The 72,089-nt window shown below is 37.2% G+C and overlaps 2 protein-coding genes, 2 long non-coding RNA genes and 1 other non-coding gene across 7 annotated transcripts; all 5 read left to right on the top strand.

The window, feature by feature from the left end:
* Positions 1-9,748: 9,748 nt before the first annotated feature.
* Positions 9,749-11,262, top strand: LOC110788072 (uncharacterized). The gene is made up of 2 exons (XR_002533234.2): positions 9,749-10,290; positions 10,553-11,262. It is a non-coding gene; the product is annotated as an uncharacterized lncRNA (long non-coding RNA).
* Positions 11,263-23,462: 12,200 nt separating this feature from the next.
* Positions 23,463-35,514, top strand: LOC110788076 (small GTPase LIP1). 2 transcript variants are annotated; one of them, XR_008923107.1, is made up of 8 exons: positions 23,463-23,850; positions 24,787-24,878; positions 25,086-25,227; positions 27,016-27,320; positions 30,556-30,609; positions 30,770-30,897; positions 32,754-32,885; positions 35,044-35,183. XR_008923107.1 is itself a non-coding variant. In XM_021992718.2 (7 exons), exons 1-7 carry the CDS (start codon positions 23,760-23,762, stop codon positions 35,234-35,236), a joined length of 1,005 nt encoding a protein of 334 aa, XP_021848410.1. In that variant the 5' UTR covers positions 23,464-23,759; the 3' UTR covers positions 35,237-35,514. The 2 variants fall into 2 exon arrangements, 1 of the variants encoding a protein (XP_021848410.1); XM_021992718.2 differs by lacking the exon at positions 32,754-32,885 and having other exon boundaries at positions 23,464-23,850; positions 35,044-35,514.
* A 5,574-nt stretch (positions 35,515-41,088) lies between these two features.
* On the top strand, positions 41,089-43,609 carry LOC130462823 (ABC transporter C family member 1-like). 2 transcript variants are annotated; one of them, XM_056831749.1, is made up of 3 exons: positions 41,089-42,341; positions 42,874-43,299; positions 43,566-43,609. In XM_056831749.1, the coding sequence occupies exons 2-3, from the start codon at positions 42,967-42,969 to the stop codon at positions 43,593-43,595; spliced, it is 363 nt and encodes a 120-aa protein (XP_056687727.1). In that variant the 5' UTR covers positions 41,089-42,341; positions 42,874-42,966; the 3' UTR covers positions 43,596-43,609. The 2 variants fall into 2 exon arrangements, with proteins under 2 accessions (XP_056687727.1, XP_056687728.1); XM_056831750.1 differs by lacking the exon at positions 41,089-42,341 and adding an exon at positions 42,386-42,566.
* Positions 43,609-44,297, top strand: LOC130462824 (uncharacterized). Its single transcript, XR_008923637.1, has 3 exons — positions 43,609-43,662; positions 43,842-43,989; positions 44,070-44,297. It is a non-coding gene; the product is annotated as an uncharacterized lncRNA (long non-coding RNA).
* A 21,609-nt stretch (positions 44,298-65,906) lies between these two features.
* Positions 65,907-66,012, top strand: LOC130464567 (small nucleolar RNA R71). The gene has a single exon (XR_008924961.1). It is a non-coding gene; the product is annotated as a small nucleolar RNA R71 (small nucleolar RNA).
* The last annotated feature ends 6,077 nt before the right edge of the window (positions 66,013-72,089 follow it).

Below are 72,089 nucleotides of genomic sequence, written 5' to 3'. Positions count from 1 at the left end.
ATCTTAGAAACGGATGGGTGAGATCCGAGCAAGGGAACGAGATGCTTATTCCGCGAGCCTTAAAAATTGTATTCGAGCACATAACAAAGAAAATTTTCGAATCACCCTAGCCATGACACTATGTGGGTTTGAACTTGGAATTTAAGGACATAGAATTTCTACTTGTATTGTGACCACTTTACTTTAAAGTTAATTTAAGGGAACCTAAGGCCGGTTTGTCCAAGAAATTATCTTTGTTAAGCGTGGTATAACTTTGAATTTTTTTGTATTTAGCATGTGAGGTGATGAAAGCAATAAACAAGTAAAGCAACATCACAATAAATAAAGGAATTATCGAAAGTGCTTACAAAACCACATCATCCCAAAGTGAGATGAGTAAAGAATGCGGAATTAAAATAGCAAATAATAAAGGTGCGAAATTGAAGTGCAATATTGAAAGGTGCGATATTGAAATGCGTTACAGAAATTGCGATATTGAAATGACGATATTCAAATTGTGATATTGAAATTGTACTATTGTATTTGAGATCCGAAGGCCAAACGACTACTTAATAATAAGTGCGTCCGACACGGATTCAAGTCTAAAAATCTCAACTTTAGGACAAGTTGCTCATCCAAAAGTGTTTAGATTTTGGGCATAGAAATTGAACTTGAAATATTGAATCTTGAATATTGAACTTGAATATTGAACTTAGGAGTCTTGAATCTCAAAGATCAGACCTTTTAATGTTAAAAAGGTTTCATCTTTGATATGCTCCAATGTTAAAAAGGTTTCATCTTTGATATTCTCCATATCTTGAAATGATTCTAGTTTAAGGAAGTGATTACAAACAACCTTAAACATCACATAAACTTGAAAATGAAACTTGCACTTGAATATTGAAATGAGGAGTCTTGAATCTCAAAGATTAGACCTTTTAATGTTAAAAGTGTTTCACCTTTGATGTGCTCCATAACTTGAAATGATTCTAGTTTAAGGAAGTGATTACAAACAACCTTAAACATCATAGAATCTTGAAAATGAAACTTGTACTTGAATATTGAAATGACGAGTCTTGAATCTCAAAGATTATACCTTTTAATGCTAAAAAGGCCTCACCTTTAATTACTCCATATTTTGAAAATTATTCAAGTTTAAGGAAGTGATTACAAATAACCTTAAACATCATGGAATCCTTAACTTTGTATTTGAATCATAGAAAGTGTTGATTTTGTAAAAATATGTGATTGTTGTAAGTGACACTTTTGAGAGAAAAAGTGTCAACTTTACTAATCATTTAGAAAGAGAAATTGTAGAACATATAGTAGATTAGGATTGGGATTCGAAATTACCTAGTTAGGATTAGATTAAAATTCCTCTTGGAGCTCTCAATTGCTTGAACACTTGAGATTTGTATGAGAATTTAAAGTTTTTGTATTTGATTTTTGAGGGGGAATTTCATAATTACGACGTTTTGATTGTAATTTGGTGCCCTAAAATGCTTGGAAATCAGGGTTTAAATAGAAAATTAGATGGCTAAACGCCAAGTGCCAGCTGCGCCCAGCGCAGGCTCTGGCGCCTGGCGTCGCTGACGTGGCACAGGAAACGCCAAGGCAAGGACGATGACGCCGTCCTTGCATTTTTTTTGTGGATGTACCATTATACGAAATGTACGAACTTTGGCACGTAGCATTTTCTTAATGATTAAGGCTTTGATTTTGCGACTAAAAACTAGCCGTTTTGGGTTTTTGAATTCGGTTTTACGGGACGAGGCCCGGCTTGCTCGGTTTTGTGGGTCGGCGCCCGAATTTGGATTGCTTAGTGTCATTTTGACTGGAAAAGGTATTGTAAAGCCAATGGAGAGGTCTATTGGGTAAGATTGTGTTTGGATTTTGAAATTGTTTTTGGAAATTGAATTTTGTATCGAGTTCCGGAATGGGAACGGGCTCGGGAAGTGGACTTTGGATCTTGGACTTTGGAATATGTTTTAGCAATTGGGAATTCCACACGGAGTTGCACCAACCACCTAGCAAGGATAATAGTATCGTCATCATCCCATAGGGGAGACACGATTTAGGTGTCTACACATGATCTCTTAGTGGATTACCAACCCTTTGTTTAGAGCGAAAGATTCAAGCATGTGTTTCTTGAGCATCTGTTTTGAGAGTCAACCTTCAAGCCTTTCATTGATTGGATCAATTCATGGACGTTTAAGTTTCATTCCTCCGTGCTTCCACGGCAGATATCCCTTAGATTCTTGATGAGCATATAAGGTTCGTAAGCTACAAACCTCCTATGCCAATCACTAAGGATGTTTCTCAGCATGAGACACGTGACCTTTTTGAGATCCTCTTCCCAAGCGGCATGTCTTTCAGGGGTCATGTCTCTTGCATAATAGATTGGAATGGGGTTGAAGAGTTCATACTCAATGCCATTGAGTTTTACCACCTCAACAAGCTTCCTTTCCCATTCAAGAAAATTTGCTAGGTTCAACTAGATCATGAGTTCCTAACCGATGATGATGTTTTGATTGATGTCATAGTTTAAAAACTACAATTGAAAAGAATAAACAAGTAAATAACTCATACATGCTCTTAATAAAATTAAATTCAAGCAATCATGCATAATTCAAAGTTATTAAGCATTTTATTTAACTTTATGTGTTCCTTTAGATGTGAATAAAAATGAATCCAAGATCCTCAAAACCATTAAAGAAATAAGCATGCTTCGGCTTATCTTAATTCTAAAACATTTTAGGTAAGCAAATCCTTTCCTAATAGTTTAGGAACTACTCTTGGTTGATAGGTACGTCTAAGTACTTATTAGGAAAACCTATCCCATTTTTCACAACATAAAAGGGCTCCTTACATATATAGTTGTGTTCAACCAAAATCAACTTGTACTCACAACTAATGTGTACCTTACCCCAATAAAGTTAAGAAGTGACACCTCGCTTTGGTGGAAAACTATCACTAACTTGACATCAAGGTGAGAAAGTAAGTGTTATTTTAACTCAATTTTAAACTTTGGAACTTAAGGTTTTTACTATGTTGGTTAGATTTTAAGTGAACTAAAATCCTTAATCATGCAACATCAGCAAACAATAATCTAATGCATAATATCAAGACATATGTAAAGCAATAAATATCTTAAAACACACATAAGATTAAATTTGTGATCTAGTATGGCGCGACTTCACCTTGAAGCTTCAACTTCAAAATCCGTCTTAAAAATGGATTGGAAACTCCGTTCTTGAATTTCACCATGGGAGGCGCCATTTTCATCAAATAATATTTACAACAAATTAATGGTACGCATACCATATTTAAATAAAAAAAAACCATTGTACTTAGACCATATTTTACATTCAAATTTAATGGTGCGCATACCATATTTTCTATCTTATTTGGGTCATACTAGTCACTTTCCGCAACCTGCAAAAAAAAATATTTATAATATACCATTCACCCATTCATTTATCAATGAATGGCCCACCTAGAAAGTTAGCAGAAACTATGCATCACATAATAATTACAACAACTAATTAAGGCTCAAGAATCTACCAATTATTGACCTTATTAGTTCTAATTGAGTTTATTAATCCTAAGGTAATAAGGACCTAATCAAGAGTTTAACCAATAAGAATAAAGGCTCCCACTAAACCAAGAATTATACTACCTCCGTCCCTTAATACACGCACCGTTTTGACTGGACACGCTTGCCAATGCACAACTTTGACCACTAATATCTCTTACTACATATTATAAAAACTTATAAATATTAATATTTTAAAAATATATATTAAGATGAGGCCAACAATATATTATTTACTAACATTTGTTTTCATATACTATAAATAAAATAGGGTCAAAGTGAATTATGAGAATAGTGAATAAAGTTAAAACGATGCGAGTATTAAGTGACAGAGGGAGTATGTTTTACTAATTTTTAAACATAAAAATGTTTTCCAAGTCCAATCAGAAACCACATATTTAATTAAAAATTTAAAACTCATATAATTATTTTAAATCCCTTAAACGAATTTTGGTTAATTAAAATAAATTTATTATAATATATTCAAGGTTTTAATTTTTTAAATAATTAGTATAAAATTGACTATAACAATTAAACTAATAAAATTAAATTCCGAGAAAAATTATAAGCACGAAATCAAAATTAATTAAATTCGTCGCTCAACAAAAAATAAAATTGCACAAATGTGCACAATGGCCCGAAAACATTGCACATATGTGCATATGCTAAGTCAAGGCCATGAGCAAGAAGCGCACCCTCGCCAAGGCCACAACGTGTGCAGCGAAAACCACATAGGGAACGCAGCACAACAGCGAGGCATCGCTCGCTAGCCCAGCGCTCGCGTTCGTAACATTCGTCGCAGCACGACAAGCAGCACATCGCAGCAGCGAGGCACAAGGCCATCGCTCGCTGCCTCGACCCAGCGCGCGCTGGCTGGCTGCCAATGCTCATTGGCTTATCGCTGGTCCCTCACCTTCTCTTCACTTGCACACGCACTCACACGAGCAGGTCGTAGCCCATGTGTGCATGCCTGTGCCTTGCTCGCTGCCATGGCACCAAATGGTCGACGAGCTCCCTTCCACCCCTTAAGGGTAACACTCGGCTTTCCGTTCCTTCGTGCGTGTAAGTTTGTGAACGTTTAAAAAATCATATTTTTTTATAGTTTTTAAAATTTAAAACAAATTAATAAATCATATTAATTTCATAAATATTTAGGCGATTAATCGAAAAATTCATTAATAAAAACAATTTTCCGATTACACAAACTTTAGGGATTAAAAATGGTTCATAAAATTTTAAAGATTCAAACTTTAACAAATTTTAGGTGGTCTTTTAATCATTAGATCCCAATTAAATATCAATCAATTATGAAAATCAAAACAAATTCTGAATTATTTGAAATCCAACGAATTAATTATAATAACAAATTAGGTAGCATAATTAACGAATTTAAATCTTAAAATTGTTAATCATATGCAATATTTCATTTATTAATTCAAGATTATTAAACAAGAATCGCGAATATTAATTTCTAATATCATTAAAATTATAATTATGCATTCGAAAAACTAAAACCTCCGAAAAGTCATAGTTAGGCTTCGAATTTGCGAATTGTGGGTTCGGCCCAAAATGTCGCATTCTTGTCAGAATTTTAAAATGATGTTTACTTGCAGAATTCACTATAAAAACATAAGATTTCGATCATTATTGACAAAACTACCAAAACTCTTGCGAACATATAATTAAATAATCTCATGAATTTGCAATTAATTACACCAAATTAATTTACCCCTTTAATTCTTCGCAAATTTATAAAATTACTCCATATTAATGTAAATGATTATGAAATTAATTAGAGGCTCGTGATACCACTTTTAGGCTATGAACAATTTAATGTCATGCGGAATAAATCATAAATGCCAAAAGCCAAATTAAATGCACATAATCATTTAACATAATTTAGTGAACACACTTTGTGATGCGTGCATTCCCTTGCTGCCCCCGAACCGAACAAGAACAAGTTAGAATGTCAAACGGCGTCCCTCCGTAGAAAGTCCATAACAAGTTCAGATCCGCCTTAGATCTTATCAACTAGGATATAAAATAAGGTTTATGATTCCGGAATCTCACTTTTAGGTGATAGGAAAAGTGTATTGAATTGTGTATTAATTCATGACCATAAGCCATGTATTTATAGAAAATTAGGAAACCCCTAGAAGCCAAAACTCTAGAGTAATTTAGTAAGGTTTTGGAAAAGATTCCAAAAACCAAAAACCAAAACACTGTAGGGGTTGGCCGACTTCCTTGATTGAATAGCAAGCAAGCCGGCCTTGGCCTGCACGCAAGAGCCTAGCTGCGCTGGCCCAAGCAACAGGCACATCAGCGCTGGCCAGTGTGCTAGGCGCAGCAGCGCTGACCCATGCACACTGGTCAGCAGCGCTCGCCTTGCTTGCTGGTTCCACTGGCCGCGGCCCATCGAGCGGTGGTAATTGTTCGTATGATGGCTCGTCGCTCGTTTCGTGCTTCCGATTCGTTTTTCGATTCCGAAAAATATTTCCGATTCGAACAATATTTACGTTTCAGATAATATTTCCGATTCCGGCAATATTTCTATTTCCGATAAATTTCAGATACGAACCATATTTTCGTTTCCGGCAATATCTTCGACTTTGATTATATTTATATTTCCTTAATGAACCACATTTTCTTTTCCGGTAATATCTTCATTTTTGGCGAATATTCTTTCCTTGCCTTTTGACAGTTTGTTTAGCTCCCACTGAAACCAACATCCGTCATTTTCGAATATCCATAATTAGAGTATTTACTGAATATAACTTTCACTAATACTTGATCCGTTCACGTATTATTTGTGTGACCCTACGGGTTCAGTCAAGAGTAAGTTGTGATATTAATAACATTAATTCACTTAAACTGAAGCGATCTCTAGCTAGGAATTCAGATCACTTGATCTCATTGAATAATTAACTTGCTTAATTAATACTGAACCGCATTTATTAGACTTAGTATTAAATGCAAACTTGGACCAAGGGCATTATTTCCTTCAGGAAGATGAGTATTTCATTGAATTAATATCGAAATCGGGAAACCGTAGGGATGTTTTGGATCTTGTGAAGGATATGAAGGAGGCAGGAAACTAATTTTTGTTGGGATTATTCTTGGTTGCTTTACGTTTGATGAGGATGAGGATAGACTTTAATTTTTTGATATGGCCACTTGTATTTAGGGGTGTGCAAAACCGGGTTCGGTTACCCGTTAGGAATTTATTTCGGGTCGACGTTAGTTTCGGGTTACATGAATGCCGACCCTAAACCGTATCCATATCTACCGGTACCCTCTTTCTCGTGTTTCGGGTTTTTTCGGTCGTTTCGGTCGGGTAATAATTCAAATTAATATGGAAGAACAAAACCTTATTGTAATAATGTAAGTACACCTTCGATTCATAGTTTCATACAAAAAAATGGAAGAACAAAACCTTAGTTACAGAACTAGCAGACAACAATAATAATCATCCAAAAAAAATACGACAATAATAATCATCCAACAATAAATATAATACATCGAGCACCCAACATCAACCACAATTCACAAATTAGAAAAACAACAAGAACAAAAATATTAGGGGAAAATAATATAAAAAAAAATGTTGTAAAAAAATATTATTGGAAATATGCGTAAAAATACTTATTATTTTTTAAAAAAATGTAATTTCAGACGGTTCGGTTACCCACTTTTCGGGTCGGTTACCCGCATGTTCGATTTGGGTTTTTTTCAAGTTCGAAAAGACCGACCCTAACCCTATTATTTCGGTTCGGTTATCAGCATTTTCGGTTTGGTTTTTTCGGTTTTCGAATTCGGTTCCGGTTTTCTGGATTTTTAGCACAGCCCTACTTGTATTCTACTCAGTTCAGCAGCTTATTTTAATAAGAAACGGGAGTTTGTGATGGTTGATAGACTCTGTTCGATTATATTGGATTTCAACCCGAGTAATGTTAAAGCTTTGTTTAGAAGAGCCATGGTTTCTTTAGAATTAGGAAGAAGTGATTTGGCCTATTGGGATTTGCTATTGGCTTCCCATAAGGATCCTAAGAACCCATAGGTATGCAGGAAGCTTGAGGAGGTACATCGCTTCCGTTTAAAAGGAGCGTCAGAAAATCAATCTGAAAGCGATGTCCCGGTTGGAATAAATATAGGTCTGCCTCCACTGAAGAAGAAGGGAAAAGGGGATTTTATGAAGGATCATACCAATGAACAAGCTCTAGCTCATGAAAAGGATCATATTGATGATGAAAGGAAAGTAGTGTATGATGTTGGATCGAGTTTGAAAAATATAGAGGTTGAGAAAGGTGTCTCTGTTATGGAAAATAAGTGGTCATTGGATTGTGGTAGTGTTAATAAGAGAGATTCATGAATTTTATGGTAGAAGGGGAAGAGGATGAGATGATGGAAGAAGTTGTAAGTGTATCGAACTTGCAGGATTCCAAACTGGTGGAACCCAATTATCGGTTTGTTAACCGAAGGAGGTCGGGTTCTGTAGACACCTACTTTTGTCCCCATTCCCGCAAGGGAAAGGTTCGATGATGAAAGCATAAAAACTCCACTTGACAACGCATCTCCTATAAAATAAACGAATCTCGATTCCCTATTCCATTTCACCCGAAACCTGCTATTTATGGAAACTTGCTAAAAATAGTAATTGCCGTGAAAGGTAGCTTCTAAAAGTGGCAAATCATAAAAGATAGAAACCTGTCAGAATTAGGTGTTGCATTCCAACATAAATCCAAAATGAGATAGAAAACTACGAGAATCCTATTCCTAATATGATTCGGAAATAAGAGTTACGTATTAATTAAAATCCTAACGAGCCTAGAGTTCGTAACGGGCCCAGACGCATTCCGTCACAAATTGATACGCGCTAAAAGACTCAAATTAATCTCAAACTCTACGGATTTTAGAATCCGAATCTGACTAAACAAAAACTGCCCAGACCCTATTTTCAACGCCTGGCTCGGGGCGCCGAAATCTTCGGCGCCCAGGCCTGGGCGGTGAAAATACCTGGGTACGTCTCTTTTCCTAATTCTTTGTGGATTAGAACTCTGCAATTCTATCTTTCCACGAACTCTTCCCTATAAATAGACCCCTAGTTTCGACGTGAAACAACACACAACAACACATAATATACTCTGAGTATTGACTCTAAACCCCTTAGCCTAAGCCTCTCGCTGCGAAACTGTTCACGCGTTCTGTCGCAATCGATCCATAAATCGAACAGAACGTATCCTGTCCCATAATCGAGATTCGTTAAATAAAAAGGAGAAATAGCAAAGTCAAAGTGGTTAGTTTTCTGAGAACCGTGACGCACCTCTCAAGGGTGCGTCGTAATGTGTCCCTTTTCGATGATTTAACTGCTTTCCTCGCCCTTTTTATGAACTGTTAAACTAACCTAATATGATTGTTCTATCACGCCTAATAAATATAATATTTTTGGGAAATCGGATTATCATGCTAGGTCCCTTAATGTTATTTAAATCAGATAATCACGATCGAATTAGTATTATATGCTGCATATTGCTAAAATCAATTCAGATTAGTTTAATAGTTAACGCATGTCCCTTCAATTATTTATGCTGAGCTAGTAAGGATATCCTGCCTCTGGAGTTATTGACGAGCGAATTACTCCTCTCGGTAGTTACAGTCCCCCGAACCCTCAATCTCTACCTTGCGGGTGTATATTGAGAGATCCCCACACCAGGGATCACAAGGGAACCTACGGCCATCGTGGTCAAACATAATTGCACTCCCTTTATGTCACGATAACCGGGTTTTGTCAGTTTTTCTCATTGTCGTTAAAAACTGAATGGCGACTCTTATATTACTAGTCAATTGGGTGTATACTCACAGGAAATCCAATTACACTTGATTGAATAAAAAATAATCGTCACACCCACGAGGGACAAGGTCACGCATTAGCCTCGCGCTTTTTCGACCCCCTCACAGGTTCCTCATCGTCCATTGCAAAGAAAGACTATCAATTGTTGTTAAAAGATAAATCTATTGAATATTTCAACTCCAATATAGGATCTCATATGTCTGTTAGAGTAGTTGGTGGTGGACCAAGGAGTATCATAAACAGGAAATATGAAAGGGATGAAGAAATTTGAATTTCTCTTTAACGGTGGATATGTCAGAAAAGAATAAAATAGTTAGTGGCAAAATTTAAGAGATACATGAGCTAAGAAAGGAGAACTTGAACACGGATGTTGTTCATAATCTAGTTGATTCAAAGGCAGAAAATTCAGAAAGTGAAGCCTTGAGCACTACCAATAGAGGTGTGCATAAATTGGCCGAGTCTTGAATTCGGTCCGGAATCGGACCTGAATTATCCTGTCCGGTCCGAACTAGTGGATTCCGGATCGAACACCGATATTTAAAAATAGGTGATTCCAGATTCCGGTCCTAACCGGACAAAAACCGGAAAAGTCTGGTTTAGACCTGAACTCGGTCAAAACATAGTCCGTGTTTTGTTTTTGGAGGCGTTACCAACAAGGCAACAACATAACTTACTTTTATTTTCTATAGCCAACCCAACTCTACTTTAGGGCTCCAATTTCCTTTGTCTCTTTCCCATCACTAGTCACTTCCTCCCTCATTATCTCTCCTTTTACCCACCAAAGCAACGTTTTCCACCATCCCAAATCAACTTAATCTCATCCTAGTTCTTACCTCATGTGTTAACAAATGCATCTCCACCTACAATGGTTAGAAGATCTGGACTGGAGTATTAATTTTGTTTGAAGTTATTCATTTCAATTTAATCTTCGTTTTCCGTATGTTTTTATGTATTTTTTTCTTCTTTTTGTTAATAAATGTTCCCAAATTTTTTTGGATATATATAATTGTGAGGTTTTTTTTCAAATGCTTGTGTACCATCATCAAATTGTTGTGCTTGTTTGTCAAATTCATAATAATAATTGAGTTTGATTTTAATTTTTTTTTTTTTTGGGCAAATCAACCTAACAGGACCTACTGGTCAAAAACCGGTCCGGACCAGACCGGTCTTAATTGGAATTCCTGTCCGGTCTCCGGATCACGAAAATTTTGGATTTTGGTTCCGGACAATACCGGTTCCGGTCCGGACCAGACCGGTTTTGGACCGGTACACAGTCCTAACTACCATAGACAACCATCATTAGAGAAGAGTTGAGCATGAGCCTAGGAACGATGTCTGCTTCAGGTGAACATCTAATATAGCATTTGTTTGTGTTTAACTGAATTCAATAGTTGATAGAAGGCGGGAAGCTTAGCTTAGGAGTAAGATCGAGGAGGAAGGTTGATCCCTGCGCAGGGAAGAAGACCACGAGTAAGCGTGCGGCTAGGAGGATTGTCACCCCTGTCTCCCATACTAACCCCGTTGTTTGCGGGAACATAAATGGAAAGAAGAGAGAGATTGATGCCTCACTACAAGAAAGTCTTCGAAGCCCCAAGATGAAGTGCGCGCTTAGTTGTGCCCCTTTGTAATAATGATGAGTCTTGTTCTAGTGTTGTAGAGTCTTGTACTAGTAGTGTCGAGTCTTATGTTATGTATCATACTAGAAAGGTCAAAGATATTTCTCCTATATGAATCAGCGGTAGGATGATAGTAGTGGGATATGTTGTTTGTATCTACCGCCAAAAAAATAAAAAGATAATTATACAAAAAAAATATATATATATAACAATAAAAAACAAGAGCCTACTAGTAGTATCAGTATCACTCAACAACATCGTTTCTTTCAATAATCAATAGACTTCAAACATCTTAATACTAAATTTAACAAAGCAACGACCTGTTGTTAGTTGTTACCAACTCCTTTTTGTATCACTTACTCAATATTACACAAAGAATTTTCCAAAGTTAGGTAATCTAAATATAAGCAACAAAGTTGTAGTGATAATAAGTGAAAACAAACATGAAAACTGTTAGTGACCAACTAACTATCCTGAAAAATAACACTTTGACCTTAAAGTTTTTTCAGCATGGCAAGTAGGTGTTTATTGAGGCAAGCCCCAACCTACAATCATTCTGGGCAAATCGTAGGTGGTTATAGCCTTATAGGGGCAAGCCCCGACCTACATAAGTTGTTTAATACCGTAGGCGGTTGCAAGGGACAGCCCCGACCTACATGTGAGTGAAGTAGGTAGTTGCAGTTAGTCCTGATCTACTAGAGTTTGTTGTTCATGCCTTAGTTAATAGGTGAACTTGTGTGATACTTTAATAAGTGATTGTTTGGCTTGTGTATATTATTATCTTGTTTATGTGATAATTTAAATGATGAAAGTTATTAAATCGGTCTTGTTCTTGTATATTTATTTACTTTCTCAAAAACATTTTCAAACTAAAATTATTTTTTTACGGGATGAAATTGTAATTACTCAATTTATCTGATTTTTTAAGCTTGTCCCTCTTTTCTCTTTTCTATTCATCTTGCAGGTTGGCAATAAAATTAGCTATGAGTGAGGAGGCACAATTAGAATAAATCACTTAGTCAAGATCCACTTTACAGTTTAATTTTAGTTTATTTCATTTTAGAGTTTATTGTGGGATTTAGTTTGTAATGGTTGACTTTAACTTATACCACTTAGTTAATGTTTAATATGTTATTGTTTTATGTTGCTTTGCGTTTATTTTATGTGGAAAATTAGTGCAGCAGTGACACTCCAAAGTTTGGATGGTGGCTTTGTGAAATAAAAACATGAAATTTGATTATATAAAAGGTCCAAAATTTAGGGGTTTTACAATGTCTACATTTTCTCCTCACAATTTTATTCGCTTTCACGAATTGGGTATTCCAATATCAAGCGGAGTAACATTGAACCAGGATTCAATTCTAGCATGTTCGATGACAACCGCAAGAAAAAAATGAAAAAAGTGCAAAATGAATATAGCAAGAAGAACTTGGCATTCAGTTAGAAGACTAGCAACATTAGCAAGAAGATATGTCTGTTGGTATTCCCTCTTGTAAGCAAGCACGAGCTGCATGTTTAACCATGCACATGCATTATGAAGCTTCTAGAAACAACTCTAACTACTTTCCCTATAAACAAGGAAGGTTGTTAGGTTTGTTAGATGATGATCAATGCTGATCATCCTTGTAATTAGTCAGCTTAGTATATTGATGCTGAAGTGTACAAATAGAAGCTCCTGATTAGCTAGTACACGTCATTGGTGTTAGTTCAGATTAGTGTATATATAGCATACATTGTAAACACTTTGCCTAATTATTCATTCAAGCAATAATACTCTAACTTTCAGAATTCTCTCTCAACTTCTTCAAACAGATTTTCATCCAACAATGGTGAAATCTGACATGGTATCAGAGCAAGATCTTTAGATCCTGCTGAGTTTTTCTTCCGCAATTTCATTCTGATTACTTGATCAACTGATCAAGTCATTGTCTCAAACTAAATCATCAGTTTTCTTCGATTTCTGTTTAGTAATTCTTCCTGATTTTCTGTAGAAATTCTATCTAGAAATTTTTCAAAATGCCTGATGATCAGGATTCTTCTCTTAATCCAAACTCTGCCTATTACCTCAGCAACAATGATCTTAATACCTCGAAATTGGTTAACATAGTATTTGATGGCAAATGCTTCAATGACTGGAAAAGGTCTATGGTGATTGCTTTATCTGCTAGGAACAAGTTGTGTTTTGTTGATGGAACTATGAATCAGCCAGCTGTTGGATCAATAAACTTCAGAATTTGGAACAGGTGCAACGATTTGGTAATATCCTGGATGCTAGGATCTCTTGAGGTTTCAATTGCAAGGAGTGTGCTATACTTGAAAACTGCTAGAGAAATCTGGTTGGATCTTGAGGAAAGATTTTGTCAATCTTCTGGTCCACAGTTGTTCACAATACAACAGAAACTTTGTGATCTGAATCAAGAAGATGATGAGCAAATTTCAAGTTTCTTTACCAAGATCAAGCTTCTTTGGGACCAGCTTGATGGCCTTGATCCACTTCCATCATGTGTTTGTACTGGTTGCAGCTGCACATTAACTCAAAAACTTTTGAAATCTCAACAGGATCAGAGGTTAATACAATTTCTGATGAAGTTGAATCAGAAATATGATCATTCAAAGAGCACTATTCTTATGATGTCTCCATTGCCAACAATTTCAAAGGCATATGGACTACTCCTGCAAGAAGAGCAGCAGAAAGAAGTCAACAGCAACAGGACTCATAATATGGAATCAACTGTGTTTACTGCAAGGAAGTTTACTGACAATAGACCATATAAATCTACCTATGCTTCTAACTCTGATAATTTTGGTGTTCAGAATGCAAGCAGTGGAAATCAGCAAAGGAATTTTACCTATTCTAGAAATAATCTGTACTGTGAACATTGCAAGATGAAAAACCACATTGTTGACAAGTGTTGGAAACTACATGGCTATCCTAAAGATTTCAAAGGCAGAGGAAAAAGAGTAGCAGCAGCAGCTCAGTTGGAAGAATTCACTGAGAAAGAAAACCAAATTGAGTCAGACACAGGAGTGGTTCATGCAACTTTCACAGAAGAGCAATACAATCAGCTTTTAAGCTTTCTCAACACTCAGAAAACTGCTAATCAAGCTGAACACTCAGGCTCTAGTTCACTTGGATTAGCAACTGCTACTCAGCTGAGAGGTACATTTTGTTTGTTTTCTAAATTCAAAACTAAATGGATTTTAGATAGTGGAGCAAGTGATCACATGTGTTCAGACAAAAGTATGTTCAGCAATCTAGAACCAGTTGATGATAAGTGTCATACAATCACAATTCCTAATGGTGCAGAAATTCAAGTAACACACAAAGGCACAGTTGATCTAGGAAGAAATATAACACTTAGGAATGTGTTGTTTGTGCCAGGTTTCCAGTTTAACCTGATTAGTGTTTCCCAACTATGCTGTGATATTGAGTGCACAATTTTGTTTACACATGGTGAATGTTTTGCACAGGACCTTTCCAAGAACAAGCACATTCTGCTTGGTAAGTTGGACAAAGGCCTATATTGCTTAGATGAAGACTTACTATCAGACAGTTCAAAGTCCAATAACTATGCTCTTTCAAGTACTTCAGCAATTGAAGAAGCCAAACTGTGGCATCTTAGGCTAGGACATATTTCTTTTGGCAAAATAAAGAATATTAAAGGCATTGATGTCAAGGGTTGTTTAGCTGAGTGTTTCTGTCAAATCTGTCCCTTAGCCAAACAGACAAGATTTCCCTTCTCTGTAAGTAGTATTAAGTCAGTACAACCTTTTGATTTGTTGCACATAGATGTGTGGGGTCCCTACTCTGTATATGACTCATCCAAATGTAATCAATTTCTTACAATTGTAGATGATTACACCAGAATGACTTGGACTCATTTAATGAGAAATAAAACTGATTCTGTTAAAATCATGAGTGATTTTATTTTGTATGTTGAAAATCAGTTTGGTCTTACTGTCAAGAAGGTTAGATCAGATAATGCTCTTGATCTGACAGAAGGTGGAATGAGAGAATTGTTTCTCAGCAAAGGAATTCTACACCAAAAGAGCTGTAGTTACACTCCTCAACAAAATGGAGTTGTTGAGAGGAAACATAAGCATTTACTTGAAACTGCCAGGGCACTTTCTTTTCTATCCAAACTGCCTGACAAGTATTGGAGTGATTGTGTTCTTACTGCAACTTTTCTCATTAACAGAATGCCACTGAAAAGCATTCAATTCAGTACTCCCTATGAAAGGTTGTTCAAACAACCTCCTGATCTTTCACACTTGAAAGTATTTGGTTGTTTGTGTTACATCAGCACACCTAAAGTCAATAGGTCTAAATTTGATCCTAGAGCAGATGCTTGTGTTTTACTTGGTTATCCACCAACTCATAAAGCTTAAAAGTTCTCAACCTTACAACAAAGAAATCTGTCATTTCAAGGGATGTTACTTTTTATGAACATCACTTTCCTTTTCATTTTTCTCAAAATCCATCCACTGCATGCTCTACTCAATTTTTCTTGCCTATTGAAACTCCATACACTTCTGATACACCAGATATACCAACATCAAATACATCAGACTCAAACACACACACTTCTGTTGATCAAGACATTGACACTCACAGTTCTGGACCTTTTTTGTTCAATCCAGAATCATCACCCACTTCTCCTTCCCTTTCACATACTTCTCTTCCCATCTCTCCTACAGTATCTCTTCCAGAACCAAGAAAATCTACCAGAATTTCTAAACCTCCCTCTCATTTCAATGATTATATATGCCATAAACCTCCTAAACATTGGTGCAATCTTGTTGCATATGATACACTACCAGACAATCACAAACTGCTCATTGCTGCTCATATGGAGCTTGTTGAACCTACTAACTATTCTGAAGCTGCTGCTGATTCTAAGTGGATTGAGGCAATGAACAAAGAAGTTGATGCTTTGCAGCACAACAAAACTTGGGATTATGTTCTCCTACCTAAGGGAAAGAAAGCAATTGGGTGCAAGTGGGTTTATAGAATTAAGAAGAATGCAGATGGATCAGTTGAGAGGTACAAGGCCAGATTAGTGGCTAAAGGATTTACTCAGAAATATGGCATAGATTATCATGAAACTTTTTCACCTGTTGTTAAAATGGCTACAGTGAGGTGTTTAATTAGTCTTGCTTCCAGCAAAGGATGGAAATTGTTTCAGTTGGATATCAATAATGCTTTCCTACATGGTACACTTGAAGAAGAAGTGTACATGAAGATTCCTGAAGGGGTTCCAGCTCCACCTGGTTATGTATGCAAGCTGAATAAATCATTGTATGGGCTCAAGCAAGCTTCTAGACAATGGTTTGCAAGATTGCACTGTGAACTCAAATCTCAGGGCTACATTCAATCAAAAAATGACTATTCTTTGTTCATCAAGAAGGATTCTACTGATATTACTGTTGTTGATGTCTATGTTGATGATATAATCATCACTGGCTCTAATGAAGACACTATTTCTGCACTTAAACAACATCTGCATCTTACTTTCAGCATCAAGGATCTTGGTCTCTTAAATTTCTTTCTGGGAATTGAAATTAGCCACACTGATGATGGATATATTCTCACCCAAAAGAAATACACCAAGGAACTTCTCCATGATTGTGAATGGGATCTCTCCAAATCTGCTGTTACTCCATTCCCTCTCAATCTGAAACTCACCACTGATGGAGTTGATTATCATGATCCAGAATTGTACAGGTGTTTTGTTGGCAAGTTAAACTTTCTCACTCACACCAGGCCTGATATTTCCTTTGTTGTCCAATCATTAAGCCAATTCATGCACTCTCCTAAACTGCAGCATGTTGATGCTCTCATTCATACCCTTAAGTACATAAAGGGGACTGCAGGTCAAGGTATCTTGTTACAAGCCACTGACAAGCTTACTTTACAAGCCTTTTCTGATTCAGATTGGGCAGCTTGTCCCACCACAAGGAGGTCTGTCACTGGCTATATTCTTTTGCTTGGTAACTCCCCCATCAGTTGGAAATCTAAAAAGCAAAGTACCATCTCTAAAAGTTCTTCTGAGGCAGAGTACAGAGCCATGTCACAGGCTGCTGGTGAGGTGACTTGGACAATTCGATTACTAGAAGAACTTGGTGTTAACAATCTCAAACCAGTTGAGCTTCACTGTGATAATCAATCAGCCATTCACATTGCTACCAATCCCATTTTCCATGAGAGGACAAAACACATTGAAGTGGATTGCCACTTCACAAGGGACAAAGTTCTGGAAGGACTTCTTCAACTGTCCTATTTGCCCACTCAAAACCAGCTGGCTGATATTTTCACTAAGGTTTTACCTGGAGTTCAACATAGAAATCTATCTAGCAAACTTGGCATGCTCAACTCTGATCTCATGCCTAGTTTGAGGGGGGGGGGTGTTGGTATTCCCTCTTGTAAGCAAGCACGAGCTGCATGTTTAACCATGCACATGCATTATGAAGCTTCTAGAAACAACTCTAACTACTTTCCCTACAAACAAGGAAGGTTGTTAGAAGGTTGTTAGGTTTGTTAGATGATGATCAATGCTGATCATCCTTGTAATTAGTCAGCTTAGTATATTGATGCTGAAGTGTACAAATAGAAGCTCCTGATTAGCTAGTACACCTCATTGGTGTTAGTTCAGATTAGTGTATATATAGCATACATTGTAAACACTTTGCCTAATTATTCATTCAAGCAATAATACTCTAACTTTCAGAATTCTCTCTCAACTTCTTCAAACAGATTTTCATCCAACAATGGTGAAATCTGACAATGTCCAAGAAGATAATAATATGCAAGTTGAAATATTAAGTTATATTTTTATGTGATAAAGCAAGTAATGAAGTTTTTGTGCTTTCTCTAGGGTTTTTATTATTCTTATTTTTTCATAAGACATTATTATTATTTAAACTACTTTTTGAACCAGTTCAATGAACGGGCAAATATATAGTGTTATTAAGCTGTATTTTAAACTGCTAATTTTATTGATGGTTTGTGATTTTAGTGAGAATATATGGTTTTATATATATATGAAATTTGAAAGTTAAGAATATATATAAATTAGATGGTGAATTAAAATTGAGCATTAAAGAGAGAGATGGAGTAGCTAGAAGATGTTGAATGAATATATGAATTAAATGGTGTTAAAGTTGGTGTTGAATGAGGAAGATAAAGTAGTGGTGAAGATGTAAAATGGAAAACTGAAAAACAAAAAATAAATTTATGGGTGAAAAATGGTGGTGACACATGTCATCTAATTATCTATGGTTATCCTTTTTAAATACTAGGTATAGAATTTATTTTTATTATTGTTTTCATACTTTATTCGCAATCACATATCATTAGTTACTCCCTTTGTAGTAGTAATAATGATAATAAAATAATTACTCTGTAATAAAAAAAGTTCTTAAAAAAAGTTATATAGTAGTAGTAAAATATAAAAAAAATACTTCTTACGTTCTTTTTTAGGTGACACAATTTGATTTTTGGCATTATTTATAATCTATTTTGGCTATCAATTGTGATTTATACTTAAGAAAAAATATAGTAATGTGGGGTCTCGTGGTAATCGTCTCATTGCATAAATTTGTAATATCAACTTTTTATAATTTTTACCCATTGATAACTAATAATTACTGCATGCATACGTATCCATCCAGTAGTAGCTGCATACGCACAAAAACGACGCGCATCACTGACATTTTTGCTCTACATGCAAAACTTGCAGCACTCCCCCTAACTCTCTCTCATCTTTCAATCTCTCTCATGCCATATTCATACTCCCTAAATTCGATCGACTGATATCAACACCAAATGGAGCAATGGTAGAAGATAAAAAGAGGTCTGGAAAGGAGATTGGGGAGGACGATGGGGCGGAGGAGATGGTTAAAGAGGCGGTTGCCATTGCGAGAGAAAAATGAAGAGCTGCGGTGGAAGAAGCTAGAAAGCCAGCTGAGCCAAAATAAGAGGAGGAGGCACAACTTACGAAGCCGAATAGGGGCGAGGAGGGAGATGAGACGATGAAGACTAAGGAGCGGAGGAAGGATAGGTACGGTGGCTAAACCGAAGGCTGTGGGGGACGAGCTAGGTGTTGTTTAGAAGAAGTGAAGAGACATGTGAATCTAGCCAAGTAACCATTGTTGGATAAGAGGGTAGATTAATTTATTTATTTATTTATTTTTAAAGGAAGGGTATATTAAATTAGTTATAATCCAATTAACTATGTTCACATATTCTACATTTGTGTTCATTTATAAAAGCAAGATGTTCAAATTTTATTACCTTACTAATTAAATATGGGAAGATGGGGACTAAGACTAGCTATCTTTTGAAATATGCATGATAGATATGTTCGCTTGCATGTTCATTTACATATTATTTCATTATATTAGAAGATGTTGTTGTCGTTGCATGTTGTTGTTTGTTGGTAATTTGGTATTGTGTTTGCGATTGTTGTTCTTAGTGGTTGTGGTAGTAATTTCTGAATATTGATTCTGAATTTGTTAAGTTCAGTTTATAATTTATCATGTTCAACTTATAAAAGATGATGTTCAATGTTCAATTTATAATACAATAAATTTAACTTATAAAACTATGATATGTTTACAAATAATATCACTTTTATGTGATGTTTAGTTTTTCAAGTCTCATGTTCAACTTATAAAGAATCATGTTCAACTAAATTCAAATTATAAAACTATGATATGTTCACAAATAAGAACACTTTTGTGTGATGTTCAATTTCTCAAGTCTTATGTTCAAATTATACTGAATCATGTTCAACTAACAACATTATGATTCTCCTGCATAAAGGAAAATGTTAGTTCATCAGCAATAACAACGTACATTAATAAGAAAGCGACAACTAAAGGAAAAAATGATTTAGAAATGGAAGTGGTGGTATTGATAGAAGCTACGAGAATTGAAACAGAATTGAAGGCGGAAGCAACAAGAAAAGAGAAAGCTGATAGAAAGAGGAATGACATGTTCATTTTCTGAAAAGAAATTTTCATTAAGTTACTTTAAATGTTCATTTGTGTATTCCTTCTATGTGCTTACAACTAACTTAAATAAAGGACTTAGGGTGCATTATTGTGCTAAAATTCTACTGGACAATGGAAACATACACAAATACCGCCGTTAAGAGGAGAAACGAGGAAAACGGGATGAACATCTAGAGTTAGATGAAGTCAGGTGGATTGCCTTTGGAATTTTTCGTTGATTTCCTTCAATGTTTAATTTACATATTGAAAACATTATGGTTTTAAATAGATTTTAGATTATGGTTTGAAATATTATTTGGAATATATTGTTTGAAATAATTTGCGCGTTAAGTACATATAATTTGAGACAATTTGTGTGTTATATTTTTATTAGTATAGCACATACAATTCACCTTATGTTCAATGCATTAGAGCATATGTTCAATTAATCAGAACAAATGTTCAATAATAAACTTTGAACTAACAATGCTTAAATCTAAACTTCATGTTCATTGAAACTACGTTGTTAATAGTACTAGTATGAATATTCGTTTATAAAATTACTTATTATCATATAATCGTAGTTTGGAGGACTACAAGTGTACAAATAGAAGAAAAATAGATACAAGTACCTAGTACTTAAAATTACAAAATCAAATTTAAAATGTTCACAATACAATACTACATGTTCAAATTTTGGTGATTTCATGTACAAGTACCTAGTACTTAAAATTACAAAATCAAATTTAAAAGGAAAATTTGGTAATATTAATCCAACCTTTGACCGATTTTCTTTTATTAAGCCCACCTACGACATATTTTTTAATAATCCCACTTTTATTACCCAACAACTTTTATTGGGCCCAACAGGTCATAAAACTGTTGTAAGCGGCATTATTTCTCTACATGGCAGTACTCTCTCTCGATATATTCAGTCATCATCATCAATTCATCACCATCTCGTTGACTTTTTCACCGATTACCGGCCACTTAAGCCCAATAAAAGTCGTCGGGTAGTAAAGGTGGGATTATTAAAAAATATGTCGTAGGTGGGATTAATAAAAGAAAATCGGCCAAAGGTTGGATTAATATTACCAAATTTTCCAATTTAAAATGTTCACAATACAATACTACATGTTCAAATTTTGGTGATTTCATGTTCACAATACAATAAACATGTAGGAATAAATTTACTTATGAATTATTATTATAAATAAACGTAGAAAAAAGAAAAATAAAATGTTCAAAATCATTGCACATAACTACATATATCCATAAAAAATTAAAATATTTAACTTTCTTTCCTTTATAAACCCAAAAAGAAACAAATAAATAAATAAAGTAAAAATTACACAGTCCTACAACTTGTTTTAGCAAAAATAATCAATATCCTAAGCTTTTGATGGACCTCACTTCCAATGACAACTCCTTTTGTCAGTCGTACGGTCGTACCCTCCCTCCTCCTCCTTCCTTGCTGGTTTTCCTTTAGATCTACTCCTTCAAATCTTCAATGGCCTTCAACCATCCGTCGCAGCCCGCCTCCTTTTATAAAATTTTGTTAACCAATTCAATTAATACATAATTTTAATGCCATTCTTCATTCCCATATATGTTTTCATGGTGTTCTGTGTTCCTTACTTTTTAGGCGTTTCAGAAATGGATCATGGAAAAATTTTGCCGTTTCCGTGCAACACAGCATGAAATACATAGATTTTAGGGGAGAGAAAATGGGTCAATTGAGGTAGAAATTTGGATTCACTTTTTCTGGTCAGCGATTTATGATGGAGGGAGTTAATTTGCTTCATGTCTTGAGGTGGGAAGTGGAAATTGAAAGAAACTAGAGGGGAAGTGAAGAACGATGTCGTTCTATGTCATATGCACCCAACAGTAGCTGGATACCTATCCAGCTAAAAATCTGGGCATTGATAACTAAAGATATTAACGATTGAATATTGCATTGACAAATGTGATAAAGAATTGTGTCAACTAAAAAAGAACTAAGGGAGTAATAATAACAACAATAATTGTAATAACAATAAATGTAATCTACTATTAAAAAGCCCCAACAAAGGTGGGCTTTGGCGTAATTTTTATTTCCAAACTAGTAGTTTGGCCCGTGTGAAACACGGGATGCGCACAGAGTAAACCCGGTAATGAAAAGTGATAAATTGCCATTATTTGTTTTTTTTTCCCACCATAGTACAACATATTAGGCAAAACTAACTATATTAAATGAAATTGAAATCCTTTATATCAAGCCCTTAAGTGATCATCCAAATCCAGCTAAAATAATACGGAGTACAGTATAGTAATATGAATCATAGAAGAAAGAATCTTTGGATACTAAAAGCTAGCTTCACCCCAAAACTCATTGAAGAGGTACGGAGTAACAAACAATACCACACATTGGCTCATACAACTTGTTTACACTTTACATCATATGCAAATAGAAAAAAAGCAATTTTACATTTTAATCAAATCTTTAAGCAATGTTCAAAAAAATTGTGTCATCTAAATAATAACGAAGGAAGTACGTTTTTAAATGTCACGTGCAACGCACGTACCATTGACTAGTAATCAGAAAATTTTAGTTCAGAACAGAATAGATCAGACAAAACCATAAAAAAAATCAGATTATATTAAATCAGACAAAAAATTGAAAAAATTCGGAACGGATCACACAAAAAGAACATAGACTTAGACACTTCGTCATTTTAATCTAGGGCATGCCGATTGTCAAATACTGAAACACAACAGGTGACAAATGTAAATGTCACTCGTCAGTTTATGGGTGCAAATGAGCCGATACTTTCAATAAACTACCTGGGTTCAGGCTCGGTTAAAGCTTGTTCATGTTCGTTTATTTAATAAATGAGACGAGCTTGAACAACTTTTGAAACTCGTTTTATAAATGAGCATGAAAATGAACATACATTTCCACGTTCATTTATGTTCATGAACAAATCGTTTATTTATGTTCATGAACAAGCTTGTCTATTTGTGTTCATAATCAAAATTTCCATACATAATTATATGACCATAGATAAAAATCGTATTCTGACTTTAATTTTAACATCTAAAAAATATATTATAGAATTAAGAAAAAAACTTGAATTTAAACGGCTAAATTAGTGCACATTCAAAATTATATTTTTAAATGGTTTAACTTTAAAGTGTAAAGCTCTTTTAAGAAAATGTTCGTTTATGAACTCGGCTAGGTTAATAAACGAGACGTTCATGAACACAAAATCCCTTAAACGAATCGAGCTTAAACAAAATTTTGATCTCGATTGAAAGTTCGGGCTCGGTCTCGAGCTCATGAACATAAACATGAACATAAACATGAACATTAACATTAACAGGATAGTACTCGGCTCGGCTCGGCTCCCTTACTCGTCTCAATTGGTTAAACATAAAAAACGGATCCGTATCAAACTATCAATATCCTTTGCGGCCGTCTATAGTCTTGTAAGTGTCGAAAAGCTCACCGGTTGGCGGTTGTTGACACGACCGTGGCGCTTACCAACCCCTTGGAACCGTAGTGGAAGACACCAAACCGAAGCTAACAACGGCTAATTCAATACCTCTCCTCTAAATATAAAAAACCTACCAAAATCACCAAAATTCCTGTCAATGAACTCTTCCATTCTTCAATCAAATTCGATCTATTCCATCAACATCTGAATTCTTTGTTGTAGCTAGAACAAAAAAATTTCATTGTGAAGAGATGTTCTGGAGGGAAAGAGAGAGAGAAACCAGGGATAATAATGGTGGACCGCCTATTGGCACGGTCCGTGTCCTAGTTGTTGGAGATTCTGGTAATATTTCTGAAATCAAGTAGTTAATTTGATGCTGAAATTTTCTGGGTATTGTTTATTTTGGCAGTTTGATTCATTGATGTTCATTTGTCTTTCTTTTATGGCGTTTCTGTTGATTTTTCCTGAGTGCACACATTGTTTATTATTGGAAAATATACTTGGAAAAACATAGGTCTGAAAGAAATTCTGATTAACTTCTAGTATTTTGTTAGTTGAATTATGTGTTTACCCCTTACTATTCCATTCAGTTTTGGGTGCAATAAGTAATAAAGGAGGAAAACTTATTTACATATAATTGCTGATGTAAATTGAACTAAATGATATGGTTACATACTTACATGTGGGGTTCACTTGGGCATCTCAGATCATTATTGTGTAATGAACTGTAACTGTATGAGGTGCTAAAACACTTGGTAGTATAGGATAGATGTGGCCCTTTCCCGGAGACCTGTGCTTTTGGTAAACAGTCGCAGGAGCGGCTGTTAATTTTTTGACCCTCCATATATTGTAAGTGCAAGGAAGGCAAACTTTTGTAGGGTACAAGCTAAACGTATGCTATTGACTTTAAAAACTGAGAAAGCCCGGAAATTACGGTTCATGTTTCTTGTAGTTGATAAGCTTATGCTTGAGATTTAGTTTAAGCGGTAAATCCACCATATTATTGCAAGTGTTTCTTTCTCCTCTTTGATAATGAAAAAAATGTTTTGAGTTACATAAGTTGCGGGATTTTCATTGTGTTTTATGGTTTGTTACGTGGATTATTTATCTGCTCAAATCAAATTGACAAATATAGATAAACACCTTTGAATGATTTGAGATAAAAGTTCAATATATTTCAAAGTTATATGACGGTTCCCCTCCACTTAGTCTTTTCTTCAGACGAGCTGCATTGTCTGTGAATTTTTTTATTTTTTTTAAAATTGGTTGACTTGGCAGGTGTAGGCAAGACATCACTTGTGCATCTCATTCTAAATGGTTCTGCATTAGCACGGCCTCCCCAAACAGTCGGTTGCGCAGTTTCAGTTAAGGTGCACTTCATGCTTTTTTCCTATGTTTAAGATGAAAAAGAGCAGTGATATTTTTTATTACTAGCTCTGCTTTAGAGTTTCATGAATCTCATCAGCTAATTTTTTCGATTTGTCGATTCAAACTTCAAAGTAGGTGATGCACCTTTTAGCGTAGTCTGTAACTCTTTTTACCACCTTCTTAAGAGACTATTCTTTCTTTTGGTGCAGCATGTTAACTACAGAAGTTCTGCAAGCTCATCAAATGGCTTGGAGGGGGATGTAAATAGGAATTTCTTTGTGGAGCTTTGGGATGTTTGTGGGCATGAACGCTACAAAGATTGCAGATCTCTTTTCTATTCACAAGTAAATGGTGAGCTGTTAATATTTTTTTTGTCATTTCAACAAGGATCATTGTGCTTTATGGGTCTAGAGGAAGTAACACAATTAAGGGCTTAAATTTGGTTGGAGTCAACAATAGAAGATTAAAAGCAACAATTTATTGATTACTTGTGGTTCATGATGCATCTAGATTAATAGGAAAGATCAATTTATAAAAGACACCTATGCTTTGATGTACTAAGAATTCAGAAAGTAATGAACCATTTTATGGTATGTTTAACTTGAGTTACTTTGATGTATCGAAAGTTTTAAGCCTTTTGAGAGAAAAAGCTCAAGCAATTCTAAATTCTAATAACACTGTATTAGAAATTTAGATTAAGCATTACAATTTCTTGTTTGCCATTTTTGTCTATTTAAGAAAGGGGAATATAGATGTGTAAGATACTAACATGGGTGAATATTTACAAAATTTGTGTCTGCAGGAATATCAATATTTATTTATTCCTGCTTAATTCTAGCGTAGAATGTTAAAATAGAGAGCTAGGCCTCTGGTAATCAACTTCATGGATATCTCTAGCTGTGATACCTAGACTTTTTTTCTTTGTTTTATTTTCCGTGGAGATACCTGGACCTTTTTTTTTCTTTTAATAATGTTCATGTATGATTGAATTTGCTGAACTATAAGTTATCTCATTATTCAAAGTTTGTAGATTCCATAAGTGGTTGCTTGATCTACCTTGAAAAATGTAACAAATGATTGAGGCAATTGAGGGGATTGATGAGTTTATGGTAGACCTTTTGAAGAAAATTGTGAGAAGCAGATCTCAATATGTACAGAAAGAAGGTCCTGGGTGTTACAAGAATTACTTTTGGACTTGGTTAATTACGGGATTTAAGGGGGACCAGATTGGTGTTTGTTTAGTATTTTTTATATCTGTAGAGTTCCATCGTAATGGAGTAATAGGAAAGATCACTTATGTTACCCTAGTACCCATGTACTGATAACTGATCTCTAGAGGTCAAGGCTTTTGCTTTACCAGCTTCATCTCTAATAGCTTGGTGGAACATCTATCTCAACTACGATGGATATAAAATATAATATTCAGCAGCGTAATCACGGATTTCTGGTTGGGTGAAGCTTCTTCTGTGTCCTGAGTTGTACTTCCCATAACTTGGCTGCTTTTACCTTATGCTTAACTGCAGCTGGTTCTACAAATGTAGCTGTGAATCCTTATTTATTTTTACAGATAAAAGATAGCAGGCGATTGTTCTGCCTTTATACAAATGGTTATATCCAAGTATCCAACTTTTTGTAACCCCCAACGTGTTAAATTGGAGGTTTGTTGGAACATTCCTTTTGATCCCTAATCTGATGGCTTAATTGTTCTCTTCCTTTCACCAAAGTTGGCAAACAACAATATTGCTTATTTCGTCCCAAACTAAGACATGACCCCCCATGTTTGTATTGGTTTCTCTGGTTAATATTTATCTGGTGTGTTTTAGAAGCTCAGACATGGGATGAAGAAAAACTAGAAGTGTGCTGGTTTCCACATAACTGTCACTTTCGTGGGTTCCTGAATGTTTTCTCTGACATATGGCTTTCTGTTAACTTCCTATTGGTAGTGTTAGAAATGTGGAATCTTGAAATTTGCTTCAAACACCGCATATACAGAGGAAAATTCTTTTAGTTACTTTATCTATTGTTGTGGAAGGAGAAGTAATGTAACTTATATTACAGGAAATTTTCAAATTTTACTAACTAGAGGGAAAGTGTACATGTTATTTTGATGGCTTATGCTTCCATGGAACTATTTTGCAGGTATTATTTTTGTTCATGATCTTTCACAAAAGAGGACAAAATCAAGCCTTCAGAAATGGGCTGCTGAGATTGCTGCAAATGCGACTTTTTCGGCACCTCTTGCATCTGGTGGGTCTTACGGGCCTCCTGTCCCCTATATTGTAATCAGCAACAAAGCAGATATCACAGCAAAGGAGAATGAAAGAGGCAGCAGTGGTAATCTTGTTGATGTTGCTAGGCAATGGGTTGAGAAGCAAGGTCTGCTATCATCTAGTGAGGACCTTCCCCTGACTGCAAGCTTTCCTGGAAATTCATCCCTTATTGCTGTAAGAAGTCGAACTTTTTGGCTAATATTGACTCGTACTAAATTTTCCTTTTTTATGTAATAAGCAGTTTCTGCTTTCATTCAACAAAGGGGGGAGGGGGTTCAGGGGAATAAGGGAGATGCTTATTTTCACGAAAGAATATATAATGCATATCTATTAAAAAGCTATACCTGGGAAACAAGGGAGATGCTTGCATCACCAAAGAGTATAAAATGAGAGTATATAATGACCATCTGCTTATCCAGTGAAAGCTATTAATGCGTACTCTCCCAATAAAATGAAACGAACCTGAAGAACTTGGTTGAACAACTGGACACCACACCTTTTAGTGACATGTCTTGATTACAATGAGCTTATATATGAGGAACTTGGTTAAACAACTGGCAGCACACCTTTTATTAATATGCGGGAACAGAACTATGCTAATGTTTTAATATCCTGTTAGAAAAATATTGTGATGGAAATCCTGTTCTTGGATAAAAGTATTAAAATTATACTCCCTCCATTTCTAAATGTTGTATCCATTTGGAATCTTGGGGGGTTTTTAAGAAAAATAGAATCTTGGTTTGTATGGGTATAAGTGTAATGATTGGGTGTAAGAGAAATGATTGTGTGTAAGTGATTGGAATAAAAGAAGGAGAGAGAAAACAATGGAGATATTTATTATTATTACTAAAACAAATCAGATTTACTCAAAGGATTTATATACCGGAAAATTCGAACTAAAATATGAACAAAAAATCGACCCAGAAATTTCGAACAAAAATAAACAAAAAAATCAAGAAATTTCGAACAAAAATCAACAACAAAAAAATATGAACAAAAAATCAACCCAGAAAATCAAGAAAAATCAACCCAGAAAATCAATTCGAACAAAAATCAAGAAAAATCAACCCAGAAAATCAAGAAAAATCAACCCAGAAAAATCAACATAACTCAACCCAGAAATTCGAACAAAAATATCAACAAAAAATCAAAAACTCAAGAACAAAAACCCAGAAAATTCGAAAACTCAAGAACAAAAACCCAGAAATAATTCGAACATAAATATCAACAAAAAATCAAAAACCCAGAAAATTCAAAAACTCAAGAACAAAAACCCAGAAAAAATCGAAAAAACAAGAACAAAAACCCAGAAAAATTCGAAAACTCAACCCAGAAAATTCAAAAAATCAACCCGGAAAATCAACAACAAAAACCCAATCAAAATCGAACAAAAAATCAACAATTCGATCCCAGAAATTCGAGAATTCGAACCCAAAAAACAAGAACGCGAACCCAGAAATTCAAACCCAGAAATTCAAACCCAAAAAACCCAAAACTCGAACCCAAATTCGAACCTAAAAAATCAACAAAATAAAATAAAAATCAATAATTTTACCATGAATCCAAGATTTTGAAGATTTAGAGGTCAAATTCGACCATGAAAACTCTAGATCTAGAATTTTTATGGTCGAATTTCACCATCTAAAGCTTTAATATAGAGTTTTTTTTTCCAGAGATGGTGGTGGAGGCACAAAGGCGGCGGAGGTGTGGTGGTGGTGGTTGCGGCGGAGAGGTTTCAGGAGGAGAGAGAGTGAAAAAAATGAGGGAGGAGATTGAGGTAGGAGAGAGAGTGAAAAAATTGAGGGAAGAGAATCAGAGATTGAGGGAGGAGAGAGAAAATGAAATCAGAAGAGGGAGGGGGGGAGAGAGGGACGTGAAATCATGAGGGAGAGAGAGAGTGAAAATATGAGGGAGGAGAGAGAGTGAAAGTGATGGTAAGGTAATATGAATTAAATAATTATTTTTGGGAAAATAAATTGATTAAATATTATTGGTGGGGAAAATTAGGTGGGAATATGGGTAGAATCTTTAGGTATTATGGTAATTAGATTGAAATGTAAGGGTATTTTAGGAAAAAATATATGTCCAAAAATAGAAAAGATTCTAAGTGGATACAACATTATGAAACGACTAAAAAGGAAACGGATACAACAAAAAGAAACGGAGGGAGTACTATGCAGTTCTTCAGAAAACAATAGGAAATGTGATAGAAAAAAATTATGCTAGTACAAATCCTGTTCACAGAACCTCTTAGCATAAGTTCAGGGACATCCTCGAGATGCTGCCTCCGAAGAACAATATTTTTATGAAGTGGGAATTACTCCGAGCCTCTCAAAATCATCAGTTATTGAAATATTTGAGTAAAATGATACAAGTGTTAATGCCAATGCCAATATTCTGTCAGAAAACTTGAAATGAATTTTGTTGGATAAAAAACAAATTCAGAAAAAAGAAAAAAAAACCAGATCTCCTTTCCCCTTCTTTACTTCACTACCACAATCCCTATTACCTTACCCGACCTCACCAAATTTGTGCAACCCACCATTGCCCTATCACCACCTACCACAATCCCTCTGCACAAGACTCACCCCACATCCATCCCCCATTAAACCACAAAGCTCACTTCTTCCTTGATTCCATCATCACCACCAGAATCTTGTAAAGTGTGGTGGAGAAACAAAGAGATATAACTCACTGAAAATGCCTGAATGAGATTCCATTCTAAAACAATGGACAATAGGAGTAGCTTATTTGGAGTTGGGAGTACCTAACAATGGCCCCCTCCAGTTTAAGTCTATAAACTACCTCCTTAGGTTATTATCTAGATCAAAGTACTCATGCTACCTCTCAAACTAGAAAAGCAAAACTGTTATAAAGTAACAATAATGATTTTTAGTTCTGAGCAGTTTTCTATTCTCTCTCTATTTATTTATCTATCTATGTGTCTGTGTGAATGTCTGGGGGCAAGGATATAACTACCAGGAATAAGATCATAGGTAAATGTCTACTATTACCTATGGGCTATGGGGCACAGGGTTCTCAAGTGATTGCTTCGTTCTTGTTTGCTTGAGAGGCTTATGAATTTCTCATTTTGTCTAACAAAGTCCTTGCATTTGACTTGCCATGTTAATCTTCATGTCAACTGTTTCTTTGAAGACAGTAATGTATTTCCGCCTTCTTTATTTGTTATTACTTCTCAACTGTGGAAATGTTTGTTAGAGAAAGCATTTCATCTTCACTTCTTCCAGATTTGACAAGACTGTGAAACTGCAAAAAACAATTCTATTATGACGGGATGATTCTTTTTACTGATGTATATATATATATATATATATATATATATATATATATATATTATCTTATCAAGCATAGTTAATGAATCTGATATTTGTTATATGTAAAAATGTAGGCTGCCAAGGAGGGGAGATTTGACAAGGAAGCTCTGATAAAGTTTTTTCATTTGGTATATACCTTGAACATTATATCAACTGTTTAGTCTGATCATGTGACCCCTGGGTTTCTTTTCCTCTATTTCTTTCGCAATTTCCACCTAACAATAAAATGTAATGTAAGTAATTGTGAAGGACTGAAGGCTAATGTTCTAATTTTTTTTTCTCTTCCAGTTGATCAGGAGGAGGTATTTTGCCGATGAATTACCTGCACCATCTCCCTGGGGTCTTACATCTCAAAGAGCTAGTCAACATTCAACTGAAATCTCGAGTGACGATGATCTTTTGCACCCATCTGCAAGGTGTGTTTCATGCTTTCTTTTTAATCACTGCACTTGTTGCTCATACCTTGACAGGGAAAACCCCGCCTGGAAAGAGATTGTTAAGTCATTTAAGTCCCAATGAGATGAGATTAAAATTCGCATAGGATATTGGAAAACACACTCCTGAATGGTATGTAGCTATTCGGTATTTGGATGCTAGTACTTGTAGGCAAAATCAGACAAATCAGTAAAGGGAGACTGATCAGTCAAAGGGAATGTTTGCTCTAGATCCTGAGTGCAGTTAAATTAATTTCCTCTGGATGATGTTGCTTCGTATACTTTCAACCCCAAAATTAAGAACTTTGTGCAAGTAGACCTTTGTCGTGAGCCTGTGGAAACTTGATGTTGCTGTTTGCTTAAGGCAGTTTCTGATGCGAATATATCAAGGTTACAGGACTTTTGTGTTGGTTGTTAATGTTTTTGTGATCAACTAGAATAGATCATGTGTCATTTTTTAAGAAAAAAAAAATAAGAAAATTGTTTTATTAAATCTTACGAAGGGGTATAGAAAGAGGACAAGGTGTCCTCACAAAGAGACCCTAATAACAGCTTCCTCAGCCTGTAAGGAAGCTAACAAAGTTACTTTATCCCATAGAAAATCACGCGTCTGTGTTAATTTCATGCAGTGTTTGGGCTTCCAGTAAAATACAGTGCACTAGGGCAGTGATCTTTTTTTCTCTCAAAGATATAGGATCATTATTCTATTCATTTTTCTCAGAGGCAGCTAGGGAGATTAACTAAAATCATGCAGTGTGCATGTAGTTGAGGTACAGTACTTTGATTTATGGTCAGACAAGGATAAATCATGGTAGACGGGTATGGTAAAGACTAAAGACTTAAACTGCTTTTACTAAATGTCTTTTGAAGGTTATTTCCTTTTAATATTTCTAAAATACTACGAAATTTCAAACTGATATCATTCTGTTGGATTGTTTTACCTAGAATTTAGATTTTAGACATGACTAAAGGGATATGGTAAAGTGGGAGAGTTTCTGCGGATAATACTAACATTTATTGACGTATGTCATAGTCCATATTGGGTTGTTGTTGCTTGGATTATGGCATGGTTACTACGGGGTGTACAATGGCTTTAGTTTGGAGATACCTTAATCAATGCAATAAGGGCCTTAAGCTTCCTGATGATTTACCCTCTGTAATCCTGACCCTTAGAGTTTTACGGGGCACTTTCCACCGTCGCTGTTCTATCCACACTTATGTATATACTCCTGTATATGATTGGATTATTAAAATATTTAACACACGTTCAATGCAATGTAGTTAAAATAGGTCTTGAGAAAAGAATGCACTAAAATTATAGACAAAACAAAGTTATTTGAATAAACTGTAAAAAAGTTTCAATTCCACGTCTACAACCTGCTGCTAAAGATGGCACTAGCCCAGACCAGCCCGAGGCACGGTACAACCCGACACAAAAAAAGCATGTCCGGGCACGGGCACGGAAAAACCCGGCTCAACACGAGTCACAAAGTCTTGGGCTGGGCCCGGGCCACATTTGTTGGCAAAAAGCACGACAAGGCACAACAAATTGAGTGGCCCGACCCAACACGAGGGCACGTGGGCTTGAGCCGTGCCTAGGAATCATTTTTTTATAATTTCCGGGTCGGCCCGACCAGTAACAAGTAGGCTTTATGTGGGCCCGGCCTGTTCATGCCCAAAGCACGGCCTGACCTACAACCCTCTTTACCCGCTGCAAATAAGGCGGCTGATGATCTTCCATCCCTAACTTGCTACCACTCATTTTTGCGTCTTACAAATTTCTGTCATTGTGCAATCACTCATTTCATTTTTGTAATCTTTTTGTGGTCAATGCCAAGAACTATTGGTTTGAGGCAATATCCGTTGCAGGGGCTAGGTTGAGGAGGGAAAGGAGGCCATGTAGGGGGAAGTGAATTAAGCTATGGGATAGAAGTGGAGGTTGCGAGGCAAAGGGGTGGGGTTGAGAAGAGGTAAGTTATTGAGTTTTGCCCTTTGAAATTTGAACATCGGAGTGAGGATAACAATTTTGTTTTCCATAGCGGATTGAGTCATATCCATAGAAGCTTAGGATGCAATAACATAGCAAAATACAACATTATTAACTACCGCAATGCGTTTAAGAAGGCATCTTTCTAGGACGGGGTCTGGGAGGTTAGATGTTTTGTAGCCTTACCCTGAAAATGAAATGTATGAATTGTTTTGATTTAGTCAATTGTAATTTGGAGATAATAAGAGTTTTCACATGGAATGGGACAGCCAATAACAAAATAAAAGGATCCATCGAATTAAGTACAAGATGGAGTGAGCCTTTTCTTTTTCCGCAACAGTCAACACTAGATTAAGAAAAGAAAATCTTCCTTGAGATATCCTAAGGTATGAAAGTTACATCTTTTAATATAGATGGCAACACTATATCTCTCCCAACTCGAGGAGTCCCGGTGTCCTCTCTTTGTCAATCTATCTTTCTTTCTCTCTTTTCTCATTGTTTTTCCCCTGTCTTTTTCCTGTCTTGATGGTTTCGTTATCTATTAACGAGTCGGTCAATGTTCTCATCAATGGAGGTCGAAAGGAAAATCTTTAGTACGTCTGCACAACTCAATTGTTAGCTAATATCTAAGAGTAAAGGTCATGGGAAACACTCGATCGTTGATGGTGTCATTGACCATAGTGCAGTAGGCAAATGTTTGGTTCCTCTTTACTTATGTAGTTGTGACAACTATTGAGAAGAGGTTTGGTAGAGTTTCTTAGTGGTAAAGAGAAAATTGAAATTTAGTGGAAGATTGGTAGAGTTATTGTCGCACCTTGAGTAAGAATTGGTGAGAAGGCGAGTTAGGATCAGTTGGCTTTTAGGAAGTAGGAACCCTTCTTCTACTAATTCTGGTTATTCTATTGGAAAAGGAATGCAGATGATTCCTCTTTGGTGGTGGATATACAAACGAAATCCAGGTAGGCATATTTGATAAAAATGGTTGGTGGTCGGACTCTTGTGTTCTTGTACAGTTGACCCAATTTTACTGGAGAACTGTAGTTTTGCTGCAAACAAGTCAGGTGAAAAATCAAGCTTTGGCGTGAGAGTGTTGTATAAGTTTTAGAAAGAAAATGATTTACGAACAAAAAGGTACGTTTAAGCCTTTGAAGAAAGGGGGAGATTTGCAATGGAATTAAAACTCCGCCGTTATGGCTGCACAGCTGTAGATCTATGGTTGAAAAAGGCTTTGCCTTGATTAGCATAGTGTTGCTACATTGGGGTATGAGTCTGGACTCTGAAGTACATTACATCACTAGTTTTGTGACAACGTTATTGTCATGTATTTACTCCGAAGATGTGTTGATTGCTTTAACGGTAAGGATCCTGCATATAATTACTGATCAGCTTGTCAGTTTTCACTTTTCAGTAATGCGACTATGGTGATTGTAGTTCCTTAATTAAAATAGTCAAAAGATAGTTGATTTATTAAAGAATTCCTGAATAGCTTTCTGAAATACTATTCAATATTTAAAGGTGTGGGTAGACACTGTTCTTTTGACCTCTTCAATGGACTTCTGGTTGGAAATTTGCCTGCAACTTTATATCCTGACATCAGAATGAGATACATTTCCCAGGCCAGTAATTTAGAAGTTACATTTTATAGGAATTATGTCTTTTTTCTTATTTAGTCAGCCTTGATTTCTACTGTGAAGCAATATTTAACGGGGTTTTTTTTTCTGTTAAATTTAATGAGGTCTTACAAGTTCGGGGTTACCTCAACAATGGGTACAAACATGGGTTTATTTCAGAAAAGCACAATGTTATATTGTACAAAATTCCATTTTATAAATTTATCTGTTTAAGATTTTTGGTTGTGGCTTGATACTTAATTATATACGTTGTCTTCATCATCCCATAGTTTCTGGCATGGGGGCAGCTACGAAAGAAAGCTAATGTACTCTTCTTATGTTTAGTCATTGATTTTATAAACATATAAGTACAATAAGAGATATCCTGTGGTATGTGCATGATATTTGATTTTATTTGAACATTGTACTTTTTGATATTGTCATACCCTGTGGACATTGAATTATTTACACACCCTCCATCAGTGGCATTGGCGCATTGGCATTACCTCTGATTTGTGATGTAATTTGCAGGTTGAGCAGCAATCTGTACAACCACAACGTCCATCCTCCTCTTCCAGCTCAACATAATCTCCCTCCTCCTCCTACTCTGTACCCTCAACAACCTGTATCCAATTCCGAGAACTATAGTTTCCCAAGAATTTATCAGAATATTTCGTCAGAGTTCAATTACTCCAAGTCTAAGCGGGCAGATATTGATGTCTAACTAATAGGGAAGCTAACAGCCTGCAAAGCTTGGACATTTTCCAGGTCCCTTTCTAATGGTTTGCTTAAAATCTCCCTGTTGGTGGTTGGTTCTCATGATTGTTCAAGTACAACAACACTGGTAATTTTTTTCTGATAAAATAGCTGCTGGATGATTTGTAAGGCGTAGAGAAGAAGATTGATTCGTTGTTTGTGTGTAAATGCGTGTTTGTGTATGTTCTTCCCCCCACAATGATGTACATATATGTCACTTTAATGAAAATGAAGGTTATTAATTTATGATTGGCTTTATGTTTATTTGATACGGAGTCCTATTGTTTTTGGAAAGTGATAGTATTACAGTTGTATCGGATAATACAAAGGGGAGTTGTAGACGCCTATATTTGGCCTCTGGTTAGAAACGATAAGTTCAATGATGAAATAAAATATCCATTTGACAAATGTATTCCTAATCAAGAAACGAACGTTCTAAGACTGACTGACTCATTTACCCAAACTCATGTTTCAATTTATAGTAACTGCTATTTATGGTAGTTACCGTCCTGAGTATCTACTAAAAATAGTAAACCGTCCAAGATAGATTTACAGCAGGGAATTTTAGTTGCACTCCAACTAAATCCCTAAAAGAGATTGAAAAGCTTTAAAGAATTTTAATTGCATTCCAATTAAATTCCTATGATTAAAAAGAGTTTTTGTGGGAAATATCTCGTAAATAAGAATTATAAGCATAAAAGAGTTATAATTCGGTAACAAAACCAAATTAAACTGATCAAAGTGGATAAAACGCGTGGAAAACAGATCGTGCGCAAGAAGTTTCTTGCACACAGGGCGAGCGCAACTCATCATGTGCGCCCAAATTCACGCGCAAACAATATCTCACGTACCCGCTTGAAGTCCAAATCCAAAACAAACTCTGAAGCACATCTGGCGCACAGACTTGTGCACGAGAAATATTTCACGGACCCATACTGTGCGCAAGAATTTTCTTGCGCACAGGAGTTTTTCAGTTGTTCTCCAACTCTGATTATTTCTATCTTCCACGACGCTATTTTCCTATAAATAGGGCCTTAATCAGCCGAGTAAAGGGCACCAAACCAAAATCTCATACTATCCGCAAATTATAAGCCTAAGCCTAAGTTCTCTATACGCCTTTATTATCGTCACGTACACTCCGTATATTTCGTACGTAGTTCCGCCGTATTAACTCTTCTTAAGCGAAACTCTGCCCGTCTGAGCACTTAAACTAAGCCTGGATCCTGCCCAAGAGTCTAATCAAGTCAAGGAAAGTAAGTTGCATAAAAGGAAAGCGAGTAAAGTCAAGTTGTTAGTTTCTGAGAACCGAAATATATCTAAAACTATATTATAAAGTGTCATAATATGTTTATTGCTTTAATTACGACTATATGTCAAACTTAATCAGATTATTTATCACGCCTAATAAGATATTCTTTGGCCAATCCAGATTATTTCTAGGGACCTTAAATCAATTTAAATCATCCTCTTGCCGTTTGTTAGTTAATATTTGTGCATTAAAAGAAATACAGATTAGTAATGTAGTATAACGCATGTCCCGTCTTCGTTACATTGAACTAGTAAGGACCGCTTCGTGGGTTAATACTTGGCACTCACCGTATTTGTAAATGTCCCCCGAACCCTCAATCACTACTCCGTTGGATGTATGTTGAGCGATCTCCATACCAGGGATCACAAGGGAACCTACGGCCGTTGTGGTCAAATACGTTAACTTGGGCTATCAAGATTTTACTTCCTCATCACAATAACAGGGTTTTGTCAGTTTTCCTCATTGTCGTTGAAAACTGAATGGCGACTCCTAAGACTAGTGAAAAGAGGCTAACGTCCACATTTAATCCCGTTTTACTTAATATTGCTTGCCACACATTCGCAAGGGAAGAGAACGAAAAAGGCCCTAAACCCGTCTTTTTTCGACCCCTCCAATATACTCCACTGTGGAGTATATTGAAATAATCACGCAAGTAGTAAGTGGACCTAGCTCGAGGGAAAAATCTATCGCTAAGCCGCTTTTATTTCCTTATTAAATTGGGACGGCCTGAAATATTCAATGTAATCGTTTGATCGGATAGAACCGCACGTAATTCTGGCTTCCTTGGCATTTTCATCTCGGAAGTTGGGAATAAGGACACCTATTAACCCGGGGGGTGCACGCGCGTCGGATGTTGTCCACTCGACCCATTCGCATTGTAGAACATCCACCCAAATCAAATCGCTTATCTCATAGGCCCACTCTCGGTACGCGCCACTCTAGCGTTTACCGGATAGGCCTTGATAAAATTCGTTCATGAACCCGACTACTTCGAGAGGGGCATGCCGGGGAATTGGTGATAGGTTTGGTACCTTTTCGACACTCAAGCCTATTATACCATAAAGACTTTCATAAACCAAGTGTGGATATTTATGCTTAAAAACATGCTAACTGTTTGTTTCATGTAGAAAATTATGTGCTATGTGTGAAAAAATAAACCAGACCCAAAGTTTAAAGTCAACGATATTAAAAAATAATAATAATAAAAATGCTTAAAATATTAAAAATAAAGGAATAAATAGTTAGTTGCGAATCGATTAAAAATAAAACTGCGTATCTTGTGTACCAGGACCTTGCGCAAGAATTTTTCAACGCAGGCCTGGTAGGCGCGAATGATTTTCAGGGCGTAAGCTGCAGCGCAAGAAATCTTTCTCGCAAGGGACACAGGCTTTTGATGCAAGGAATAAAAGTGAAACCAGCAACTGGGCGTGAGAAATCACCCACGCCAGCAGGTCAGCGCAACTCACTTCTTGCGCCCAGCTCTGTTCGTGAAACTTCCCTAACGCACAGCTCTGTGCGCGAGAAGTTATTGACGCGCACTTTAGCTTTGCCTGAATTAATTCTGTTTGTTTTCGAAGTAAAAAAAAACATATTCGAGAAACTAATTCAAACGACCAAAAAAACGCATCCGCACTTAAAACGATAGGTTGGTCTAGTTAAAAATGCCCACCTTAAAAGTGCAAATTCAAAATTGCGCGAAGGCATTTTTATGGAATTACGCTAACCTAACGAGTCATGAAACTAATCCAAATAGCATTTACGAATTATCCCAAAGGCTAATACGCACGAACTATGCTTTCGTGTCGGGACGCTGAATGTTTGAGTGCACACACGCTCAAACAAAGGGCCTCATTCAGTAAAAAAAAAAAAACTACAGAAAGTTCGAATGACTAGGAAAGAGCCTGTGGGCGCAAGAATATGATCACGCCCATAGGGCCACGCAACGAAATTCTCGAGCACAACCCCGTGCGCAAGAAAACTGTCACACCCCAAAGCTCTTTCGTGTACTTGACTTCTTAAAACGCATCGATAATTCAAATCGTTTCGTAAGTTGTTGTTAGCTTCTTGATGGAACTAATATACGGCCTAATACCGTCATGCTAATAAAATAATTTTAACGTTCACAAAAACAAAAGTTTTCGTAAAACCATTTTCAAAAGAAAAGAAATCCGAGTCTAGACTAAGTGATAGAGGTATTTTCCGTCGTTGAATGAAACACACCTTATCAAACAAAATTTATATATTCACCTACCTAACCGACTATATGAGCTATAGTGGTAAGATTGGGATCGTCCCAAGGAAACGAAGTGAAGTGAGTTTGCTAGCCAAGCTAGTTTAGGACGAAGATTGGATTTGATTATCAACTACACAACTAAGCTATCAACGAATTATGCAATAAAGGAAAGCGTTAGCGAATTGGGGATAGACCTAGGTTAATTAGGGGAAGGACGAAGACTAACTAACATATATTGATGCAATGACTTGACGAATAGGGGAAAAGCAACGAATGACGCGCTCGCCACCTGTCGGATAGAACGCGCTTAGCTCTCTAATCTAGGAAAAGCTCTCGCATAATCCTAAGACTAAACAACTAGCAATTGAAACCAACTCTTCACATGCAACATAGAGATTCACAATGTCTTTCCAAATCAAAATGAAACACTCCAATCTAACTTAGTTGAACTAGCATTTGCAACTACTAATTCACTAATCATGGAATTCCTAGCATCAAATCAGAATTTAATCACATCAATAATCATGATTCATCCTACAATTTCCCCCAATTTAATCCCTAGTTTTCTCCCCTATCCCTAACTAGATACTACTCACTACTCATAGTTTTAACTAAGGAAATTATATATTGAAAGCAAGTAGACATTGAAATTGAAGATTGAATTAAGAGAATCAAAATCTAAGAATTCAATTGAGAATCAACAAAAGAAAATAAGAATCAACCAACAATATCATCAAAGCAATTGAAAAATCAAGAACTCAAGAAGAATAGCAAAGCATTAAAGACTGAATCGAAATTGCAATAAAGAATTCAAAAGTTGAAAGAGAATTACAAGTTGAAGCTTTCTCCAATGAAGTTTTTCTCTCCTAATCCAAAGCTTGAAAAAGTAAGAACCCTCTCTAATATTCTCAAAAGTCTAATTATGAAATTCTAAAATTGAATTATAGTGAAATAAAATCGAAAAAACTATTTATATGTTTCCCCAAATAGCAACTTAAAATTCAAATAAACCCAGCCCGCGTCGACGTTCGGTCGCACAGACCCTCTCTGCGATCGAACAGAATGAAATCGTGCGGGCACACATAATCTTTGTGCGAGCAAACAGAGCTAAGATCAATCTCCTTCGTCATGTTCGACCGCACGAAATTTCTGTGCGATCGTACAGGCCTGACTTAGCCAAATTTCCCAAAATCTTCAGTGTGGTCGCACAGCAACTTTGTGTGGGCGCACAAATTCCTTTTGCGGGCGAGTGATTTCTTGTGCGATCGAATCAAAAAACTGGGGATATTCTGTCTATAAATTCCATTTTGTGCGGTCGTTGAACAGAACACGACCGCACAAGAGCTCCTCTGTGCGATCGAACAAGAAAGCCATTCGACCGCACAATTCTGCCTCTTGCTTCAGTCCACCTTTTCTTCACTGTTCGGGCGCACAAGACCATGTTCGGTCGCACAACTCTGTTTTTGCTCCAATCTACTTGGTTTTCCACCATTTTCCACAAGATTCACCTATAATGCACAAGATGGAAAGAAAACATAAAAATGCTATGAAAAACTATATAAACTACGAAAATCATAACAAAACTAATATGAAAACCTAAGCTAGGAGCGACATAAATGCCGCTCATCAAACTCCCCCAAGCTAGGCGTTTGCTAGTCTCTAGCAAACTAAGCACGAAATATGGAAGAATGAGCATATTATTCAGATTCCAAAAACTACAAAAATGAGAACTACAAGAATATACAACCTAACTCACTTTCGTAGGAATCACGGTTGTATTTAAGCGCATGCAACAAGCTCTTTAAACCCCACAATCGCTCATGAGGGCGAGTGGGATCTCGTAAGGGTTTCCAAAGAGAACCACCCATAACTCTTCCAAAAATTCAATCAAGGGAAGACCTAAAAGAAAACAAACCAAGAAAATGGGAAGAAAAGAAAAAGAAAAGAAAAGAAAAAGAAAGAAAGAAAGGAAAAGAAAAGAAAAGAAAGAAAAATAAAACTACAAAATTCAAGAAAAGGGCTTTTATTATGGAACGATCACAAAAGAATGCTAATATTACTAACCAATAAACGAATGCACGCTAACCAATGTCCTAAGTCGAGTGAAGGATTCGAGTGTGAAGCAAAGAGAACTAAGGATTTGCACTTATCTATCCCCCTTCAACCGAACTTACCGCTTCACACTACTACAAAAATGGGCAAAGAGACCCTTAAGAAAAGACCCTTTGATTGAGATAACAGGTCTCTTTAATATAAGAGATCCATTTTTAGAGATAACGGGTCTCTACTAAGTGAAATAAGACAGCAAAAAAAAGAATTAGAAAAGCAAGAGACCCGTTATTTTGTTTAACGGGTCTCTAATTTATCAAAGGGCCCACTTTTTATTTGGAGAAAATAAGGAAAGATAAATAAGAGACCCGTTATTTATTTTAATGGGTCTCTAAATGCACTGGACCCACGTGACTACAGAGAAGTAGAAAAAGAAGAGACCTTTTTTTGTTGATACCGGGTCTCTTGCTTTTTTCTTCTTCAAATCTCCCAAACTTTGTTTCATTGAAAAAAAAATCAAGCTTTTCTATCTCTCTTCCTCCACGCTGCATCTCTCGATCTGATAAACCAGAGTGATAAAATCTCCGCGAGGTTGGAAGCACATAGAAGCGAGCATCCCAAGTTCAGCTAGCTGTATACACTGGCAGATCTGAACAAGAGGAAACTATGGCATCTACTTATTCTCAACCTCGAAAAGTACATCACTCTTGCCATTTTCCAAGTTTGTTACGTTTTAGCTTCAATCTATGATTTTTTGTGATGTTTTTGTCGATTTCGTTTGTACTTCATGTTGATTTTGCTGCAATTTTGTTGCTTCTTTTTCTTGTTTGTTATGGATTTCAGCGAATTTAGGGTTCTTTTATTTCTTGTACGGCTATGTGTTGTGAGATTAGGGTTTTGGGGTATCGATCTTAGGGAGGATTTGAGCGGAATTAGGATTTCATATTGGTTTAAATGTTTTAGGGTATAAAGGTAATCGACTAATCCGAATATGATTTGATTTGGTTAGTTTTTGTGTTTCATAGATTTCAGATGAAGGCTGATATAGGCATGTTTTGATGTTGGTACATATTACGATATTCGGGACATTTGCCTAAAATTAATCTTGGTTAATCACCACTTATCAATAACTTTTTACTAATTAAATAATTTTGCACTTAATTTCTCTGAATGATGTAGGATACCATGAAAATTTGTTAATGCCTAGCATAATTAGTGCAATGACAACGCCAAAAACTAAACCTAAGATACAAAAATAAGCGGCCTAAGTTTTATTAGTGTTGAACCAATTAATCATGGTTTACTTTAATTAGTTAAGGGCTTGTTGGATATCACAGTCACTCTTGTCACACCACTCTTCTTCATTCTTGCTGCCAAGCTGGTCTTGTCCGAAGCTGTGATTATTCTCGGACTTTATTGGTTGATTGATGCCGAATTTCTGATCAAAAATATCTGTTTTCAGCTAATTCTGTGGTCAACGTGGTATGTTCATCTATTATCAATGATTTCTTAGTTTTTTATGTATTTTTAATTGTTATTATACTCATTTTGATTAAATTCTCATTAGTTTTTTGGGATTTTTAACTTATTTCCCCAATTTTATTCGTTTATGGGTCTTTTTTGATGTTTGGATTTTCAGAAAGTTTGAAGGAAATGATTTTTGGTGAAGGAAATTATGTTTGTTAAGTGTTGACTGAGCTCAAATGTGTAAGGCTTCAAATTCGAGCTTGTTTGGTTGATTGATTTCGCTGAATTTGTTTAGTATTGAAATGGGTGTTGTTAGTAGAATGATTTTCTGCTGTTTTCATTTTCTTTCGTGTTAATCTGTATGCCAACTTTTGTTACTTTCCCTTGGATTGTATGGTGATAAACGACGAGCACAACTCCATTGGAGAAGAATATCCCCCTTGGGGCTGTTGTAATCTTGTCCATAAAATGTTGTGTTTCAGTGTAATAGTCTTTTTGGTTAAGTAAACACACAGATTTTACTAAATTGGGGTTTGTTTTGATGCAGCTGTTGTAGGGGTAGGTTCATCTGAGGTTGAAGCAAAGTAGACAGGTTTACAATATTGATATAGGTGTACTGAGGGAAGAAGGGTGAGTAGTGATGGCTTTCAAGCCATTTGATTGGTATTGCCAGCCAGTGGCGAATGGTGTATGGGCAACAGCGGTGCAAAATGCTCTGGGAGCTTTTACACCCTGTACCACAGACACTATTGTGATTTGCATATCACATTTAGCTATGATGGGGCTGTGTGTATATCGAATATGGATAACCAACATGAATTTCAAAGCTGAGAAGTTTTGTTTGAGGTCCAAATATTACAACTACTTTTTGGCTTTGTTGGCTGGTTACTCTGCAGCTGAACATTTGTTCAGGTTAATCATGGGTGTTTCGGTGCTTAATTTGGAAGGGGAGGCTGGTCTTGCGCCATTTGAGGTATACTCTTCATTTTAATTCTTAGAAGTGAGAACTTGTTTTTGTTTAACTACGTTTGTTGCTGGACTTCATAATTCTCGTTGAATCTTGTTAAACCTTTGGCCTAATTTGAGGTATCTGAGTGTCATTTTGAAAGCTGGTTGGAATATAGATGTAAAAGAGTCTGAGTTATATAGGTGTATGAAATGTTGGAATAAAGATAAAAATATTATCTCTGTATATGTACATCCATTTGGGACTGAGATTCATTTCCTTTGGTGATGCAGCAAGTAAATTACAGTAATGCTAGAAAATGAGAAAAAGAAGGTTGTTTCAACAATTTAGAGGATCTATGCAGATAGCTCCAAGAAGAAAGTGGCTGATGTAAGTGGACTTTATTGCTTCAAGATTTTATTGTTCATTGACCATTTTCAGATTTCTAACTTTGAGTTTAAACAATTTTTACATTCTACCTCAAAAATGTAATTACTGTTCCGTTTATTGGGGATTCGGAATTCAAAGTTTACATGTTTGGTGTTTATCGGCTCTGTATTTGTTATTAGGTTATCATGTTGAATCATATAGGGAACATAGAAGAAAACCTCTAAAGAGAAGAACATGAAAGAGGGTTGGAAGCTAAACCATGGAGATGGCATTGCCTTCTTGTTTTCTGTCAGAGAGCCAAACAACATTGAGAAAGTACGCCAGGAGGTTTGTTCAAGGGATGTTAGAGACTAGTATTATTGTTTTCATATTTAACTCAGTTGTTAATGGAGGTTTGTTGCTTGTAGAAGGTAAGGTGCAAGGGAAGTTCAAATTCGGAAACCACGCAAACAGAGGTGGAGGCGAACATATGCTTATGCCCGCACCGCTAATACTTATTATTTTCAATATGTTACTTTTGAATTATGTAGACTTTTGAGACTTATTATTTTATTTTTGGATATTACAATTGGTGTATAGTGGGATAATTTTTTTGTAATTATAAGAATTATTTTGGAATTGCCAAATTGTTTGAATGCTGATTTTTGGCCGAAAATTGTTTATGCTGATTTTTTTTTATTAAAAAATTATGAAAAGAGACCTGTTAGGTATAAAAAGGGATCTCTTGAGTATAATAATAAAAAAATCATAAAATATTCAAAGAGACCCCCTATTTAACATATGGGGTCTGAGTTTGTTAATTATAAAAATATTAAAAAACTCAAAGAGACCCCTTATCTTACATATGGGGTCTGAGTTTGCTGGATAAATTAATATTAAAAAATTTAAAGAGACCCCCTATGTTAAATATGGGGTCTAAATTTTTTTACAAACAGACCTAATATCTCTAAAAAGGGGTCTCTTCCCCTTCTATATTATTTTTTCCACGGTTAACATTACAGACCCATTTTCTTAAATAACGGGTCTCTTGTTTTTAACAAAGAGACCCCCTCTACATGGGGGGTCTCTTTTATAAAGAGACCCCCTACCTAGAGACCCCCTTAAATGGGGTATCTTAGGCCATTTTGAACGGGTCTCTTTGCCCTTTTTTGTAGTAGTGTCAACTCTCTAGATCCTATTCACCCTCAAAGATAGCTTCTCGTTACGCTGCGAAGGCGCCGGAAAAGACAAGAATTGCAAGAGAGGGCAGAAGGTTACTCGACATCTTAGCATGACAATCCCATTCCATAAATTTGACCAAACCCTCCCTCCACCGAGAATGACTCAACTCAAAAGGGTCAAGAGGGCTTTTATGGTGTAGCGTATAGGCTAGGGGTAAGGACGTGGAACAAATTTAGAAATTGGTGCTCAATCCTAAAGTGAAGTGCAAAAATGAACTTATTCAAGCAAATCGAACCACAACAAACTCATACCACTTATTTAGGGTACCCCCCAGCTTATTCAACAATAAAACTAAACTAAAACTCTTTTTGAACTTTTCTTGATTTGATATTCTTTTTTTTTTGTGTTTCAAGTGAAACTTTTCTCATTGCCTTGTTTTTCTCTATTTTTTTTGGCTTTTTTAAAATTTTCCTTTCTCTTTTTGCTTTTGCTTCTTTATTCACTATATACAACATATTTCCCAAAACTTGCCATTCCAACCAACAACAATCATTCCTCATCATTGCATAATCATTGAAAACCATCAAGCACAGTTACACAAAGCTTCACTGTCACTTCTAAGGGTGAAAATAAAACAAAGGCTAATAAGCTTGTAATGAGCGTATAAGAAATGAAGGGGCAAGGCTCAAATGGCTAGCAAGGGGGCAAATGCAAACAAAAATATCAATGAAAAATAAAAATAAAGATGTCCTAATCTAAAAAGAAAAATAGTAACCGAAAGAAATGCCTCTATCGTCCCCTAAAGTAGTTTGGTCGCGGTCTCGGGAAGGAAAAAGTCAAATTCGGGATATAAGAAAGTCAAGCCAAGGAACCATGCCACTCAATATATGTATACATGTGTTTGTGCTAAAATGAACATGATCCTAACAAATGGGAGCAAATACTACCCTCTCTGGTTTCAAGTCACTAGAGAGAACGACACCGTCTTACCACAAACCAAGGGTTCAAGACTCGTGCTACCCAAAGTTCTAACCGACTTTCTTAACACCTAAATCCTAGACTCGAACCAAGACATTACAAACCGTGCACACATCTACCACTTAGGAATAAAAGCATTTTAGCCTACAAGTTCCATTTTCATTATGCCCAAGTCAAGAATAATGCCTAGAAAAGCTAGAAAACCTTGCCTTGACAAAAGGAAAGAAAAACAAAGAAAAAGGAAAGAAAAAGGAAGAAAAGAAAAAGAATAAGGAAGAAAAGAAAATAAGGAAAACAAAAGTAAACAAAAGAAAACAAAAAGAAACTAAAGAAACTAAGCACTAAAGTATATACAAAGCACACAAATGCATGATGTCAATGGCATGAACAACACAAAGGCAACCACACAATAAAATCTCCCCCCAAGCTTGAATTAGGCCATGTCTCAAGGCCTAAAACAAAACAAGGAGGGGCACAACTACCCATCCAACCAATTCCCCACAAGAAATATGTCCGTCCCAAAGAATGCATGTGAGATAGAAAGATATTACCGGAGATGCCATGGGAGCAAGTCCCGCAAAGAACCGGTAAAAATCGAACAAACTCACCAAAAGATCAACGAGCAAGGAAATGGTGGGAAATGTGAACCCGCACCAAAGAAATCATACCAAGAAGCAAAACTCAAAAATAACCAAGAAAAAAAATGTTAGTAGACAAGGGCCTAATGGCCAAAACAAACCAAAAACCATCACAAGCTCACCAAATATATACAACCACTCAAAGTGGCAAGAAGGTCACCAAACAAACACCAACAACAATCATCAACTCCCCAAAGCAAACCCCCACTTCACACTTCTCCCCCCAAGCCAAATACAAGCATACCATCACAATAGAAGATGGGGGAGAAATGGAGTGAACCCTAAGAGGTTCTTGGGTCTTTCCCTTTACCCTTTGCATCGTAAAGCCTCCAATATTCATCCCGTTCACGACGGTGAGCACGAGCTTGTTCGTCGGTGAAAGGGATGAAATTGTAGGTGGGGTCCACATCGGGACCCGAAGCATCGGTATATGGAGACCAAGAAAATTTGGGCCTAAGGGGGTATTTGCCATGGGGAGGCTCTCCTCGGGGACCATCCCAACCTCCAACGTATCCCGCGGGCCACCCGGTGAAGTCCTCGGGCCAACCACTAGGCCGATCAACCGGCGTAGGCGTGGGATGTTAGGTTATGATACATATGACAATTCATAAATCATGCGGAAAAACCATAAAGCCAGGAAAGCATATTATTTACACATAATCATTTAGCATAGTTTAGATGCATAGACTTTGTTTCGTGCCCTCCCTAGGTGCGCCCGAACCGAACAAGAACAAGTCTTTAGGACTCCAAGTGTCTTCCCTCCGTAGATAGTCCACAGCACGTCCGGATCCGCCTTAAGCTTGACCAACTAGAATCGCCCTTAAGGTACTTAGAATTTTCGGCTATTGTAGGCAATTATATGACTGAATTTTTGCTCTCAAAAATCACTTTGAATACTTGAATACTCGATATAAATTATGAGCCCTTAACTCATATTTATAGACCATGGAATAAATAATCGAATCCTACTAGGATACGAATTAATTAAATTAGAATCCTAGCAGAATTCTTATTTAATTAATTTATCTTTTAGGATTAGGAATTTTAATCATTAAACAAATCCTGTACTCTTTAGGTTTCGTAAGTGAACACAAACTCTACACGAGCATGACCCGCAAGCGTGCAGGCCATGCCCGCGCGCAGCCCACACGGCCGCTCGGCCCACGCGAGCTACAAGCCCACGCGAGCTGCAGCAATGCTCGCAGCCCACTGCTCGCAGCTGCGCGCGTTGCGCGCGCTGCCATGGCCTGCTGGGCCTGGCCTTGCGCTGGGCCTGGCGTGGCCTTGGTTGTTCGTGTGGCGCACTTGGCTTGCTGGGCGATGGCCTGGCTTCGTGCTGGGCCCTCGTCCGGCAGGCCTCGTCCGATGCTTATTCGTACGATACGCTTCCGATTAAATTCCCGGTTCCGGAATTCATTTCCGATACGAACAATATTTAATATTTCCGATTCCAGAATTAATTTCCGTTTCGAACAAATATTTAATATTTCCGTTTCCGGAATTATTTTCCGATTCCGATAATATTTCCGATTCTGACAATATTTCCGTTTCCGGCAATATTTCCGATTCCGGCAATATTTCCATTTCCGATAATATTTTCCGATACGTACCATGTTTCCGTTTCCGGCAACATCTACGACTTGGATAATATTTATATTTCCGATACGATCCATATTTCCGTTTCCGGCAATATCATCGTTTCCGGTGTATTCATTTCTTGCCTGTGACGATCTCAGCTCCCACTGAAACCAAGATCCGTCGATTCCGAATATCCATAGATGGAGTATTTAATGCCATTAAATACTTGATCCGTTTATGTACTATTTGTGTGACCCTACGGGTTCAGTCAAGAGTAAGCTGTGCATTAATATCATTAATTCCACTTGAACTGAAGCGGCCTCTAGCTAGGCATTCAGCTCACTTGATCTCAATGAATTATTAACTTGTTAATTAATACTGAACCGCACTTATTAGACTTAACATAGAATGCATACTTGGACCAAGGGCATTATTTCCTTCAGTCTCCCACTTGTCCTTAGGGACAAGTGTGCATTTCCTAATTCCTTTGTCGCTCGATGCTTGCTCTTGAACATAAGGTAAGAGTTGTCATCCTTATTATGTCCAGAGGTGTTCCTCGGTTTCAGAGTTCAACTGATCAAATAGACAGATAATCATAGCCTATGATTCATCCGAGCACGGCCATGCATTTCACAGTTTCTAGCTCTCCGAGTGGCCTTGTACAACTTTTAAGCATCTCATCCCGATTTATGGGAGGACAATCCAAATCTTGCGATCTTGAGATTAGACTTCGTTTGATAGGTGATTACCTGAGCGTTGCCTTTATAGCCTCCTTTTACGGTACGACGGTTGGTCAACGTCAAAGCAACCAGTTCTCAAACAAGTAATCTCAAATCACTCAGGTATTGAGGATTTAGTGTCTAATAATTTTAATGAAATTTACTTATGACAGATTTTCATCTCTTACAGTAAAGTTTCATAGGTCTTGTCCGATACTAGTCTTCCCAAAGTAAGTATCTATGCAAATGATTATGACATTGCCATGTCCACATAGTTCAAGAAACAGAACTACTAGTCATCTTGCATTCTAATCGTCTAACGTTTTCTATGCGTCCAATTTTATAGAAAACTCCGACTAGGGACCATTTTCAACCTTTGACATTCAAGTTCACTTGATAGACATTTCTTAGTCACAGGACTGGTCCTGACAGTCTATCTTGAATATATCGTCAAATTGAAGGGACTCATCATTTAATTCTAAACCAAGATTAAATGGAATATGAAAATACATTTCATATATGATAAATGTTCAACCCCATTGTTTTACAACCATGGGCCTCAAACCCATCTTTAAAACAATTCATGGAATTCAAAGCTATGCTTGATTTCCAGTGCGACAATGTGAGTGTTGCTTCTCACTTGTTGCATAGGTTTAGTTATCATGCTTTTCCAATCTTAATATCCTTTTCATCGAATGTTCTTCGAGATATGATGATAAGATCTTTTGAGTATGTTTATTTTGTGATCTAGTCTTTCTTGCTACATTAGTGGTTCTACGCATTTTGCAATGAAGGACCATCAAGTTAGCAGACGTTTTTCTTGCTTCAAGAGTGGTTCTGCGCATTTTTCAATGAAGAACCATCAAGCCAACAGATAGGTGATCTACCCAAGTTCAGTGAAGAACTTTAAACAACTCTGTTTTATTGCTTTTTAGGCAATAATTACTTTTACTTCAATTGTATAGGTTGCTAGTGATGCTTTGTTTGGATTTACCTATCCAAGCAGTTCATAGATATGTGGAAGACTCTCCAACTATATCTTAGAACATAGAAATTATTATTTTAATTTCCCACGCAACAACTCATGGTCTTCAATCCATGTTGCCATTTCAAAACACGATGCTGTATAGCTCGTCCTTGTCAATGGTTAACTCCAAAGGGATCTTGCTTGATCCTTTGCCAGTGTTTATGCGTGTAGCATCAAAGTTTAGCATATCTTTATTTCCTTGAATCAAGAACTAATCCTATGTACCTTTTCAAGTACCATAAGTTTTTCTTGATCTCAATCTAGTTGATCTTTACTTAGATCAATAGAGCTTAGTATATGTTCGTCATGCCTAAAGCCATACGATACGTTTTTGGCGATCCTCATATTATATCATACATGATAAATTCTTTTGCAGAATAATTCCCAATTGAATTCTATTCATGTAACTTTAGCTCATCTAGTTTCAGTAGATACTAAATCCAGCTAAATTCTTTGACATATAATATAGGTTAAGAATCTCACTTAGATCCTTTGATGTTTAACTTAGTAAATTCTTATACATAGTTCAAACTTTCATTACTTAGATTTATTCATATGGGTCGAATGTCTCCAATGGAGTATTTCGTGTTTGATTTAGTAAATGCCATTACTTAATCCAAAACAATAATATAAGATCTTTGTAAATAGATCTTAATACCCAGTATGTACTAAGTTCCGCCATGGTCCATCATTGATGAATAATCTCAAATCTAAGTCATTAGCATTTGAATGTTATTTCTCAATAGAGAGATATGTGTGTGATACACATAGGACCAATTAAGTTTTACGTACTCCCACTAAACTTCTTATATGTCTATAAGAATCCTGTACATTTTATGAACTAAAATACTTATTAGCTTCACTAAAATACAATTCCAATTCCCAATTGCTTGCTTAAATCTGTACTTAGATTTTATAAGCTAGCTTTCCTTTTTCAATCATTTATTTGGATCCACAAATCCTATGACATACCATGTACATAGTTTATTCCAACATTTGATTGAGGAATACGTTTTGTCATCCAATTGCTATATGTACCAATATGCAATCATTGCTTGAATTATAGACTTGAGCATTACGATTATGCATGAGGTTTCAACACAATCCATGCCATGAATTTTCTTGTAACCTTTAGCAACTAATCTAGCTTTGTGTGTGAACAAAATTCCATGTTTGATGGTTTTTATCCTTAAAACAAACTTGCAACCAATAGGTGTGAAACTATTCTTGCAAATCAACAAAATATCAATTTTGTCATCAAAACATTGAGTATGTTTTATGGCCTCTAACCATTTAAAACATTGAGTCTATATATGGCCTCTAACCATCTTAGGGAATCTGGGTTTCGTCATAGCTTTCTTACAAGTCACAAACTCATTAATCTACATGATAATAGTTTGACTGCAAGTTGTAGGTTTCTTCACTATTAATAGAAGAATCTCATAGTTTCATTGACCTGAACTCTATGCCTACTTGGGTATGGAACATCGATCAAACAATAGAATATCAATAGCCACTTGAAAGTCCTTTGAATATTCTGTTCTCCTTGAAGCACTTGTAAAGTTTTCTAAGAGATGTCAATTCTTTAAAGCCACTTCTAAGGTCTTTAAAGAATAAGTTCGGATTTTCTGAAGCACTTCGAAAAGCCTCCGGAATGTCCGTTTTATGTTTGTTGTTCGCCTCGAAAACTTTCGAGGTCTATTTTCTCCCACTTGTCATTTTGGAAACGAATCTCCAAAAGGACATTATTTCGAGCAAACAAACATTATGTTCTCAAAAATTCGTGGTAGAAACAATACCCTTGTGTCTCATTTGAATAAATCACAATGAAACATATATCTATACTTGGGCCTTAGTTTGTCGAATGACAAACACTAAGCTCCCACTGAGTTTTGCAACTCTCTAGATATATTTTATGAAAAGTTATTCTGAAGTTACTTTTCAATAGCTTTGACGAATTTGGTTTAGTTTGGTGGTAGTTGAGCATTTTGTTTAGAAATTATAGGAAAAGTCTTTATGATTCATCATTAATCGAATCAAGTACTAATTGACTTCGATTATTCCAACTAAGATATGCCATATCTTATGGACCTAGATTGTGAAATTACAACACACAATCATTGATGATCATATTTGGTCTCAAGTAATCATCAACATGATCTAACCTAGATCTTTATGATTTCTTGCCAAGTGGATTTTATACTTCTGAATCTTTGAACTAGCCAAACAAATTCAACTTATATCACATTTGAGTAAATAAACCTATATTCACTCAAATCCATGTGAAATAATAAAGTCATAAAATCTTCTTTAGCTTTGAACTCTATTGTCTAGGCGTTCTAACAATAGTTCATATCTTTTGTTACTTTCAACAAGTAAGACTAGTCGTCTTAAATTGATCTAGAAGTCAATGAACTTTCAAAAGTCCATCAAAATAGAGCTTTTGAATGTTAACTTGTTGATATGGTCTAACAATGCCAAAGATTAGTGGAACTCAAATCAAGGGGTTGATTTGAACCTAGTAAAGTTCTTTAAAGAGTTGTTTGTTTTAATCAAGCATATTGACTCAACCTGTAATTGACCATTTCATTCAAATAAACAAACAAACATTGTTTTTGTTTTCTGAATGTGAGTCTTTCTGTGTTTGAAAACAGAAATTTACGTATGTTGATTATGGAACAAAATAGCCATTAAGTTCCAGCCTTTAAAAGGACTTAAAACAAACTAGATGACCCTACAACTAATGTAGCATTGCCATGCTTCATTTCCCACTTGTAGGTCATTAGTGTAGCCTAGCTTCCATTGTTTGAGTTATTACTGAAGTAAGAACCTCAAGCGGTATATGATACCAAGGAAGTTTGATTGCTAGGTCACTTCTCTTTAAACATAAACTTATAGGTAGAAACGGAATCGTAAATTCCTTTCATTTGTTCCTTGTTTTCCTATTTCTTGTACCCTTTCTTATAGTCTTAAGAATTGAATTCTATAGTGTTGACTTTTATACCTTGTTAGACATGTCCAATGTCATTCCAACAGAGTTCTTACCATTTTATTTATGTTGAATATTCTGTTTCAACTAGATGATCTTACCAGAAGCTTCTAAAGTTCTCTAAGCATCAATCTTATTCGACTGTCTAGGGACTAGACTCATTCGAGAATTAAATGGACAAAGATATTAGGTTGTTAACCATTGGTAAAGCTGAGTGTTTAAACTCAATGCTTTATGATCTCAAAACTACATTGTATTTTGAATTCACAAGCACCAATCGGTTTGCCATTCGACTTTGATACTCGAAAACAACCATAAAAGTCGCTATAAGAAACGTACATTTTAAATTGCTCATTTTCTCTCATTTCCGTGAATCGTTCTTGAACTCACTACCAATCGAGGAAATTTACTGTTACCTTTCTAAAAGGATTTATTGCAGTGCAAGATATTTAATTATAAACAATAATTAAAACATACATTGAAGCATGCAAAGTCTAAACATTTATCATGAATAATAACTTGAAAATTAAAGCAATCATGCAATTTAAACAAGTCATTAGCATTTTATTCGAGTTTATTGGTCCGGCAGGTGTGAATAAAATGATTCCAAGATCCTAAAATCATTGAAGAACTAAGCATAGTTTGTCGACTTAATCCTAAAACATCTTAGGTAAGCAAAAGCCTTTTGCTAATAGTCTAGAAACTATTCTTGGTTGATAGGTACGTCTAAGAACTTATTAGGTAAACCTATCGATTTTGCCACGACATAAAAGGACTCCTTACTTATATCGTTGAGTTTCACCAAAACTAACGTGTACTCACAATTATTTGTGTACCTTGCCCCTTTAGGACCAATAAGTAACACCTCGCTGAGCGAAAACTATTACTAGATTGATGTAAAGGATATCCAAGCAAGTGTATATTTTGGCATGGCACCTTTTAACTCAATTTTTAAGTTTGGAACTTAAGGCTCTTACTATGTTGGTTAGATTTTAAGTGAACTAAAATCCTTAATCATGCAACATAATCAAGCTTTGATCTCATGCATATTTAAGACATATTTAAAAGAAATAAATAACTTAAAACATGTATAAGATAAATGTGATCTAGTATGGCCCGACTTCATCTTGAAGCTTTAACTTCAAAGTCCGTCTTGAAAATCTCCGTGGGAGGCACCATTTTCTTCAAATAGGATAAGCTATAATTAAAACTAATTACAACTATTTGATGGTACGCAGACCATATTTGAATTGAAAAACAACTTTGGTACTTTAGACCAATTACATTCAAACTAATGGTTCGCAGACCATATTTTCTATCCTATTTGGGCCATACTAGTCACTTCATAACCTGCAAAACAGTACATATACAATATATACCATTCACCCATTCATTATCATGAATGGCCCACATAGCTGGTTAGTAAAACACATTATGCATCACATAAACATTTGCAGCAATTAATCAAGGGCACCAATAATCTACAAATTATTCAGTCCTTATTAATTCTAATCAAGTTGTTTTAACCTTAAGGATTTGTAGACCTAATCAAGAGTTTATGACTAAAAAGGGCTCCCACTTAAACCAATAAATTCATATGCTTTACTAATTTTAAACATAAAAATGTATTTCTAGTCTAACCGGAAACATACAAATTTAGTTAAAATTTAAAGCTCATATAAATTTATAATTGAATCCAAAAAGTTTAATTTAATTTCAGTCGTATTTAAATTAATTCATGATTTTAATTTTAGTAAAATAATTAGAATAAATAAAATTTATTATAATTACAATATTCAAAATTAAAATCCAAGAAAATAATTTAAATTATTAATTTTAAAATTAATTAAAATTACGTAAACTGAAAATTTCAAATTAAAATTTCAAAACGATCTAATCGCAACGCAACAATCCCACGCAACGCACGCCCATGGGCCACACGCACACAGCCATCGCTGGCCATGTGCGCGCAGCCCATGCGCTTTGCGCATCGCTGCTGCTCACCATCGCAAGGCATCAATCGAACACGCGAGCTGGTGCTCGCTGCGCGCGCCAGCGCTCGATGCACGCGAGCCATCGCTCGCTGCGCTCGCTTGCCAGCGCTCGATCCATGCCAGCCATCGCTCGCTGCGCGCCTGCCTTTCCCGCACGCGAGCTTGCGCTCATCGCACGAGGCAGCAGTATGCGAGCTGGCGCTCGCTGCGCGCGAGCCATCGACGCTGTGCGTAGTGCTCGTGGCACGCGAGCTTGCGCTCGCTGCGCGCGAGGCTCCGCATGCTTGCGCGAGGCAGTGCGCGCTGTGGCGCAGCACGCTTGCTGCCCACACGCGATTGCTCGTGCCTTGCTCTCGCCCCTGCCCACACGCCCATTGCTCACAGCCCACGACACAAGGCAGGGCTGCTGCCTTGTGCTCGTGCACCATGCCCTTGCTCGCTGCATTCGTACCGCATGGGCGACGAGCTCCCTTGCTCGTCGTCGCATGCCCGCACTATACAACACCCCTTAAGGGTAACACGTAGCGTCCATTGCTTTGTGCGTGCAAGTTATATGAGCGAGTCGCATAAAAATTTAAAATTTATATTCAAAATTAATGACAAATTAATAAATAATATTAATTTCATAATTTTAGGGCGAAAAATCGAAAATTTATTATTTAATTGATTTCCGATTAACAAGGATTCAAGTCTAGGTCATAAAAATTTAAAATTTAACATAAATTTACAATTTTTATGGTGGTTTTTAATCATAGGTTTCTAATTAAATTATAACTAATTATGAAAATCAAATTAATTCTAAATTATTCCAATTTTCAACAAATTAATCATAATTACAAATTAGATTGCATAATTAACAAGGATAGGCATTCAAACTTGTTAAACATATACAGTAGGTCAATCAAAAATTCAAGATTTATCAACAAGAATCGCAAATATTTAATTTAACATCTTAAATTTACGAAATTTTGCATTCGAAAAACTAAAACCTCCGAAAAGTCATAGTTAGGCTTCGAATTTGAGAATTCTGGGTTCGACCGAAAAATACTCTTTTGTCAAAATTTTAGAATGCCTTTTACATGCAGAATTGACACACAAATCACTCGATTTGGATGAGTAACGAAGAAACTGCCGAAAAACTGCGCACGTATAATTAAATAAACGCAATTTGCAATTAATTAACAATTACGAAAATTAATCACCCTTTTAATTCTTGCAAATTTGTAATATTTAACCATGTTCATGCAATTTAGATTATGAAAATAATAAGAGGCTCGTGATACCACTGTTAGGTTATGATACATATGACAATTCATAAATCATGCGGAAAAACCATAAAGCCAGGAAAGCATATTATTTACACATAATCATTTAGCATAGTTTAGATGCATACACTTTGTTGCGTGCCCTCCCTAGCTGCGCCCGAACCGAACAAGAACAAGTCTTTAGGACTCCAAGTGTCGTCCCTCCGTAGATAGTCCACAGCACGTCCGGATCCGCCTTAAGCTTGACCAACTAGAATCGCCCTTAAGGTACTTAGAATTTTCGGCTATTGTAGGCAATTATATGACTGAATTTTTGCTCTCAAAAATAACTTTGAATACTTGAATACTCGATATAAATTATGAGCCCTTAACTCATATTTATAGACCATGGAATAAATAATCGAATCCTACTAGGATACGAATTAATTAAATTAGAATCCTAGCAGAATTCTTATTTAATTAATTTATCTTTTAGGATTAGGAATTTTAATCATTAAACAAATCCTGTACTCTTTAGGTTTCGTAAGTGAACACAAACTCTACACGAGCATGACCCGCAAGCGTGCAGGCCATGCCCGCGCACAGCCCACACGGCCGCTCGGCCCACGCGAGCTACAAGCCCACGCGAGCTGCAGCAATGCTCGCAGCCCACTGCTCGCAGCTGCGCGCGTTGCGCGCGCTGCCATGGCCTGCTGGGCCTGGCCTTGCGCTGGGCCTGGCGTGGCCTTGGCTGTTCGTGTGGCGCGCTTTTCTTGCTGGGCGATGGCCTGGCTTCATGCTGGGCCCTCGTCCGGCAGGCCTCGTCCGATGCTTATTCGTACGATACGCTTCCGATTAAATTCCCGGTTCCGGAATTCATTTCCGATACGAACAATATTTAATATTTCCGATTCCGGAATTAATTTCCGTTTCGAACAAATATTTAATATTTCCGTTTCCGGAATTATTTTCCGATTCCGATAATATTTCCGATTCTGACAATATTTCCGTTTCCGGCAATATTTCCGATTCCGGCAATATTTCCATTTCCGATAATATTTTCCGATACGTACCATGTTTCCGTTTCCGGCAACATCTACGACTTGGATAATATTTATATTTCCGATACGATCCATATTTTCGTTTCCGGCAATATCATCGTTTCCGGTGTATTCATTTCTTGCCTGTGACGATCTCAGCTCCCACTGAAACCAAGATCCGTCGATTCCGAATATCCATAGATGGAGTATTTAATGCCATTAAATACTTGATCCGTTTACGTACTATTTGTGTGACCCTACAGGTTCAGTCAAGAGTAAGCTGTGGATTAATATCATTAATTCCACTTGAACTGAAGCGGCCTCTAGCTAGGCATTCAGCTCACTTGATCTCACTGAATTATTAACTTGTTAATTAATACTGAACCGCACTTATTAGACTTAACATAGAATGCATACTTGGACCAAGGGCATTATTTCCTTCATGGGATACATCAGATCTCCACGATAATCACTCCCCCCCCCCCCATTTGGGTGTAATCATATGGAGGGAACGAAGGGGGAGTGATATCGGGTTGGGAGGGTCCCGTCCAATACGGGTAAGTGGGCGTATGATCCTCATTCCAACTAGGGACGGGCCCTTGTTCGGGAGGATGGTAAGTATAGTTGACATAGGGTGCAAAATCACCATTTTCAACATGAAAATAATACACCCGCCTACCGTAGTAGGACGAGTCAAAATCGTGATGAGAATCCACCACGCGGCTCACTTGAGGAGCAAGCGAAGCCAAGGTACGAGCTTGGTCATCTTGCCCTTGCAAGATAGCCGCAAGGGTGGATTGTAAACTAGTCAAATCAAAAGGAGGAGAGGAAGAGGATGTACCATCCTCATGAGGGGAAGGCGCCATGGCCGATGTAGGAGGCCGAGGAGGAGGAGGCAAAGGACCGCGAACGGAAGGGTCGATGGTAGTGGTGGTGAAACCGGGATTTCGGGAAATCAAGTAGCGGACGTGAGGAGTCCAAGAGGTGAGAGATTGATCGGGAAGACTACACCAATCAACGGTCTTCACAATCCAAATATAGCGGCCCTCCACGTCCGTGTACGAGAGCCATTTGGCATTGTACATTGCCCGGATGTTCAAAAACTTGCCACCGGGAACGGGTTGCAAAGCATTGAGATCATTTGCATAGGGTTTCCAGGAAGAGCCCGAACAAGGAGAGTGAGCATGCCCCCAAGGATGATGTCCCTGCTATTTGGGTGGCAATTCCGCAAATCAATAATCCTGGCCAAAATCTAAGATTCCCTTATCCTCCCTTGATGCCAACCACATTCCCCCTAGTTCCGTGCTCGACAAAGCACCGGTAGCACCCTTAGAGAGGGCGTAGATGAGGAGGCAGCTCACATAACGGATGTCCAGATGATGGAAAGATGATGACTTGGCCGATGCGGAAAGGAACCTCCCTCTCTCTCCGGTTAGTGAGCGACACCAACTATGCTCATCATAATCTTCCACACACTCGGTCATAGGTTTGGTGATGAGCCCCTTGTCCGAAGCTGTAACACTCCCAAAATTTGGACCTTTTATATAATCAAAAACCTTGTTTGTAAATCATAAACTTATCGTCCAAACCTTGGGAGTGTCACTGCTATATTTATTCTCCATAGAAAATAAATGCAAAGCAACAAAACAATTTAAAACCATTAAATTCAAAATTAACTAAGTGGTCTAAAAGTTGGCCCATTAAAATATTACAATCAATTCCCATAAAATAAATAACAAAATCCAACTTAAACTGAAATAGAAATTGTCTCTTGACTAGGTGGTTATTCTAAGCGTCTCCTCACTCGTAGCCAAGTACCTTTACCAACCTGCAATAATAAATAGAAAAGAAACAAGAGAGACGAACTCCTGAAAATCAGATAAACTGAGTAATTCCAACTCCATCCCGTAAAATAAATAATTTTAGTTTGAAAACTTTTTGAGTACATAAAATAAATAATTAAACAACTAGTACCAATTTAATAACTCCAAAATTAAATTATCACATAAAGATCAATATTAATTAAGTGAGGGAAAAAGAACGCTAAGGGTCGCGCATAACCCTTGAGAATGGCCAAAGTAAGATGAGTACAGAATGTCCCTAGTGTGCACACCTCTCACTAATTGACTATGGGTCTCCGAGACCGCGCACCAATAGAATTAGGAGGAAGACTAAGCAGAAAGTTTAATACAGAATAATAGAAACCTACTAGAAGCCTACCGGGTCTCCACTAAAGTGCATCGATAGAACAACATCTAGAAGGGCAACCTGTTCCTAACCCTTATGGGCTTTTCCCTCTGAGATTACACTTTACATGATTAGTATTTTAATAAGGTCAAAACATAAATAAGTAAACATGGATGACCAGATGACTATAATCTGTCATTTACCATTATATTGCATGAATCACCATTATATTTAATACCATCCTCAATCATAACCTCATGCTGACACAATCTCCCAATTAATTACCAATGAGTTTCCCATAATTAAGCTTACACCAATTTACAGAGCCTCCCTTCCATCAATCACAAGACAAAAAAAAATCGATCAATAAGTTATTTTCACCAATTTTTATAGTAGTTCTACTGTAGTAATCGTAAAATCAAGGTTTATAATAATAGGAAACATGCTTTAGTAATATCACTGTACTCGCAATAATAAGTACTGCTAATGGTTATATATGCTTATGATTTGAAATCAAACAACTCATATAAACAATAATTAATCTCTCTTTCACATAATAACACATAGACATGTCCATAATACTTTTTCTAACGGGACCTAAAGATGATGGACATTGAAAATTACCTTAAACACACGCGTATTTCGAACTAGTAGTCTCCTTGCGTATCTCCTAAGTAGCCCCCGTCTACGATTACGCAAAATATATAAACCTAAGTTAGTCCATAATATTTGCCCAACCTAACTTAATCTATACGTAGTAATAGTTAGAGAAAATAAACAAGAATTAGTCTAATAAATAAACTTTCATTTTTATTTTAATCAATGTACACCATTGCTGTATGAAACTATTTCAAAAGAACGTACAATAGAAAAACCCAAAACAATGTTAGATAACGAGTTAAACAATCCCCACCCCCAATTGTCAGCAATAATTGTCAATTTGAAGTGACGAGAAAAACAAAAATCGAAGATAGATTTCAAAAGTGAAAAGCTTGGGCATGAAATACATCTATTACATACCGTGAGGAAGGGGTACGGTGACGGCGGCAGAGATGATTGAGAGGAGGGGTTTACTCTCAGTTAATGTAACGTGAGATTTTTTTTGTGAGGTTTGGGGTTATATATACTTAGGATATTATGTTTAACTAGGAGACTAATTTCAGAAAATATATAAATTAATTCTGAAAATATACTTAGGATATTAGGTTTAACTAGGAGACTAATTTCATAAAATATAAAATAAATCTAAAAATATACTTTTAGTTTTTTTTGTTAAAACTCATTAAAACTTTATTTTAATACTAAAATTACCAAAATATTTTATTATAAAATACCCGAAAATACGGGGTATTACAGAAGCAATGGAGAAAATGTCGTTAATATCATGGTGTGTCAAAGTGTGGTGATTGCCAAAGATTTGGAAACTCAATTCAATCACTTCATCCCCATCCTCATCTTGCATTTCATTCCTCCTAGCCGAGGCAAGGAACTCCAAGGTCACCCTCTTGTATGTCGGGGCGTTGAAGTGCACAAACTCCTCCCAACCAAGTCCCGAGATCAACTTGGCTACCTCCGCTTCAACCCCCAAAGGCTTGAACACTCTCCTTGTGGTAGAATTTGGTGGGCTTGATGGCCCTCTTAGACAAAGCCGCAAAGAATTCCCAAGACCGTTGATCTTGGAATTCAATCCCATAGGTCTCTAGGTGAGGAGGAGGCGGAGCCTTTCCTCTTAGATGAAGAGGTGTTGGGAGATTTCTTGGAACGTTTTGAAGCCATGGTGAGCTTAGGCAAAAGAAAATCACAAGCAAAGGAAGTAGCAAGGAACAATCCCAAATAGCCTCAAGAGCTCTAATTGCACCAAAGTTCACAAATTGAAAATTCTTCAAAAACCCTAACTTTTGGGGGGTTTTACAAAATCTGAAAAATTGGGGATTTAGGGATTTGAATGATGAAGATTTAGTGAATGAGAGGAGTTTAGAATGAAATTGGTGAGAAGAAATGAGTAAGAATATAATGATGGAAGAATGGAGTATGAAGGTAGAAGAGAGGAGGTTTTTGAGTTTGAGAGAGAGAGAGAATGCCGAAAAGAGGAAAGAGAATGAAAGAGGAGGCTCGCGATTCTTTTTAAAAAACTGATTCAGAAACTTCCATCGCAGCCCTGTGCGATCGAACAGAAATAGCTGTGCGATTGCACAAAAGCTGTGCGACCACACACAACTTCACTCGACCGCACAAAAAAATTGGTGCATTTTGATCTCAATACGACCATTTGTGCGACCGTGTAACAGAACACGATCGCACAAAGGCACTCCTGTGCGATCGAACATGATCCTGTTGTACAATTTTGCAAGCCTTCCACCTAAAACAAAAACAAAGCTAACAAACAATGGTTAGTACACAGAAATAAACTAAATCTAATAGTTAGACAACCGGGTTGCCTCCGGGGTAGCGCTCGTTTAACGTTATTAGCTTGACGAATCCCCCCAAAACTCATGGGGGGGACAAGAGATAGTACCAATACACGGGTTGCCTCCCGGTAGCGCTTGTTTAACGTCACTAGCTTGACGAGACCCCCCAAAACTCATGGGGGGTCAAACACAACTAACTCAGGGTTATCACGAGTCAAAAAGCTCATTTTTGCCCCCTTGGGCACAAACAACTCACCCAAACCGCAACTCATAGAACGTGGGTCAAACCAACTATTCTTGGGCTTAAGTTTGCCCTTCTTGGGCTTCTTGCTCATGGAGTTCTTACCATTGGTTGCCGGAGTGGGCGCTCCAACATCGTCTAAATCCATCCCGAATGTCTCGGGAATGGTGATGACGTCATCAAAGGAGTCACGTAACACCAAGGGGCTGACGAGCACCTTCTTTTCCTTGAATTTGTTCCTATCAAGCTTAACATCAGACTTAGAAGCACAAGAGTTGTTAGAAGAATTAGCATATGAGCAATGATGCTCAACACAAGCAATAGTATCTATCTTCATGCAACTCTTCATTTTGGAACAACATTGATCATCAATGGGAAGCTTGAAACTAGCTTTGGCATCTCCCGCCTTCAAGGTGATAAGACCCCCTTGAACATCAATGAGAGCCCCCGTTATGGCCAAGAATGGCCTCCCTAAGATAATAGGGGTGTGGGCGTCCTCATCAATGTCAAATACAATAAAGTCAACAAGAAAAGTCAATTTCCCTATCACAAGGGGAACATCATCAACCCTACCCAATGGGAACATAACCGAGCGATCGGCTAGTTGCAAAGACATAGGGGTAGGGGTGAGATCACCAAGACTAAGCTTCTCATAGATTTTGTATTGAAAGATGCTCACGCTTGCCCCCAAATCACAAAGAGCGTTTTCAAATTTAAGCTTTTGGATGCTACAAGGAATCGAGAAACTCCCGGGATCCTTGAGCTTTTGGGGAAACGGGCTCAAGATCAAGGCACTACAATTCTCTGTGAGGTGCACGGTTTTCTTGGGGCCACAAGTTCTTTTGCCACACAAAATGTCTCTCATGAACCGAGAATAATGTGGCATTTTCTTAAGCGCCTCGGTGAAAGACAATGACACATAAATCTTACTAATCGTGTCCAAAAACTTGGAGAATTGGTCATCAATTTCTTACAAACAATCCTTTGAGGATAGGGGAGAGGAGGAGTAGGGAGAGGTAGAAGAGTAGCCTCCGTTGGCTTCACAACATCGCTCACGTCATCAACGTGAGACTTCTCTTCCCCTACATCACAGTCCGTAGACTCATTTCCCTTAAATTATTCTCCCCTGGAGCATGGAGCATCAACGAGCTTAGCACCATCATCTAAAATCTTCCCACTCCTAGTCATGATCGCATACATTTGCTTAGGAGCTTGACCTTGGGGTGGGAGACTATTATTCACTTGTTGTTCCTTGATGGTGCTAGAGAGTTGTGCTAGTTGGGTTTCAATCATTTTCAAGTAAGTATTGGATTGCTTGAATCCATCCTCAAACTCAACATTTTTCTTGGCTTACGCTCCCACAAACGACTCCATAAGAGCCTCAAGGTTAGACTTGAGAGGCGGGAGCGGTGGAGGTGCATTGCCATAACCACTACGATTTTGTGGGTATTGATTTCCATAGGTCCTTGGCCCATTTAATCCGGGAGGAGGAAATTGAGAACTACCATATTGACCTCCCGGGTTCGACGGATATCCCCCACTAGAAGCACCCCTATATTGCCCGTAAGGATAGTTGTAGCCCCCTCCACCTTGGTGGCTAGGGTTATAACTACCTTGATTGAATTGGGTTTGATTGCCAAGACCATGAGATTGACCATAGGGTGCTTGGCTTTGATAGCCTTGCGCCCTATAGTTACCTCGGACTTGATTATCATACCCCCCTCCTTGGAAGGGTCCACTTTGGTAATTGGCATGCATAGGAGGTCCTCTAGGCGCTTGCCTATTAAAGTTTTGGTTCGGGGGACTGATGAGTGACATTTATGTCACTCTTAGGATAGTACTTTGCCTCTTTTTATTCTTGTTTTTTTGTTGTTTTCTTCCCCTTTTGTGCTTATTTTAGTCCCCTTTGCTCTTACATGCTTAGTTGACTCGGTTTTTCCTAATTACCGTCCTTTCGCCTTGTTTTTCTTACTTTTTGTCAAGCTTTTGCTTTTCACGGGTTTGTTAATGTGTAGGAAAACAAGTAAAACAGACGGAAAAGTCAATGGAAGTCAACGGTACCCAAGGAAAGCTCGAAGTGGAAAAAGGAGTCAACGAATCAAGAACTCAAGATGTTCGGCCGAACTTCAGAAGTGTTCGGCCGAACCGAAGAAAGAATTTCTCAAGCACACAAGCCTAAAAGTTCGGCCGAACAATTCTGAAGGTTCGGCTGAACTTCCTTATGTTCAGCCGAACTCCCCCAAATTGTTCGGTCGAACCTCTCCTCATGTTCGGCCGAACCTGCCTCTTAGTTCGGCCGAACTTTCTTCTTAGTTCGGCCGAACTTTCTTTTTGTTCGGCCGAACCTGCTGCCAGCGCTGAGTCGTTTTTTCGGGGCTATTTAAAGCATTTTAGGAACTTTTAGAATACCTAGTTTTTTTTTACAAAAGTAGTCTGAAATTTATTTTAGAGAGAGAAGTGAAGAGAACTTCATTCATTTCTCATTGAATTGCTTGGGATTCTCCCTAATCTTGGATTTGAAGCTTCATTGTAAAAATTCTCAACTCATATTTCCATTTATTGTTATTAATTTCTGATTTTTCTTACTTTTGTCTCTTATTTTTCTCAGTAATAAAAAAATCCCCCAAAATAGGCACTTTTATATTTTTCCTTCCTACTTGTTTGATTGTTTAGCTTTTCTTAATCCTTTATGATTAGACTTACTAGTTTCTTTGCTAATCTTTTAAGATTTGGTGATTTTGATTGTATTGTTGATGATGGTTTTGCTTATAGATTTGATTGCCATGATGAAATTAGCTTAAAATATTTGGTTAGAGATTTTTGCCTTGATTATTCGGAAATGCATACTCCTATTGAATATATCATGTTGAAATTTGTGGTTATTTCCATGAGTGAGTAGTCTTCATCTAGGGGTTTGGGTGTAGCCTAGGGTTTCCATGTATGGGGTTTTAAGGTAGGATTTATTAGATTTTGCAATTAAATGCATAAGTTGGGGGGTTCCTTGTTGCTTGCTTGGTTAGACGTAACTTTGCTTGGTCAATGGAATACGATGCATTGATTTGGAAAGGGATTGTGAGTCATTGCGTTGTATGATTTCAATCGGATTTATTTCGATTGATTCTTAGCCCTTGGGTTGATTGCGGAAGCATGATTCATTGTTTGAGAGTACTAAAGATCGATTCCCCTTTTCAATTTGTCTTTGCAAGTCTAGTTAATCCCCAAATCCTTAATCCCCTATTGCATGTACCCCTTGGTGAACCCCAATTCCTTAGTGTTTTTAATCCCTGTTTATCATTCTAAGCGTTTAGTTTGAATTTTCTTTTTCAACAACCAAACCCTTTTCGAATTAGCTTATGTTAGCATTTTTAGCTACGAAACTCGCAATTCTCTGTGGATATCGACCATTTGCTTGCCACTCTACTTGATTCTAGTGGTTAGTTTAGGTATTTGAATTGATTTAGGTGTAAGACTAGCAACAACCTAGTTTTTCCCTTTATCAGGGACCATCATACCTAGGCCTCTCATTCATGGCATTAACATACTCCACATCAAAATCTTGCTCATAAGATGAGCCATGATCAACATAGGACACATTATGCATAGTATGGCACATATTAGAGAAATGTCCATATTCACCACAATTTTCACAAAAGGAAGTGTCTAATGGCATAGTATTGTAGGAACTCACCTTTCTCTTCCCCTTAGTGAGAAGAGTAGCCGATGGTGGAGGAATTATTGAAGGTGATGGAGGTTGGCTTGGAGTGCTCTCAAGTTTTTCCAACCTTGAGCTAAACTTCTCGATGATGAGCGCTTGCTCAATTGCATAGATCGACCCTTTACCATCCTCACCTTTACTCTTACAATCATAGCTCATTCTTCCTACGTGCCAAGCTTGATAATTTTGGACCACATCCTCTATGATTTCCTCTATTTGATCCTCCGTCTTGTTCATTATAGGACCACCCGCCCCCGCATCTAAACTTGTCTTGGAGGTAGGGCTCAATCCCAAATAGAAGGTTTGAAGGAGGAGCCACTTAGGAATTCCGTGGTGAGGGCACTCTCTTTGATATTCTTTGAACCTATCCCATGCCTCAAACAAGGACTCATCTCTCTTTTGCTCAAATGACTGGATCTTATGACGGTACTCTGCCGTCTTCCCGTGCGAATAGAACTTGCTCAAAAACGCACTTGTAACTTCATTCCAAGTTCTAAGTGAGTTTAGTTTGACCTCCTTGTCAAGCCAATCACTAGCACGCCCTAGCTAAGAGGGAGAAGCAGAATAGGGTCAACCTTATGTATTCGGAAGTCACTCCATTATGCTTGATTGTATCACAATAGTGCTCGAATTGCTTCAAGTGCTCATGTGGTGATTCACTACTTTCGCCGCAAAATGGATGACTTTGCACCAACGAAATCAATGCGGGCTTTATCTCGAAATTATTGGCATTGATTGTCCAGGCTTGAATGCCACAAGTCGCCTCAAAGGCTCCCGGAATACCTAGGTTCTTGACCGAGAGAGCCACTTTCTCAATGGTTGGACTTGTAGATTCTTGATTCGTTACTTCACTCAAAGGTTCAAATCTGTTGGAGCTCGACGATCGGGTTCGGATACGCCTCAAGCTTCGCAAAGTCCTCTCTAACTCTAGGTCGAGAGGGTAGAGAGGCCTATGACGAGTTCGACCCCTATCTTGCAGACAAAACTCAAACAAACCGTGAGAAATGCAAAGGAAAAACTAAAGCAAGAATGAAATTTTTTGGAAATTTCTTTATGGTTAAACTAGACTCAACTTAACTCAAAAACAACAACCGTTCCCCGGCAACGACGCCATTTTGATAGAGGTATTTTCCGTCGTTGAATGAAACACACCTTATCAAACAAAATTTATAGATTCACCTACCTAACCGACTATATGAGCTATATTGGTAAGATTGGGATCGTCCCAAGGAAACGGAGTGAAGTGAGTTTGCTAGTCAGGCTAGTTTAGGAGGAAGATTGGATTTGATATCAACTACACAACTAAGCTATCAACAAATTATGCAATAAATGAAAGCTTTAGGGAATTGGGGATAGACCTAGGGTAATTAGGGGAAGGACGAAGACTAACTCACATATATTGATGCAATGACTTGACGAATAGGGGAAAAGCAACGAATGACGCGCTCGCCACCTCTCGGATAGAACGCGCTTAGCTCTCTAATCTAGGAAAAGCTCTCGCATAATCCTAAGACTAAACAACTAGCAATTGAAACCAACTCTTCACATGCAACATAGAGATTCACAATGTCTTGCCAAATCAAAATGAAACACTCCAATCTAATTTAGTTGAACTAGCATTAGCAACTACTAATTCACTAATCATGGAATTCCTAGCATCAAATCAGAATTTAATCACATCAATAATCATGAATCATCCTTCAATATCCCCTAATTCAATCCCTAGTTTTCTCCCCTGTCCCTAACTAGAAACTACCCACTACTCATAGTTTTAACTAAGGAAATTATAGATTGAAAGCAAGTAGACATTGAAATTGAAGATTGAATTAAGAGAATCAAAATCTAAGAATTCAATTGAGAATCAACCAAAGAAAACAAGAATCAACCAACAATATCATCAAAGCAATTGAAAAATCAAGAACTCAAGAAGAATAGCAAAGCATTAAAGATTGAATTGAAATTGCAATAAAGAATTCAAGAGTTGAAAGAGAATTACAAGTTGAAGCTTTTTCCAATTAATCCAAAGCTTGAAAAACTAAGAACTCTCTCTAATATTCTCAAAAGTCTAATTATGAAATTCTAAAATTGAATGATAATGAAATAAAATCGAAAAAACTATTTATATGTTTCCCCAAATAGCAACTTGAAATTAAAATAAACCCAGCCCGCGTCGACGTTCGGTCGCACAGACCCTCTGTGCGATCGAACGGAATGAAATCCTACGGGCACACATAATCTTTGTGCGAGCAAACAGAGCGAAGATCAATCTCCTTCATCATGTTAGACCGCACGAAATTTCTGTGCGATCGAACAGACCTGGCTTATCCAAATTTCCCAAAATCTTCAGTGTGGTCGCACAACAACTTTGTGTGGGCGCACAAATTCCTTGTGCGGGCGAGTGATTTCCTGTGCGATCGAATCCAAAATCTGGGGACATTCTGTATATAAATTCCATTTTGTGCGGTCGTTGAACAGAACACGACCGCACAAGAGTTCCTCTGTGCGATCGAACAAGAAAGCCAATCGACCGCACAATTCTTCCTCTTGCTTCAGTCCACCTTTTCTTCACTGTTCGGGCGCACAAGACCATGTTCGGTTGCACAGCTCTGTTCTTGCTCCAATCTACTTGGTTTTCCACCATTTTCCACAAGATCCACCTATAATGCACAAGATGGAAAGAAAACATAAAAATGTTATGAAAAACTATATAAACTACGAAATTCATAGTTTAAAGACCCTTCCTGCATTTCTTTGTTGCTCTAGTAATCTCCTCAGTAAAAGAGAGTCTTCTTTCTCCTTGTCCCACTTTCTGAATCACAACATCCCAAACAGAACTGGCATAGTCACTGTTGAAAAATAGGTGAGCAACAGTTTCATTTGCCTGATTACACAGGCTACAAGTACCATCAATATCTATATGCCAAATGATCAACCTATCCTTGGTGGGTAACCTATTCTGAATGGCTAACCACAGAATAAACACACTCTTTGGACTATCAGGGTTATTTCAAACTAGTCTTTTCCATTCCACCTTCTGACTTTCACCTTTCAAGCTCTTGTACATATTCCTGATGCTATATTTTCCATTGAAAACATACTGAGTAGAGCCAGTAGCAACTAGATTATCCCTTCCACTCCATATCTTCCTCAAACTCCAAGTGAGGCCAGTAGGTACCTCCATGGTCCAAAAATTCATGTTCTTCACATAATACATATGAACCCTTTTGATCAACAGTCTATCTTGTTTCATGGATAATGCCCAACAATGCTTCAAAACAGCTGCTTTGTTCCAGATTGTAAGGTCTTTAAGATGCCAACCCCCACAACTCTTAGGCAAGCAGAGATTTTCCCAAGAAAGAGGGGCTTTTTTACTACCTACATCACCACCAGTCCATAAGAAATGCAGGAAGGGAACGCCCAAGAGCAAAGTGTTTAGCCTAGTGTTTACTGAGGCAGTGTATCAGATTTAGCTTCAAAGGAATATGAAGATCTTCACCAACAAAGCTGATCCTGCTACTGTTGTTGTTAATAGGATTTTGTTTAATGCAACCTGTAGATGTACTGATGAAATGAGTAATCAGTTGATGTAGTTTGTTGGCTTTCTGTTTTGTAGTGAGCTTGTTTGGCTGTAGTTGGTTGTGGCCTAGGTGAACAGTTGATCTGTTGTAATCCCTTATTTTTGGAAATAAATAAATATATTTTATTTGCCAAAAAAAAAAAAAACTACGAAAATCAAAACAAAACTAATACGAAAACCTAAGCTAGGAGTGACATAAATGCCGCTCATCACTAAGCTCCGCCCAAATAAAATCTAAAATCCTAAATGTAGTAATGTCTTATAAATAGGGCCGGTTCTGCTACTTGGCATCGTTCTACAAATCAACGACTAACGCATCTCGAAGTCATGTTGCCTGAAAATCCGCAAATAAATTCCTCTGTAGGGGAATCACGTTCGGGAAATCCGTCCCTAACAGTCGCACAGGCCCGAAGTTAACCCAAGGTCCCAACTCCGAACATCATTGGCAACGTTGGTATCCTCAAGGCTCACAACATCACATGCCACGACTATCACGATCTTCGAGAGCCACTCGCTCTCGAAGATACCTCTGAGTGCGGATCGAGGATTTTCCATGAATGCAATACACTGAACCATGCATGAATACCCAAACCAGCATGCTTTAGGGCTACTGTTCGGGTTAGAAAACAAAACCTGTCAAAAGCGAAGCTGGAATTATGACCTTGGCCCTATAGGATTCATCATTCGACCCAACAAAATTAATTGCTCCATCACCTGCACAAGCCGACAAGATCGAGCGTGGTTAGCACAAAACATCTAAATGGACCAACGCTCAAGGAATAAAGTTCAAAGTGTCAGCCGGAGAAGGCCCAATGTTTGATGAATTTGAATCCGAATCTGAGTCTGAACCCGAATCTGAACTAAATAAGTATGTAGACACCCCTAAATGTAGTACAAATCTGGAAATCTCTACCCGGGAAGACCTTTTTGATGTAATGCTCCACGATTTAAATAGGATGAATAAAACTTTTGAGTACAGGTTGTCTAAGAATCTGAATATCAACCCATAATGCTTTGCAAATAACGAACTTGAAAATGAATATGCCTAATTAATAAAAGCTGCAAAGGAGCAAAAATATAAAACTCCCGCAGTTGAGGACGCTGAATCAGTAAACACCGGAACTGAGAAATATCCAAAACTCATGAAAATTGGCTTAACCTTAACTACAACTGAAAAATACGATCTAATCTCCACTCTCAGAGAACTCATGCGCGTCTTTGCATGGTCCTACAAAGACATGCCAGGAATAGATCGTGAAATGGCCGAACATAGGATATCGCTGGATCCCACAAAAATGCCGGCAAAACAGAAGCTACGACGGCTCAAGCCTGAAATAGCACTGAAAATCAAAGAAGAAGTCGCCAAACAGCTGGAGGCGGGCTTCATAAAAGTGTCCAACTATCCAGATTGGGTAGCTAATGTCGTCCCCGTAGCTAAAAAAGACGGACGAGTGCGAATGTGTGTAAATTTCCGTGATCTCAACAAAGTCAGTCCTAAGGATGACTTCCCACTACCACACATGGATATACTGGTAGACAATACAGCTGAGCATGTGCTTCTCTCCTTCATGGATGGGTACGCAGGATATAACCATATTCTCATGGAAGAAGAGGACATGGAAAAAACCACCTTTATTACCCCATTGGGCACTTATTGCTACACCATCATGCCATTTGGCTTCAAAAGTGCAGGGGCTACCTACCAAAGGAATGCCACCACGTTACTCCATGAGATGATGCACAAAGAAATCGAAGTCTACGTAGACGACATGATAGTGAAATCTAAGGACCGGCAAGGACATCTACAGGCACTTAGAAAATTCTTCGCTCGGACTCTGAAATATAAAAATTGAGGTTGAACCCGCAAAAGTGCGTCTTCGGAGTAACTTCAGTCAAGTTAATCGGATACGTAGTCAGCACACGGGGAATTGAAATTGATCCATCTAAGATCAAAGCTATCACGGATATGCCTCCACCAAAGTGTGAAAAACAGATTATAGGATTTCGGGGAAAACTCTAATACATTAGTAGGTTCATATCCAAGCTTACTATGACTTGCGGGCCAAATTTCAAGAAGCTAAACAAAGGATTATAAGGCCGAATTGGATGAACAGTGCCAAACAACTTTCGATAAAATCAAAGAATACCTAAGCAATCCGCCTGTTCTATCTCCACTTCGTCCAGGCTTACCTCTACACTTATATTTGACTATCACGGACACTGCCGCAGGAGCTATGCTCTCACAAATAGTGGATAGATCTGAACGAGCCATCTACTACTTGATCAAAAGGTTCATACATGGCAAGATATACTAACCTTGTGAAAACTTGCCTTGCCCATGTTTGGGCATCTAAGAAACTCAAGCATTACTTGTTAGCATATATCGTTCACATAGTATCGTAACTAGATCCCTTCAGATTCTTATTCGAAAAGCCAACACTTACTTAGCGGTCTCTTATCACGATGGCTAGTCATGCTTTCGGAATTCGATCTAATATTCATGCCCGAGAAAACAATCAAAGGCAGGGTAGTAGCCGAATTCCTGACTGAACACTCCACAAATGAAAACACCACAGAAGCTTATCTCCTCCCTGTAGACACCTACTTTTGTCCCCATTCCCGAAAGGGAAGGTTCGATGATGAGAACGTAAATCTCCGCTTGGTAACGCATCTCCTATAAAATAACAAATCTCGATCACCCTTTTCATTTTAACCAAACCTGCTATTTATAGAAACCTGCTAAAAATGGTAACTGCCGTAAGAAGTAGTTGTTAAAAGTGGCAAGACATAAAAGATAGAAATCTGTCAGAATTAGGTGTTACACTCCAACATAAAGTCCTAAAAGAGATAGAATTGGCGAAGGAATTCTATTCCTGTTATAATTCGAAAATAAGAGTTACGTATTAATTAAATTCCTAACGAACCCAGAGT

Source organism: Spinacia oleracea, chromosome 6 (genome assembly GCF_020520425.1).
Source record: "Spinacia oleracea cultivar Varoflay chromosome 6, BTI_SOV_V1, whole genome shotgun sequence".
Lineage (NCBI taxonomy): Eukaryota > Viridiplantae > Streptophyta > Magnoliopsida > Caryophyllales > Amaranthaceae > Spinacia > Spinacia oleracea.
The sequence above is the reverse complement of the archived record's forward strand: the minus strand, read 5'-3'. Positions and strand labels throughout refer to the sequence as shown.

Coding starts and splice junctions, on each gene's coding strand:
- LOC110788076 (XM_021992718.2), top strand. CDS start 23,760: ATGTTCTGGAGGGAAAGAGAGAGAGAAACCAGGGATAATAATGGTGGA. Junction 23,851..24,786: donor CCTAGTTGTTGGAGATTCTG/GTAATATTTCTG, acceptor TTGACTTGGCAG/GTGTAGGCAAGACATCACTT. Junction 25,228..27,015: donor TTTCTATTCACAAGTAAATG/GTGAGCTGTTAA, acceptor ACTATTTTGCAG/GTATTATTTTTGTTCATGAT.
- LOC130462823 (XM_056831749.1), top strand. CDS start 42,967: ATGGCTTTCAAGCCATTTGATTGGTATTGCCAGCCAGTGGCGAATGGT. Junction 43,300..43,565: donor CTGGTCTTGCGCCATTTGAG/GTATACTCTTCA, acceptor TTGGTGATGCAG/CAAGTAAATTACAGTAATGC.